The sequence below is a fragment of the Mercenaria mercenaria genome, chromosome 15 (genome assembly GCF_021730395.1).
Source record: "Mercenaria mercenaria strain notata chromosome 15, MADL_Memer_1, whole genome shotgun sequence".
In the NCBI taxonomy this organism is placed as follows: Eukaryota; Metazoa; Mollusca; class Bivalvia; order Venerida; family Veneridae; genus Mercenaria; species Mercenaria mercenaria.
This window is the reverse complement of record NC_069375.1, coordinates 65926905-65998993: the sequence shown is the minus strand read 5'-3', so window position 1 is coordinate 65998993 and position 72089 is coordinate 65926905. Positions and strand designations below refer to the sequence as shown.

Sequence of the window (72089 nt, the reverse complement as noted above, 5' to 3'; positions counted from 1 at the left end):
CAATAAACTGTAACCATTATACAGAAAAGAGCTTTGTTTCCTCGGTCATTTCTATTTCAGTTTAGAAAGTTAACTTTATCCGAATCCTATAAACTAGTTATAAAGCAAAATCGAACATCAGCTGTTTAGACATGTAGTTAAAACCTAGACCAATACTTATTTCATTTGATAACTAAACATGCAAAGTAATAGTCGGACATCAGCAGTTTAGATAGTTTGTAATACTAAAACTTGTTTCATTGGATTACAATTATATATGTTTATAAAAATATATGTCTGCCATTAAAGTCATGACGCAATTCAGGACTGACTTTAAATCACATCCCTACCAGACGTTTACTTTACTTTGCATCTAAAATGACCAAATGCTGCATCTTGGTTTATACCCATGTACTGTATAATTTTGTCTATCCATCAATAATTAAGAATCGTTCTATTTTGAGTCAGTTTGTAACCGAAACAGTATACATTCTCATAAGAATGTACTCTTAAGGTATCATTTTTGTTGGGTTTAACATCACACCGACACAATTATAGGTCATATTGAGACTTTCCAGATTTGATGGTGGAGGAAGACCCCAGGTGCCCTCTGTGCATTATTTCATCAAGAGCGGGTACCTGAGTAAAACCACCGACCTTCCGTAAGCCTGCTGGATAGCTACCTAACATGAAGAATTCAACGCTCCGAGTGAAGCTCGAATCCACGTCGTTAAGAAGCAAGTGATTTGAAGTCAGCGAGTCGGCCACGGAGGCCCGTATTAAATTATATGCTCCCCTACGGTGAATCGAACCCCGGTCTCCCGCGTGACAGGCGGGGATACTTACCACTATACAATCAAGGAGCTCATCAATCATCATGGATCGCTGACAAACTGAAAGGCGGCACTGCTGCGAGATCAAGACATTTCTCAATAAATATTTTCTTGTCGATTGCATGGCAGTCATGCAGAAATGACAAATGTCCCAAGATATTGAAAATAAAGAGTCATCCATTTCTAAATGCATCCTTTCTGATAATCTTCCGTTACGATTTTCAAATCAATTTGCTAACCTTACCTATGTATGGAAGACCGGTGCGCCATGCTAATTGCCAATTGCTAAATGTCAAATAGTTAATGAAAATGCTATTTGCCAAATGCTGAATGTCAAAATATGGCTGCCAAACGGTAATTGTCAGACGACAAATGCTTATTATTGAGAATATTCAGTACATAAACATAAAGTAATATATAAAATCACTATAAGCATTGCGCATATTAAACAAAACCAAATGAAATATATCGCAAACCCAAACATAGACATATTGAAAGAAATAATAGACTGAGTGCTCAAAGCCCGCAACAGTTTCATTTCAAAGTACATTCAAAACAGTGTAAAGACACAGTAATTCTTACTAATAAATACGTTTACGATGCACTCTGGGCTTTTAAGTTTTAACGTATTTCTTTGGCATTTTATTGTTTAAACTGATTTGTAGAGTTTGTGTTCGTGACATTTCGAAACAGGATATTTGTGTAAATATTAACTCGGATGCTGTTTTCAGTTGCTTAAATGCAATGGCACGGATGTTCTTGTAACTTAATATTATTTCGTGCATTAACCCTTTAATTCTGAATGGCTGACATTTGCTTCGTGAAGATAATGTTCAGTTTAAGAATTCGGTCAGATACCTTGCGAATGCATTTATGGATGTAAGACGGCAGAAAGAAGCAAATTGAACAGAATTATTTATTCATTAAGTTTTCTCACTTTCTACTGAGACAAATTCTAATAGACAATCGGGTAATGATTTACAGTTGTAACTCAACATTTCGAACGCTTATCTCAATATTTCGGCAATATCGAAGACATTTTCTAATCCCGTCCAGAAAACACGTGTGCAAAATATCATTTTTAAGTCGAAATTCGGTTATTTCAAAGTAAAATACCTGATCTCTGGGAACTCAATATATCAACAGTTCCTGTACGTAACGAAAGCGACAAAGTTCCTAGAATAAATTGTTGTTGACGGTTTCAAGGACATTGCACAGGAGAAGGGGTGCTTCCTATAAAAAGGAAAGAAAACGATGATTCTATCTTGTTCCAGTCTGGAAAGTATTTCTCCGTAAGGTAATGAAAGAATTTTCAAAATCGGCTAAGAAATAAGGAAACTATGAATAGTTTATTATTTGTAGTATTTCTCTGCGTACAGGTAGTTCCATGATGAAATTGTCGCTTTTATATTCGTATGCTGGTTTTCGTTGGTCTATTAAGTCGTTTGCACGATTAAACAAGCTGTTGCATTTTAAAGCTTTTAAAATTACAACAAAGCAAGATATTCTAGGGATTTTATGACAGGTACATCTTTTGCTTTTGCGCGCATTACCGAGGAATATACAGTGAAACACCGCTCGCTCGAGCATCGATGTCTCGAGCACCCGGGCTCGCTCGAGCAATTCATGTGCTCCCGGCCGATTTCCTACTATTTTCTATGTGAAATTACCATGGCTGGGTCGAGCATCGATAACTCGATCGCTCGAGCATGACACCTGGTCCCTGTGTATTAATTTACTCTTTGTTGCTTATGGCAAACTCGAGCAGAGGTGTCAAAATTTTTCACACCTTCGGCGGCCAGAATGTATCAGTTAATTTAAAATTTTCGCACGCTGTGAGAGTTGCATGGTCTATTCCCCGACTATCTTAAATGTATGTTTGTCGGTATATTTGACCTGATAATGAGATCAATTATTGACGAAAGGTGGAAGAAAATTTTTACTGATCAAAATTGTTATTAATTATTACTTTTTTCTGCGGGATCGAGGAGATAATTATGAGGTCTTAATATTTTAATCAACAGTTGTTTGCACGCAAATAAAGGAAACTAGAAATGCTTTGTAAACAAGCGCATGTCTCCCCCAAGGCAAAGTCCTATAGGCAAGAAGTCAATAGGGGTCAGGAGCGAAAGTCAAAGAGACACTGATGGTTGGCTGCAATAGGGATCATCTACTTGGCATGTCCAGTCATCCCGCTAAATTTCAACACTCGTGGCCTAGTGGTTCTCTAGTCACTGTTCAGGCTTCTGTGACCCTGACCTTTGATCAAGTGACCTCAAAATAAATAGGGGTCATGTACTCTGCATGTCCAATCATCCTATTAAGTTTCAACATTATAGGTCAAGTGGTTCTCAAGTTATTTCCAAAAAATGATTTTACATGAACAGGCCACTGTGACCTTGACCTTTAATAGACTGACCCCAAAATCAATAGGGATCATCTACTTTGCATGTTCAATCATCCTATGAAGTTTCAACATTCTGGGTCAAGTGGTTCTCAAGTTATTGATCGGAACTGGTTATCAATGTTCAGGCCCCTGTGACCTTGACCTTTAACGAAGTGACCCCAAAAACAATAAGGGTCATTTACTCTGCATGAACAATCATCCTATGAAGTTTCATCATTCTGGGTCAAGTGGTTCTCAAGTTACTGACCGGAAATGGTTTTCAATGTGTGGGCCCCTGTGACCTTGACCTTTCACAGAGTGACCCCAAAATCGTTAGGGGTCATCTACTCTTTATGACCAATCATCCTATTATATTTCAACATTCTGGGTCAAGTGGTTCTCAAGTTACTGACCGGAAATGGTTTTCAATGTTCAGGCCCCTGTGACCTTGACCTTAAATGGAGTGACACCAAAATCGATAGAGGTCATCTACTTTGCATGTACAATCATCCTATGAAGTTTCAACATTCTGGGTCAAGTGGTTCTCTAGTTATTGATCAAAAATGGTTTTCAATGTTCAGGCCCCTGTGACCTTGACCTTTGACGGAGTGATCCCATAATCAATAAGGGTCATCTACTCTTTATGACCAATCATCCTATCAAGTTTCAACATTCTGGGTCAAGTGGTTCTCTAGTTATTGATTGGAAATGGTTTTCAATGTTCAGGCCCCTGTGACCTTGACCTTTGACGGAGTGACCCCAAAATCAATAGGGGTCATCTACTCTTCATGATCAATCATCCTATGAAGTTTCAACATTCTGGGTCAAGTGGTTCTCTAGTTACTGATCGGAAATTGTTTTCAATGTTCAGGCCCCTGTGACCTTGACCTTTGACGGAGTGACCCCAAAATCAATAGGGGTCATCTACTTTTCATGACCAATCATCCTATTTAGTTTCAACATTCTGGGTCAAGTGGTTCTCTAGTTATTGATCGGAAATGGTTTTCAATGTTCAGGCCCCTGTGACCTTGACCTTTGACGGAGTGACCCCAAAATCAATAGGGGTCATCTACTCTTCATGATCAATCATCCTATGAAGTTTCAACATTCTGGGTCAAGTGGTTCTCTAGTTACTGATCGGAAATTGTTTTCAATGTTCAGGCCCCTGTGACCTTGACCTTTGACGGAGTGACCCCAAAATCAATAGGGGTCATCTACTTTTCATGACCAATCATCCTATATAGTTTCAACATTCTGGGTCAAGTGGTTCTCTAGTTATTGATCGGAAATGGTTTTCAATGTTCAGGCCCCTGTGACCTTGACCTTTGACGGAGTTACCCCAAAATCAATAGGGGTCATTTACTCTTCATGATCAATCATCCTATGAAGTTTCAACATTCTGGGTCAAGTGGTTCTCTAGTTACTGATCGGAAATGGTTTTCAATGTTCAGGCCCCTGTGACCCTGACCTTTGACGGAGTGACCCAAAAAACAATAGGGGTCGTCTACTCCAGCAGCCCTACAACCCTATGAAGTTTGAAGGTTCTAGGTCAAATGGTTCTCCAGTTATTGCTCGGAAATGAAGTGCGACGTACGGACGGACGGACGGACGGACAGGGCAAAAACAATATGTCTCCTGGGGGAGACATAATAAGATAGCCTTTTTCATAAAATTGAGACAATAATTATGAGATCTTAATTTGGAGAAGAAAATTGCGAATTCGATTTCAGTATTTAAAATAAATAAATAAAAAAAACATGAAAATAAACTGTCTTAGCTGTTTCTTCACATGTGCCATTTACGATCTATCATAAATAACGTTTGCAATATGTTTTTGTGATAACGTCACGAGTGTGTTATGATTACGCATCACCGTTTCCTCTGCAAATGGTCTCGATGACAATTGGTAAAACAAACTTCAATTTTCTTCGTATGTTGGTCAATGTTTGGGTCGCTCGAAACCATGGATAACTCGAGCATTTTGCTCATCCCCTTGCAACCTCGAGCGAGCGGTGTTTCACTGTAGTAAATCGAATGTAAGCTATGAATGTCCAAACATATCGACTGAAATACATGAAATATGTATATAACTTAGTGTGATACTTAATTCATCACTTTAAAGAAGGCAACCATTTCACTTTTCTCACATAAAAGAAGTTCATTCTAAATAAATATTCACTTCGCGACAGCGCCTGGTATGTCATCATATCCTGAGAAAAAGCCTGGAAAAATGGTTTATTATATTTTCCATATCACATTAGATACAAATTGCATTGTGTTCAATAAATATTTCTTTTAACGTTTTATGCGCCCGTCCATTTTACAGCCATTGTTATCAGTTAGCAAATATACGCTATTCGCGTATTTCACCGGTGACCACATGCAGCAGGACTGCGCAAAAATCCGGTTGAAAATGTGTTACACTTGTTGTTTGTTTCGAAAAAGAAATCCCCCGATTTTAAAACTCTACAGAGGACCAGGCTTATTAAAAGTGCGCTCTTAATAATGCGAACAGAAAATATAACACCATGGAGACTGATTATTTAATGCACGTTTATGTTGAAATGAAATGAGCCGCGCCATGAGAAAACCAACATAGTGGGCTTGCGACCAGAATGGATCCAGACCAGCCTGCGCATCCGCGCAGTCTGGTCAGGATCCATGCTGTCCGCTTTTAAAGGCTATTGCAATTAGAGAAACCGTTAGCGAACAGCATGGATCCTGACCAGACTGCGCGGATGCGCAGGCTGGTCTGGATCCATGCTGGTCGCAAACCCACTATGTTGAATTTCTCATGGCGCGGCTCAAATGCTTTTACGATGCACATTGGGCTTTTAAAGCAGATGTATGGCATTTCATAACTAAAGCAGCGTATATCCAGTTATCGGGATTTTAAGATATTGGAGTCTGTAAATATCCGCATAGCGGTTTCAGTTGGCTGAATTAATGGAATTGCACGAACATGTCTCATAATTAATTTAATACGCGGATGTGACATTTAACGTATAAAATCTGACATTTGTCTTGGAGAAATTCTGAGAGGCAACAAATGAATCACCAGTTGCATTGTTTTTTTTTTTTTTTTTTTGTTTTTTTTTTTTTTTTTTTTTTTTTTTTTTTTTTTTTTGTTTTTTTTTTTTTTTTTTTTTTAATTACGATACCAGTAGATATAAGAGCATTTTGTATGCCAGTGTGTCCGACGATTATCAAGGCCTTTTCATACTTTTAAAACTTTAATAAAAAAAAAACCCCTTTAGTCATCGATAACAATAACAAGGTCACTGGGGTGTTACATTTCTGACAAGGGTCTGCCATTTCGACTTGGCCTATGAGGCACTTTTGCCTTGTTCGTACGTACACATCTGGAGTCACATTCTTTGCCAGACACCTAGCAGGAAAGCAATTAGTACCAACTGTTTTACCTAGCTTGAGTTTCTCTAACCGGCCACATCGGAACGTTCCCAAGTGGGCTCGAACGTTCAAATTCTCGTTCGTAAGCATTAGGACGTGATGAATGGTTATATAATACCACTAATCAAACTTCGTAATTAAACTTTTATTTCGTATGTTGATTTTCAAAATTCTGTTCTAAATTTGATAGCTAGAGGGACACAGTAAGCGTATATATAGTATTGCTGATAATGATATCTCCTCGTCTTACGCAAATGCAAAATCCCTTCGCAAAAATAGGAAGAGCAGTGTTCGCTCATTTTATTCTTAATTTCTTTTGGGATGGACTTGCATGTCATGCAGGGATAATTTTATAGAACTGAAGTGAGTGTTTTATCACGTATTGCCTTTATCATGTTTATACGACTTGCTTCGGCATATGGCAGACAAAAAAGAATGTACTTTTAGGTAGTAGTTTGATTGATGCTTTTTATATTTGTTTCTAAAATGTCACAATAAGGACATTCAATGGATAAAAGTACATTTGGTTATCATCATTTTATGTCTTTTAACACCAATGACTTCGTCAGTTTACAATAGCTTGTTTTGGACTGGTTTCCAAACATAGCCATCTTGTCCTGACATGCAAAAAAAAAGTTACTGACTGGTGGTTTAATCACATTTTACAATTGCAAACACACACTTAGAAATAAAAGTTGTATTTGAAGAAATATCTTCTCTCTTTTTTTTTTTTTTGCTTGTTGACTTGTTTGGGTTTTTGTTGTTGTTGTTGTTGTTTTATTTTTTTTTTTGCGTTTTTTGTTTGTTTGCGCTGCTGTGCTTTATAATATCCATTTGAGAAATGACTTTTATTTTTTTTCGATGTTCATGCAATTTGAAAATGCACAACAGAAAATGCACGGATTGTGCCATATTTCCTTTCAATTTGTTTGTCAGTTCTTTTTTCTTATAAACTTCGTTTAAGGAATGTTCTACCTGACTACACGCAAATGTCGTCAAAACAGCGGCACGCTAAATGCCAACTAAGACGCATTTTCTATTCGATGGAATAAATAAACAGAATGCAGACAAATAACATTTGACATGTATATATCTGGTTAATGAATAGCTGTTATAAGTGATCACTTTGTATTATTTTCAAGAATACGGAAGAAATATTATTAGGGAAACAGTATGTTTAGTTCGTCATTAGCTGATATCTCAACAGATGACCCGAGCTTTAATTACACATCAAAGCAACTGAAATTTGCTGCTGTAGGGTAAAATACAGCTCTGACAAATTCAAAATAATAAAATTTTATTACACGTAGACAAATTTGAGTCCAAATTATCATTCTTAAATAAAATGTAGAAACCTCTTAAATTATAAATGAAATAAAATTATCCAAAAAGTTGATACGAGCCCTTATATTTTCAGAAATTCATTATTTATTCCATTCCTTTATCAATGAACATCTGAATCTTCTTTCTTCCTTTATAAAGTATTGTGACTGCAAAATATAGTAAACAAGGTTCAACATTTTAATAGCATTGACTTGAAATACCCAAAATAATTGATGGAGGATTCAACTGAGGCCGATGGCATCTCCGTTATCCCGTAAATAACAGTAAACTGTTATGCCCCCGCCCCCCACCCCTTCGTTTTTTGTTTTTTTTTTTGTTTTTTTAGCTTTTATTAATTTCATAAAATCGCAAGTCAAGTCATAAATGCAGAAAAAAACTTTCAATAGCATTTGGATAGTTGCAAATGGCTTTTCATCATTTTTTCCGTCTGGAAAGGGACTCCACTAGGGCTGTTGTAACTCAATTGGCATTTGTCTCGCAACCATTGTGGCGTAGACGTATTTCCATCATCACTTCAGAAGCGACTTCCTAGCTAGCATCACATGCCGAGTGTGATCTGCTTTGCAGAAACTAGACAACAAAACATCCAATACGGGCGATGTATGCTGGTGTTTTTAACCATTTCATTGTAAATTAAACATTTATACAGTCTATCCAATAGCCGCTTATTGAGTTTAACGCTTGGATTTTGGCATGAACACACTAAATATCTGGCCTTCTTTATTCTATGTAAAAAGTACAAATTTCCAATAGCTGCAGCACACAATCGGACACATTTTAGATGTCTGTAACTTACATTTTCTTGAAGTATATTGTCATTGTTGTACAAAAATCAAAAGAAATTTTGGGGTCATGTTTGGTGTAAGAAAAATATTTTCAGTCAAACACACAAACTGCAAAATCAGCTAAATAATGATACCCAGAATTGAAGTGGTGGTGTACAACTTCAGTTTCTAATACAAATTTTATCATGCTAATATTTCATTTATGAAAATGCTACCTAAATGTCAAGCATAGTCCAGCAACAAATTGAGAGCATAAAAAAAAACAGAAGTATTTGTATCCGCCATTATGAAATCGTGCCATTTTCCTGTTTAGTGTCTCTATACCATTCCCCATTAGTATGAAAAGACTGCTTATGACTACAAAAAGATATAGTTAACTAAATGGAATAAAATGGCTTTAAGTTACTCAGACTGACAGACATATACCTCTGCACCAAAGTTTAAAAGCATTTTATTCACAATTTCTGCATAACTAAAAAGGTATATAGATATAACTGTTATAATGTCCAACAAAGCAGTCTGAAAGATAGCTATATCTCCCGCCAATGTTACGGATATTAAAACGGTTGATTGTATTGGATGGAAGCATTGACGTGTTCAAGTATATCAAGAAAATCCTTCAAGTGGTTTAGCAGAAAAAGGAGGGCCAGGAAGTTGAAGGCTCAAACATTTAGGTTGTGACGTTGAACTAGAGCTGGCATGGGTGAATTTTGAGTTCCGCATATTGTCTTGATAAGGGGAATATTACAGCCAAGTCATATCAAAATCCTTCAAGGGGTTTAGGTGATTGAGCGGACACAAAATAGAGGCTCAAAGTTTTGACCTTGAGCAAACATGGCTGACTCATGAGTTCTGCACATCGTCTAGATGAGGTGATCATTTGACCAGTTTCATGAAAATCCTTCAAAGGGTTTAGGAGATACAGCGCGGACACAATATGGAAGGCCCAAACCTATGACAATGAGCCAACATGGCTAACTCATGAGTTCTGCACATCGTCTTGATGAGGTTATCATTTGACCAAAGATTCATGAAAATCCTTCAAGGGGTTTAAGTTATATGGAGCGGACACAACTGTTACAGACAGAATGATGGACAGAGACCATTCCTATGACCCCTACCACTCGTGTCGGGGGATTAAAACAAGAGCTGTCAGTGGACAGCGTGCTCCACTATTCTCAGTGCTTGATAGTATAATATAAGCTATGAGTAAAACTTTAACATTACAATAAGCATATTCTAAGTCGAAAAGGGGCCGTAATTCAGTCAAAATGCTTGATAGAATTGCCTCCTCTTTTTTCAGACTGGGGTCATGATGGTAAACAGGTATGCAAAATATGAAAGCAATATCACAATGCACTTTGAAAATATTTGGGGTGGTACACAAACTTTAACATTTATTCTAAGTCAAAAAGGGGCCATAATTCAGTCAAAATGCTTGACAGAGTTGCCTCCTCCTTTATACAGACTAGGATCATGATGGTAAACAGGTATGCAAAATATGAAAGCAATATCTCAGTGGATTTTGAAAATATTTGGGGTGGTACACAAACTTTAACATTTATTCTAAGTTGAAAGGGGCCATAATTCAGTCAAAATGCTTGATAGAGTTGCCTCCTCCTTTTTACAGACTGCAGTCATGATGGTAAACAAGTATGCAAAATATGAAAGCAATATCTCAATGGACTTTGAAAATATTTGGGGTGGTACACAAATTTAACATTTATTCTAAGTCGAAAAAGGGCCATAATTCAGTCAAAATGCTTGACAGAGTTGCCTCCTCCTTTATACAGACTAGGATCATGATGGTAAACAGGTATGCAAAATATGAAAGCAATATCTCAGTGGACTTTGAAAACATTTGGGGTGGTACACAAACTTTAACATTTATTCTAAGTTGAAAAGGGGCCATAATTCAGTCAAAATGCTTGGTAGAGTTGCCTCCTCCTTTTTACAGACTGCAGTCATGATGGTAAACAAGTATGCAAAATATGAAAGCAATATCTCAATGGACTTTGAAAATATTTGGGGTGGTGCACAAATTTAACATTTATTCTAAGTCGAAAAAGGGCCATAATTCAGTCAAAATGCTTGATAGAGTTGTCTGCTTCTGTTTACAGAATGGAGTCATGATGGTAAACAAGTATGCAAAATATAAAGCAATATCTCAAAGGACTTTGAAAATATTTGGGGTGGTATGCAAACTAACATTTGTGTGACGCTAACGCCGGGGCGAGTAGGATAGCTCCCCTATTCTTTGAATAGTCGAGCTAAAAATGTGACCTAGATTTGATACAGATTCTGACAAAGTTTTAAGATCAAACAGAAATTGTGACCTCTTGGAAGTGTTATAATAACAAGGTTTTTCTTTGATTTGACCTACTGACCTCTGGTAACAAAGTTTTATTCTTGACCTGGATTTCATAGAGAAAAATATTCTGACAATGTTTCATAAAGATGAGGGGGGAAATATCGCTCAACAAGGTTTCCCTTATTGATTTATAGTAACCTACTCTTTTTTTACCCCAAGATGACCCAGTAATAGACTCGTCCGAGATTTTATTGAGGGTAATATTCTGACAAAGTTTTATTAAGATTTGACTAAAACTGTTACCTCTGAAGTGTTAACAATCAGATTTAGAACAGACGAAGGATAATGATGAACACGGAGTGATCACAATAGTTCACCTTGATACCAGCTTACATATAAAAACTTAACCAGCAAGAGCTCCGCCTTGTAGGTGCAGACGCTCATCTGATTTTTTTGTATAATAATAATATTGTCATACCCATGATTTTCTAAGTCCAAAAGGAGCCATAATTCTTGCAAAAAGGCAATGTAGAGTTACGGTACTTTCTGTGCAGAGTCAGCTTTTAATGTTGAATAACTCCTCCAAGTTTTAAAGCAACAGCTTTGACCGTTAAGGAGAAAAGATGACATAAACGCAAAACATTACCAAGAAATCTAGTATTTTATAAGTCCAAAAGGGGCAACAATTCTTGCAAAAAGCAGGATGGAGTTATGTTTCTTGCTGTATAGTCAGCTTTTGACGGTGAACAAGTGTTGCAAGTTTGAAAGCAAAAGCTTCGATAGTTTAGGAGAAAAGCTGACCTAAACACAAAATTTAACAAAGAAACCTGATTTTCGTAGTCCAAGAGGCCATAACTCTTGCAAAAAGCAGGATGGAGTTGTTTCTTGTTGTAGAGGGTCAGCTTTTGTTGGTGAACAAGTGTTGCAAGTTTTAAAGCAATAGCTCTGATAGTTTAGGAGAAAAGTTGACCTAAATGCAAAACTTAAAAAAGAAATCTGATATTTTCTAAGTCCAAAAGGGTACATAATTCTTGCAAAAAGCAAGATGGAGTTATGTTTCTTGCTGTACGGAGTCAGCTATTGATGGTGAACAAATGTTGCAAGTTTTAAAACAATAGCTTTGATAGTTTAGGAGAAAAGCTGACCTAAACTGTGTAAAAAGGGACAAACTTTTTTTAATGGCGGCTTCCAGCTTTGATGGTGGAGGAAGACCCCAGGTGCCCCTCCGTGCATTATTTCATCACGAGTGGGCATCTAGGTAGAACCATCGACCTTCCATAAGCCAGCTGGCTTCCTCACATGAAGAATTCAATGCCCCGAGTAAGACTCGAACGCACATTGATGAGGGGCAAGTAATTTGAAGTCAGTGACCTTAACCACTCAGCCACGGAGGCCCCAGCAATATTTCAGCTACTTTAAAACAAAAGGTAAGTTTTAAAAACAGTGTGTAGCTTTTGAATGAATTTATTTCCCATCTATCTTGGATGTGCAACCAAGACAGACAAAGGGAGGTAATAATAATTTTATTAACTTCTAATGAATTTTGGCAAAAAATATGTCCTCGTCCATGCAAATCTGTAATATATTATTGCTTAATTCTCCCAGTAAAAGGGGATACATGGAGAATCAGGTTATGTTTGTAGTTATATTTGTGTGCACATGTGCGTGTTTGCGTGTTTTCTGAAAACTTTTAAGAGGAAGTTACTGTGTAATATAACATTCATATCATTCATTAGGCAAAATTTGTTTATTAAATTTATACTTATGCTGAAACAAGAGGACCATAATGGTCCTGAATCGCTCACCTATCCCCACATGACCCAGTGTTGAACTGAGTATGACGTCATTATTTCTATTATTTGACATAGTGACCTAGTTTTCGAGCACATGTGACCTAGATATCATCAAGATAAAAAATTCTGACCAATTTTCATGAAGATCCATTGAAAAATATGGCCTCTAGAGAGGTCCCAAGGTTTTTCTATTATTTGACCTAATGGCCTAGTTTTTGAAGGCACGTGACCCACTTTTAAACTTGACCTAATATCATCAAGGTGAACATTCTCATCAATTTTCATGAAGATCTCGTGAAAAATATGGCCTCTAGAGAGGTCACAAGGTTTTTTCTATTTTTCGACCTACTGACCTAGTTTTTGACCGCACATGACCCAGTTACAAACCTGACCTAGATATCATCAAGCTGAACATTCTCACCAATTTTCATGAAGATCCGTTGAGAAATATGGCCTCTAGAGAGATCACAAGGTTTTTTCTATTTTTAGACCTACTGACCTAGTTTTTAACCCCACGTGACCCAGTTTCGAACTTGACTTAGATATCATCAAGATGAACATTCTGACCAATAATCATGAAGATCTCATGAAAAATATGGCCTCTAGAGAGGTCACAAGGTTTTTCTATTTTAAGATCTACTGACCTAGTTTTTAATCCCACGTGACCCAGTTTCGAACTTGACCTAGATATCTTCAAGGTAAACACTCTAACCAATTTTCATGAAGATCCATTGAAAAATATCACCTCTAGAGAGGTCACAAGGTTTTCCTATTTTTAGACCTACTGACCTAGTTTTTGACCGCACGTGACCCAGTTTCGAACTTGACCTAGATATCATCAAGGTGAACACTCTGACCAATTTTCATGAAGATCCATTGAAAAATATGGCCTCTAGAGAGGTCACAAGGTTTTTCTATTTTTAGATCTACTGACCTAGTTTTTGACCCCACATGACCCAGTTTCGAACTTGACCTAGATATCATCAAGGTGAACATTCTGACCAATATTCATGAAGATCTCATGAAAAATATGGCCTCTAGAGAGGTCACAAGGTTTTTCTATTTTTAGATCTACTGACCTAGTTTTTAAACCCACATGACCCAGTTTCGAACTTGACCTAGATATCATCAAGGTAAACATTCTGATAAATTTTCATGAAGATCCATTGAGAAATATGGCCTCTAGAGAGGTCACAAGCTTTTTCTATTTTTAGACCTAATGACCTAGTTTTTGACCCTACGTGACCCAGTTTCGAACTTGACCTAGATATCATCAAGGTAAACATTCTGACCAATATTCATGAAGATCTCATGAAAAATATGGCCTCTAGAGAGGTCACAAGGTTTTTCTATTTTTAGACCTACTGACCTAGTTTTTGAACCCACGTGACCCAGTTTCGAACTTGACCTAGACATCATCAAGGTGAACATTCTGACCAATTTTCATGAAGATCTTGTGAAATATATGGCCTCTAGAGAGGTCACAAGGTTTTTCTATTTTTAGACCTACTGACCTAGTTTTTGATGGCACGTGACCCAGTTTCGAACTTGACCTAGATATCATCAAGATGAACATTCTGACCAACTTTCATAAAGATCCCATGAAAAATGTGACCTCTAGTGTGGTCACAAGCAAAAGTTTACGGACGCACGGACGGACGACGGACACCGCGCGATCACAAAAGCTCACCTTGTCACTTTGTGACAGGTGAGCTAAAAACGCTATCTTGGTTGGGCAACCAAAGTTTAAAATACTTCCAGTGAAAATCTGACATGTATTAAGAACTCGGTGAACACAAATAAGTGTAAATGATCAGCTGGTTAAGGTTTGAGCAAACCCATTAGTTGACCAAAATCTGATTAACCACCTTTAAATCACAAAAGGACTTTGAACTATAATAACAATATCTGACTTTGTTGATTTTTTTTAATCAATTATCATTCTTTCAAATTTACAAAATAATTCAATATATCAGTTCAACAACCAAAATACATACACTATTTTGCCAGCTGGAAATGTTTGCAATTTCACTTAGAGGGCATAATTTTAAGCAAAATTAAAATCATGCATAATAATATTATGTTCTTTCAAAAAGACTATATTCAAATTAGAATTTACTTAGTCATATAACAGATAAACTATAACCTTAAGACAAAAGACGTTAACTGGCTGAAAGAGAAAATGCAATGTTTTACTATCAATTAAAAATAACTATTCTTTATCATTTATAACATAGTTCACAAAACAAGAGCTGTCGTTGGACAGCATGCTCGACTATTCTCAGTGCTTGATAGTATAATATAAGCTACGAGTAAAACTTTAACATTACAATAAGCATATTCTAAGTCGAAATGGGGCCATAAATCAGTCAAAATGCTTGATAGAGTTGCCTCCTCCTTTTTACAGACTGGGGTCATGATGGTAAACAAGTATGCAAAATATCAAAGCAATCTCAATGGACTTTGAAAATATTTGGGGTGGTAAGCAAACTTTAACATTTGTGTGACGCTCACGCTCACGCCGGGGTGAGTAGGATAGCTCCACTATTCTTCGAATTGTCGAGCTAAAAATGCCACATGCTAAACATAATACTTTTTGGGTATCTTAAAAAGCTTTGTGATGCAAACAGTTCAGTTATACCAATAACCATGCCTTATTTCTGCTTTTTTCACGCCAAGTTTTACCATTCAAATTCAATAAGAAAAGAAAGAAGTGCAGTACCAGTATATAGATAATAAAGAATGTAACACTGCGGTTACAATTTTATTTGATAGGCATACAAAACTGATTAAACCAGATATTCCCTTTTGGGGGGTATACAAATTCAAAACCTTTTAAAATATATGTTAATTTCTTTGGATTTAATCACACTATCTCTAGCTTTAGAAGCTCAGATGTCCACCAGATATTATTTCAGGTTTGAGTAGAGCCAATGACCAATCAGACATTGGGAATACATTAAATGTTACAGTTCAGGGAATACTGTGACATGATACCATCTTTACAACTTTAGAAGATAAGAATTCTTCCAGGTATTATCAAGCCAATGACCTGCAATCCAGCCGGACTGCTTTCTTACATGAAGACTCAAGCCAGGCTAAGATTTGCAGAGAAGAAGAGACTAGGAACTGGTCAGCAATTTTAATCACAAGGCCACAGAGGCCATTGAATTCAATTTATACACCCAGACTGCTTCTCTACATAATGAAAAATTCCATAACTTTTCAAGTGACTGATTACGTAAGTCACATTTTTTTGTTCTTGTTTGTTGGGACTGACATAACAATGACATAATTATAGGTCAAACAGCAACTTTTCCAGCTTCTAATGGGGGAGGAAATCTCATTTTATTTTAGACTGCAGAGGCATGTTGGTAGAACCAACCACTTTCTCTAAGCCAGTTTGATGACTTCCTTGCATGATGAATGTTATAAACTAAAAAAGTGTGTTGTAATATTCTTTATCACATGTTTGACATTGCGGGAGTGAAATTAAGCCATTACATAAATTTGATAATATACTAGTGTAATAAAGCTTTGACTACGGCGTCGTTTCAAGTATAGGAGACGTTGGTCAAATTAACTTGTTTATAATAGTTTAAGAAAGTAGAATTTCTGATGTCTCTGCTCGAAAAGCTTACATGTGATAAAAAGAATATTACATTTGTGACTTTCCACACTGAATTTATTAAACTCGTTGAATAAAATTGATAAAATGCTCGGCAGAGCTCTGCATTTTATTATTTTATTCAACTTGTTTAATAAATTCAATATGAAAAGACACTCATGTAATATCCTCTATATAAAAAAAGAACATGATTTGTGTCACTCAGTGTCCAAAATGGTCCTAGTATGTTCTCCATCTTATAAAAATCAACTCTATCAATGATTTATTACATAGCACATTATATACAAAAAACACATGCTAAAAATAGACTGCAAAATATCCAATCTCATCGCATCATAGAAAGTATGGCGTTGTAGTCCGCGAGGGTATCACACGTTCGTTGTCTGGCACAGCTTTAAACAGCTTCGCTTCACGATTATCTGCATCTTTAAAGTCTATGACGGCGGCAATATTTCCACATCTGTAACAATAATTTGGCGCCGACCAGATAGTGACCAGTTTCTCATCAAACATATACTTAAAACCTGAAAAATTATAGAATACATATTAAAAAGAGGACAAATTTGTTATTTCTAGGATCTGTCAAAATGATTTTTTCAGCATCACTGACCCAATAGAATTCCACCCCTCCATTCCAATAAATTCAGGTTAAAGCTGGTGGAGTGTAAAATATATATGTATGCACATTACTCACATGTAAATATGGTAATAAAAGAAATCTATTGAAGCTATTGAAAAAACTAGAAATGTGTCCATGGGACTCAGATGGCCCCACTACATGACATTAGTCAGGGGCCAGAACTCCTACAATACTGAATGAATCCGGATGCGAAACCCCAGGTGCACAACTACACATGCTGACCAACATTCCTGTAAACTTTGGTGATTCTAGGTCAAATACTTTTGGGGCTATGCGCAACACAGCATTAAAATGACCAATTTTTTACTAAGTCAGGGGCCATAACTCCTACATGACTGGATGAATCCGGATGCGAAACCCCAGGTGCACAACTACACATGCTGACCAACATGCCTGTAAAGTTTTGTGACTCTCGGTCATATACTTTTGGAGCTAGGCACGACACAACATTAAAATGACCAATTTTTACAAAGTCAGGGGCCATAACTTCTACATGACTGAATGAATCCGGATGCGAAACCCCAGGTGCACAACTACACATGCTGACCAACATTCCTGTAAACTTTGGTGATTCTAGGTCAAATACTTTTGGGGCTATGCGCGACACAACATTAAAATGACCAATTTTTTACAAAGTCAGGGGCCATAACTCCAACATGTCTGGATGAATCCGGACGCGAAACCCCAGGTGCACAACTACACATGCTGACCAACATGCCTGTAAAGTTTTGTGACTCTAGGTCATATACTTTTGGAGCTAGGCACGACAACATTAAAACAAGAGCACCGCCTTGCGGGTGCTGACGCTCATCTGATTTTTTTTGTGTAATAGAAATATTGTCCTACCCATGATTTTCTAAGTCTAAAAAGGGCCATCATTCTTGCAAAAAGCAGGATAGAGTTATGTTTCTTGATGTACAGTGTCCACTTATGATGGTGAAAAACTGTTGCAAGTTTTAAAGCAATAGCTTTGATAGTTTATGGAAAAGTTGACTTAAACATAATACTCAACCAAGAAAATGATTTTCTAAGTCCAAAAGGGGCAATAATTATTGCAAAAAGCAGGATGGAGTTATGTTGCTTGCTGTACAGGGTCAGCTTATGATGGTGAACAAGTGTTGCAAGTTTCAAAGCAATAGCTTTGATAGTTTAAGAGAAAAAGTTGACCTAAACATAAAACTTAACCAAGAAATCTGATATTTTCTAAGTCCAAAAGGAGCCATAAATCTTGCAAAAAGCAGGACGGAGTTATGTTTCTTGCTATACAGGGTCAACTTATGATGGTGAACAAGTGTTGCAAGTTTTAAAGCAATAGCTTTGATAGTTTAGGATAAAAGCTGACCTAAACATAAAACTTAACCAAGAAAGCTGAGTTTCTAAGTCCAAAAGGGGCAATAAATCTTGCAAAAAGCAAGATGGAGTTATGTTTCTTGATGTACAGGGTCTGCTTATGATGGTGAACAAGTATTCCAAGTTTCAAAGCAATAGCTTTGATAGTTTAGGAGAAAAGTTGACCTAAACATAAAACTTAACCAAGAAATCTGATATTTTCTAAGTACAAAAGGGGCCATAAATCTTGCAAAAAGCAAGATGGAGTTATGTTTCTTGCTATACAGGGTCAGCTTATGATGGTGAACAAGTATTCCAAGTTTCAAAGCAATAGCTTTGATAGTTTAGGAGAAAAGCTGACCTAAACATAAAACTTAACCAGGCAACGCCGACGCCGACGCCGACAACCGCTCAAGTGATGACAATAACTCATCATTTTTTTTCAAAAAATCAGATGAGCTAATGACCAATTTTTACAAAGTCAGGGGCCATAACTTCTACATGACTGAATGAATCCGGACGCGAAACCCTAGGTGCACAACTACACATGCTGACCAACATTCCTGTAAAGTTTTGTGACTCTACGTCAAATACTTTCAGAGCTACGCGCGACACAACATTTTCGGAAGGACGGACGGACAGACAGACGGAAGGACGGACGGTCAAGAGCAAATCTATATGCCCCACCCCCCAAAGTGGGGGCATAAAAAACTCCTGAGATTTTCAAATTTCCTCTTTCTCTATCCTACAATTAACTTTAATCTTTTTTTACCAGTCTACAACAGATTTTTTTTATCTATTTTCCACAAGACTGTATACTGTTTTCCTTCCAAATACTGCAATTAGGAAAGAGCGCCCAAATTTTGCCATTTCTTACTTTTTCTGTAAATGTAATTTAAATTAACCTTTCATTGTAAAGAAAGTAGAGTAAAAATACATAACATATAATTGTCTTAAAACAAGAGGGCCATGAAGGCCCTGTATCGCTCACCTGACCTATTGACCTAAAGATCATCAAGATTAACATTCTGACCAAGTTTCATCAAGATATGTTCATAAATGTGGCCTCTACAGTGTTAACTAGCTTTTCTTTTGATTTGACCCCGTGACCTAGTTTTTGACCCAACATGACCCAGATTTGAACTTGACCTAAAGATCATCAAGTTTAACATTCTAAGTTTCATGAAGTTACAGTCATAAATGTGGCCTCTAGAGTGTTAACAAGCTTTTCCTTTGATTTGCCCCCATGACCTAATTCTTGACCCAACATGACCCAGATTCAAACCTGACCTAAAGATCATCAAGTTTAATATTCTGACTAAGTTTCATGAAGATATAGTCATAAATGTGGCCTCTACAGTGTTAACAAGCTTTTCCTTTGATTTAACCTAGTGACCTAGTTTTTGACCGAAGCTGACCCAGGTTTAAATTTGACCTAAAGAGCATCAAGATAAACATTCTGACCAAGTTTCTTTAAGATATGGTCATAAATGTGGCCTCTACAGTGTTAACTAGCTTTTCCTTTGATTTGACCAGGTGACCTAGTTTTTAATCCTACATGACCCAGATTCAAACTGGACCTTAAGATCATCAATATTAACATTCTGACCAAGTTTCATGAAGATATAGTCATAAATGCAGCCTCTACAGTGTTAACAAGCTTTTCCTTTGATTTGACCTGGTGACCTAGTTTTTGACCCCAGATGACCCAATATCGAACTCATCCAAGATTTTATGGAGGTAACATTCTGACCAAGTTTCATTAAGAATGGGCCAAAAATGTGACCTCTAGAGTGTTAACAAGCTTTTCCTTTGATTTGACCTGGTGACCTAGTTTTTGACCCCAGATGACCGAATATCGAACTCGTCCAAGACTTTATGGAGGGTAACATTCTGACCAAGTTTCATTAAGATTGGGCCAAAAATGTGACCTCTAGAGTGTTAACAGTCAAATTGTTGACGACGGACGGACGGACGGACGGACGACGGACGACGACGGACACAGGGTGATCACTAAAGCTCACCTTTGAGCACTTCGTGCTCAGGTGAGCTAAAAATCAATAAGAACTAGATAAAGTTTTTCAATTAAAATTTACGTCTCCCACCCCTTAACACACAGAAATCGTAAAATACAAATTAAGCGCCATAACTCTAGAGAAAATCAATGAACCCCAACAATCTAATAATATAAACAACTAGGTTTGGCAGTGGTAACTCTTGTAACTTTTGGTGGAATTCAAATCTGTAGTACTGGAGAAGTAGCATAGATATCAATCAATTTGACAAATCAAGGGTCATAACTTTCCTGAAAATCATTAAATCAGGACATGACTATGATATGTACAACTACATTTCCCACTAATCACTTGTGAGGTTTGGTGAAGTGTAAACAAGTGGAAAAAATATGATACTATTATTAAATCAATGGCAATAATTCCACAGAAAATCACAGAACCGGAATATACCTATGACATGGTTAATTAGGCTTGGAACTGATATCCCCTGTATGGTTTGTTGGAAAACTGTCCAATGGTGTATGAGATTGCAAAATATGAAATTTGAAAATAAAGGGTCGTAACTCCCCTTGGAATGAAAATCACTGAACCTCGACACCCTGATAATCAGCATGCCCACAGGATTTTTAAAAAGTGGGTACCTGTACCCACTACTTTTGGAAAAAGTGGGTACAGGCTTAAAAAATCTGGGTACACTGAATTTTCCCAAAACATGAACATATGTACTGGTATGAAAACTAAAAGCAACAGATATTAGATAATGTTTACAGTATTTATTCAGTAAACTCAGTCATACTGTATTTATATAGGCCTAGCCTGTTTACTATATGCTGCTAAGGCATAAAGAACAGTATTTAACTATTACGAATGTCTAAGGCCTAAATGCTTCAGCAGCTTTTTCTCTGGCTTAGGCATTTTCTTACAGTAGTACTCGATGACCATTCTGTTTTGCACATTATCAACAGTAAGCCTGCAGGAACTAATGCTGTATGATGCCTATTTTGTAGTGAAAACCCAGCCTTTCATATGGCACTGAGGTCAATTTAATATTTCCACCCAGAATGAAGTTTTTCATGCTCGTCTGCCATTTTTGTTAGTGATGTATTTGGAGTAATCTAGATCGCGCAGATGTTTGCCGCTGGAAGCTTATTGGTTTTCTGTTCAAAAGCAAGCGTTTCCCGGGTTTTAGGTTAGCGACCACCAATTTTTGAGCCGAATTCGTTTATTTGCTGGCCACAACAAATATGCGTTCCTGCACACACGGCCATCGAAAAATTTGCGTGCACATTGTGTTTTCTGCGTGAAAAACGCAGGATTCTGCGTGACTGGGCATGCTGATAATATACTTAAAAACACTTGGCACTGATCATTCCTTTAAAGTTTGGAAATCCGCCTATTATATAAGAGAAGTGGACAAAACATAAATGAATAAAGGGCCACAACTCAACTGAAATCATCAAACCAGGAAATGCTAACATTAACAATATGCATAACAAGGCTTGGCAATGATGACCCTTGAGTAGTTTGGTGTAAACCTGCCCAGTGGTGTCTAAGGAGTTGCGTTAACAAACTTTGTGACATACAGACAGATGGACAAACAGACAGACATCACAAAATCAATATATTTCCCAAACTACATGTGAGACACATAATAAGTGGATCATCCCAGTGGCATACATACAGTAAGGCATGTCAATTCCTCAGTACTTTCTTCTGAGAAACAATTTCTATGGGTGGGAAAAAAATCATGGAAGTACTTCTCAGACCACTAAAGGATTTTACTTCATGTATTATTGGATTAATGAAGTTCAGTAGAATTGTTACCATATTTCAAAGAACATGTTTGAACAAAAATATACAAGGTGTTGTTGTGTTTTATAGTTTGATATATCATGTTTCATTGCTCAGATGTTTGGATATTCAACCAGTAGGGCTAATGCGAGTGTGGTTCAGTTCTTTTGCATCTGATCACTGAATTGTGATAAAGCAGTTGATAAACCATGTGAATACCTTGATGATTTACAAAGTAAACCTACCTTCATGCACTAACTGGTGAGCTCGACATATTAACTTGAGACCATTGATGTGTACAAACTGAAAAACAACAATGAAAATATTCTATTACTTTTCTGTTGGATTTAATGCCATTTTTCAACATGGATTCCTTAATACAGAAGTGCGTAAGTTTTCAACAAATAAATCTTTGTTCTTTTTTGTTTTTGTTGGATTTAGACTCACACTGACACACTACAGGACAATTGGCGACTTTTCCAGCTTTTGATGGTGGAGAAAGACCTCAGGTGCCTCCCAAAAGCACTGTTTCAGGGCACATGTACAGAATCATTAGCCTTCCATGAGACAGCTGGATGGCTTCCTCATTTGAAGAATTCTACACAAGTAACGTTTTGAACCAAAATCAGTGCAGGGCAAGTATTTGAAGTCAGCAACTTTAACTGTTCATCAATGAAAGCTCAAACTTCCCCACATGAATTAGAGGTGGATGACAAATTACCTCAAATAAATTGTATTCATTTCAAGAATTCCGATGCTCTTAGTCTACCTACTGAGCAAACTAGAGTGATCAAATAATAATGGAAAGTAAGCTAAATGTGTTAAAAGAAGCAAGTTTCAATCAATAGGTGGTCATTTTCATGAATTATATATCACTGTGTATTGTCCTATACTGGAAGCTTGACTAGGTAAAATCCTGTTTCAGTGACCTTCTGAAAATCTGCTGCCATTTCCATGTGCGATATTGTAGGCAACTTACTATAGTAGGGTTGTTAACAGTAATATCTCAGCTTTCAATATGCTCAAAGAAAATGTTGTGCTGATAATGACAGTTTGGTGGCATTGTTATTTCCATGGTAACCCCAATTATGAGACATTTTTCTTATTAATTACTTTTTTAGGCTCTCAAATTCTGATCTAGCTCTTTGTTTATAAGGAACATTCTGATTTATATTCTGTTTTGATGCAAATGTCATCTTGTTTTCTGTCCGATTTTTATGACAATAGAACACTCCAACAACTACTTTTAGGAAATATATAGCTTTGTAATCCATGGTTGGCTTATATCTTTTAACCAGAAATTATAGCCAATCTAAAAAAAATGACAACTAACTTTCGCTTCTGATACTGTTGACATGAGGTGGCCAGTGTTTCCATATTTTATCAAAAGAGATAAACAGTACCTTGGTGAATAATACAAAACAGAAGGTTTGAATATTACATACAAATGAGCATATAATACCCAGTCTTCGAACCCACACCCTTATAATTTATAGACTTTTTATACTGCACAACCAGTATAACAGTTTTGCTCTACACTTCATTATGAACAAGGCCTAACATTGTTTTTACTTGGTTGATTGTTCAGTTTGTGAAAGTTAACATTAACAAAAGGCCAATTACTGGCTACCTTGACTAGTTTAGAAATAAGGTAGGGGTCACTGAAACAGGTACCACAGAAAATCTGTAAGGCAGATCCGGGTTGGTTGTGATAAACAGTACCAAATATTTTTGCTGAAAGATTTTCCACTCTTTATTCCATCATCTGAATTGGGGAAAGGCTACACTATAGTAATCCATAAATGAGACTAGTTCTTCTCCAAGAATTTATCTACTGTAAAATCATTAAATTTCGTGGGCAAGAAATATCGTGGTTTTGGTCAAAATGGCAAATTCGTGGGGATATGAATTCGTGGATTTCAACTTTTGAACATAAAATGAATGGGAATTTTACTTGTTCGTTGGGATTAAATTTCGTGGATTGACTAAACCACGAAATCCACGAAAATTAGTCCCCCACGAATATTAATGATTTCACAGTAATTCTACCAATGGTATTTTAGGGTCACTGAAACTGGTACTTTGAGGACACATTTTGCATAATTTTTTGAACATGTGTACCATGCTCATTTTTTTACTTCACAAGTACTGTAAAATCATTTTTATTCGCGTAGGACGAATTTCCTCGTATTTCGCGCTAGGACTGATGCGCGAATTTGAGACTGTGCTATTATAATTTTTTGATTATATTTTTCATTGCTAAAATTGAAAATGCGCGAATTAAAGCCCGCGCTAAACAGTCCTTCACAAGTAAAAATTTTTAGAATTAGACGAAACGGCAAAATCTGATTCGAACAGATGGACAGTTCAATCTAATTCAAACTGACATCCAGTTCAATCTCTATATGCCCAGGGTCACAAAAAAAATATCCACTGTTTATTGAGACATAACTTTTGCATACTTCGTTTACTTACACGTTTTTGTGGGTAGTGTTTTTAATCTAAAATATAACACTGCTTCTAAGCACAACATGTTTATTTTAGGTTTACAGAGATAATGCCAACTTAATTTTTTTTTAAATAAACATCTTTAATTGTTCTATTGAAATATTTTGAAAAGATACTGACCTCATTAGTGACCTTGGCCCCAAACAACCATCCTGCTCCCCTAGGACTCATTGCCCATGTGTCAACTTCTTCTGGGTCTGACCATACTAAATGTTTGCTAGGTCAAGGACAATAACATCAGTATGCTTTAGCTAAGAAAACTTTCTGTAGAATCAGTAACCAAGCTCTAGGACTAATTAGAAGTTATTTAACTTACATTTTTCAATAAAAATAATCAAATTTGTATGTTCCTAAAACTTATTTACTGGCATAGCAACTTTCTGTTTACTAGTAGTATGTCTTCCTTTGATGAAGACTTCAATGCTCCGAGTGAGGCTTGGACCCACATCAATGAGGGGCAAGTGATTTGAAGTCAGCGACTTTAACCACCTGGCCACGGAAGCCCATTCTTTCTCTGCATCATTTATATTGCGCCGTTTTTATAATAAACACATTCAAAGGCACTTTATATAGCACAAACGCAGCCACTCAGGGTGCTTAATTCATCTGCTACTAGTACAGACACAGAGAAATACGACCAGAGAGACAGAATGGGACAAAGCCCCGAAACAGAGGGAAAAAAATCCTTTTAGACACAGACCTGTCAAGCTTACTTAGCCTAGCTCTTTGCAAATATACATTCTGCTTCTTTAATAATGTGCCTTGTGTATAGCACAGATACACTCGAAGTAGTCTTTCCTTGGAAGAACCAGTACTGGCCTCTTAGAAAACTGAGAAAGACATAGAGACCATACTAGTTGTTTCAGCAACTGTTTACGGTTATTTAAGTCTCAGACTTTATATCAATACATGGCAACAAAAAAACATCTTTTTCACTAACTAACCCATTTCAATAACCATCCCCATTACAAGCTAGCATCTGACATTATAGTTGTTAATTTGCTTAACAAGATCTAATGGTAATATGTAAATGCACAGATTTTTTTTCCGTCCAAGGTAAAGGTCCAATCAAAACTATGCAAATATTCTTATATAAAGGATATCACAGAAAGCTCCTTTGTGTGGAATTTCTTGTGCTCTCTCTATTGTTCTGATCTGGTCTATTGTCTTCAGGTCTGGTGACAGCCCTCCATGTACACACAATATACACTCATCTATTATCTGTAATATACAAATAAAACAGTAAGTGAATATGTTTAACATTTAAGTAGTAAACAAAATAATTATTAAGTTACGAGCATCAATTTCTCTATAAACCTTGTAAGTTTTATTTCCTAACACCAAAAATAGTTACCACAGGAACTGTTATAGAAAAAAGTAATGCAGAGATAAAGGAACAGTGACATTCTCTAAAGCATCCTGTAAAAGAATACAGGAATTAGCTGTTGACGGCTTGTGATACAACCTGATACCAGTGGTTTAGAAAGACCATTACATTTTCCGACACTGGCTGGTGTCAATGAAGCCTGATAGATGGTCGCTTCTAACAAAAGAATAGAGCTGCTTTTGAGAAAAGTGCACATCTCCCGAAACTGCCTAATCATCTAAATAGTAAGTCTGTAGGGATAATACACGTTTTTTTGTGTATTAACGTCTGCAGAAGCCCGCGGGATTGTTTGTGACCGAGACCGAAGGTCGAGTTCACAAACATATCCCAAGGGCTTCTGCAGACGTTAATACACAAAACAAACGTGTATTGTCGCTATTCTTGCATAAAAATGTATTTCACGACGATTTAATATGTATTGTTTTCATATGTGATGACTTGACGATTCCGGTACATTTTTTATTTACCATTCCAGTTGTTCTTGGAAACGGTAAACATGTTTTAAATATCCGTATCCAGGGCCCGGAAATAAACAACACTATCAAAAGCACATCCTGAAGGTTTTTAAGCGACTTTTTTAACTCTCATTATTACAAACATAAAATTACCAATACTTGTTCATATCATTTCACAATTTGATGGACTGAATCACAATTTCCAGAATAGGAACTTTACATTCGAGTTATATTGAGTACGGACACGCAGTTGGAGTACGGATGAGTACGAACATACTGTCAAGTTTCCAAGCTGCTTATATAAATTCTTCGAGAAATTAGATATAAACACACTGACTGATTTTTACCAAAATCATAAATATCATACCTAAAAACAAAGAATCGCACAGGTGAACACGCGATTCTTTAACATTCACGGTTGTCTACAAAATCTGAACTGACGCAGAGTTCTAAAAGGGGAGTAAACAAGGGAAGAAACGAGTACGAACAATGTTGGGGGCAGCGCATTTGGCGTAAGTTACTGATACAGTTAAACATTCTATAGTTTAAATTGCATCTTTAATGCTTCAAGAAGAGGTTTTAATGAAAAAAAAAAGACGCAGATACCAGATGTCAATCTGCGCAGAATTACATATACGTCCCTGGGAAAGCATTTCAAAAATAAAAATCGGGTATTAACAGCACGTGAATTGCCTTGTTTGCACACGATTTTTCTCCCGTTAATACATGGGCGGATCCAGTAAAAAAAGTAGTTTTTATGCAAGAATGTCTTTATATATTGTTTACTCAGAGAAAATGTACCTTTGATATGTTCGGAATAAGTTTTGGAGAACAATGTTATTGGCCTTTAATGGAGTAATGGCCTTTCAGTAATTCAAGGGCCATTATTCTTAAGTTCCCGGGCCAATTTGGCTAGTTGTAAAACTTGGCCGAGGACTTATTGGCAAACACATTTTGTTCAAGTTAGATGAGGATCGGATGAGAAATGTTTGCCTTAGAGTGCGTACAAGATTTGTGACAGACAGACACACACACAGACAGGAGAAAATCAATATGTCTCCTATACCATTGTGCGGTGGAAGACATAATTCATCCCATGGGCAAGATAATCTAAACATCAGTGGTGTTAGATAAAGATTTCTTCACAAGAAGGTAACTTTTGTTGAAACCATAACATTTCATACTAACAATATGTTACTGTATCAAAATTACAGGTAGTCCTTTAAAAAGTTCTGAATGTACTATTGACAAATTTTTGTGTAAATTATATTTCGCAGTTTCATGGTTATAATCATCACTTGAAGATATATGAAACATAAAAGTTCCTGTTTTAGGACAAGTAGATTAATATTCTCAAATATTCTAAATTCACAAAAGGCATTTTTAGTGAATATTATCGAAAATAAAACAATCAAAATATTACCAAGTCTATAGTAACATAGACTACACTTACAGCTGCAACTGTGAGTAAATCAAACACTTTACAACAGTATCTCCAGGCATTTGCGTTTCCATATTTGGTCTGACATTCATCTGTAAAATATAATTCAATATTTCTGTCATTAAAGGCTCACTACACAATTAAAATGAGTTGCACTACTGAACAAGAGCTGTCATAGGACACAAAACACTGGACTATATCAATATTTTCAAGTGAAACGGGACATATTTGAGGAAACAGCTATCACTAGACTGAAAAGTATACCTGATGTGAATGATGATGCTGCACAACAGTCAGTTAAATCCATAGAGTGAAAAATGTACATAATTAATGGCATATTTCTGCCAAGAAATGCATCTTGTGTCATATGTGGCTGGGCGAAGATGTCAAACAACTAATACAAATATGAATAAAATCTATCAAGTAATAACAGAGACACATCAAAACTTTGACTGAGCTGTGGACGGAGATGCAAGGTCTAATAGGCTAGCTTTCCATATATCATTTATAGTGTACAATTACAAAGCACATTTTATTCTATCCTTCTTCTTAGTAATTGTTAAGACCTCTAATTCATTTAAACACCTGACCACAAAATTCTTGAACAACAAAATTTAATACTGATGTTCCGAATATCTCCTTTTACATTCCCAATTTGTAAACTGTCATATAATTTCTAAAATGCTATAGTGACAATAATGTATTTTTCTATGAAATTTCTTCATTTGCAATTTTATCTCTTTCTGAGGTATCATTAAATATACTCAAACAGTTAATGATGGTTATTGAAATACCATTCTAGATATAAAATACACTGAGCTGTTTAAACTGTGTGGAATAGGCAATTTTCTACTGCTGCATCACAAAATACATTTTCTAGGGGCAACTTTGGGGAAAAAGGCAAGTTCAATTCATGATAACAGGACCCAAGTATTTAAACAATTGAAGCCAATGACGCTTTGTAACCTCTGGAATGCTCTGACCTTAGCACTAAGAATTGTAAGATTCACTGGGGATTTGCCAAATTGGTAAGCACCAATTGTATATAAAGCTTCATCTAAGGAAACACATTTGGTCTGTAAATATTGTGGGATTTAATGTTTCGTTTGTTAACAATCTCATATCAATAAGTGCTTTACTACAATCTTTATCTCTATTACAGTCAACAGACAAACTAATGTCTAGCAATTTTATAGGGAAATATTTCCAAAGTGTTCAGACATATCTGTCACACTTTCCCTGACAGGAATGAAATTTTTTATCATACAATCCCAAAAACAAAAGAATCCAAGCAGACAAGATACAACAAGATTCATGAGAATTGTTTTCATTACTGTGAATCATTTAATTTTGCGGAAATAAAATTCCATGGTTTTGCCAATGACGTTTTTTTTTCGCTGGGATATAAATTAACCATGAACATTAGTCTCCTGCAATTTTTTATAATTTCGCAGTAAATGAACTAAGATGTTTTTTTTCTAATATAAACAATATTCTCTAAGAAAAGCATTAAGTGACAGACTTGACTGACCCACATAAGAATACAGATAACTTAAATATCACAGCTTGTTTTGTCATACTTTCATTAATTAATGACAGTTTGCAAGTTAGGAATTCTTGTATGCAATTTCAACATTTTCAAGTTTTTACTGTAAGCAATACAAGTGATTTTTGTACTACATTTACGTCAGGAGAATACTCTATTGCCTAACACGAGTCTGTAATCATGGTCTGCACTGTTCGCCATTCAGTCAGTATCGTTTTGATAAGCACCCCTTTTAACAGTTAATGGTACTGTCCAAACTGAAAGATGGACAAGTTCATTATAGAAATTTAGCAGGGTAAGGGTTAATGAAGTGGACCCGCAATGACACATAGCAGTTTCCATAGGATTTCAGACTCATGTTAGGTAACTGAGCATTCTCCTGATATGAATGTAGTACAAACAGCACATGACTTTCAGTAAAAACTTGAAAAATGCCAAAATTACATACAAGAATACCTAACTTGCCAACTAACATTAACTGCCAATTTTTTTTCCAACACTGATTGGCAGACTATTGTTGAACTTATAAATCACTTTATTGTTAAAAGCCTCTCTCCGTGCATTCTTTTGTATATAACTTTTAATAAAAGACAAACGTATACATATAGTTACCATAGAAACCATATATCTGTGTAATCTGTCGGCTTTCATGATTGCCTCGTAGAAGAACAATCTTGTCTGGCCACCTACAATTAGAAAAATTTAAATAAACAAAGTAACTTAACCTTGTCTGTGCATCCAAAGGATACTCGTATGGATTTGATTTGGTAAACTTGTCACAAAGGAGACTTAAAACCAAAGGACTGTTAATTTAATGGTTCATCTCTAGATTTTTGTTGGTTAGAAGTGGGGAGGGGCAAGTATAAGATAGGGTCTTGTACCTGATTTTTTGCTAGACTGATTTGAAAAATTTCAACCTCATGCAAGTTTTCATAATGGGAGTCTATGGGAAAGTCGCAACTTTCGTAACATTTTCGCAAATAGAAATTTTTCTACAATGTAGATTTTAATGAAACTTTAACAGTTGTAAATAAATATATGGCCTATAATATGGTGAATAAAGTGTATAGGTCTGTGTGCTTATTTTTGAGATATTTGGCTATGATTATAATGAACTGCCTATTTCAAGCTAACTTTAAGACATTATTTTGAATTACTTAAAGTTTCAGATGTTTTAATATCATATTTAAACTTTAGAAAGATAGTAACAGTGCCATTTTAATAAATTTACTCACTGGTTGCCATTAATTCATAAACTGATTTTCGTTTCCGTATGCCGAATCCAGGCATTATTCTATGTTTTTCCGGATAAATGACGTTACACCATGACAAACATGCAGAATTACCTTAAAGCTTAACAGAATACTTACTTTGCCTTTAGTGTGAGAAGTAATGTGAAAGTTTCCAAGCTGTAGTAACCTCTGTCTACAAAATCTCCCTAAAAATATAATTATACAAATTCTCCCTGAAAATATAATTATACAAAATATCCCAGAAAATACATATACATTCTCACTGAGAGTACATACTTTAAAAGAAAAATATATTATTTAAATTAATCAAAAGCAAACCTTTTGGACATGGTTATGTGAAAATAAAACAATTCCCCAGAGTTTGATACAATGTTAATAGTACATGTACTCTTGAGTAAAGCAAATGAGCTACACCATGAGAAAACCAACAAAGTACGTTTGCGATCAGCATGGATCCAGACCAGCTTGCGCATATGTGCAGTCTGGTCAGGATCCGTGCTGTTCGCTAAGCGAACAGCATGGATCCTGACCAGACTACGCTAATGCACAGACTGGCCTGGATCCATGCTGGTCACAAACGCACTATGTTGGTTTTCTCATGGTGCGACTCAATTATATTCAAAAGTTGAAATCCACAATAAATGATACGCCCACAAAATAGTCATTTAATCCAAAACCATGAAAATATAAACCCAAGAAATTAAATGATTCCACAGTATACAGCAAAACTTTAATCAGTGAGGAATTAATCAGATTTTTATTCCCTGCTTCCCTGCATTTTGTACTTACCATGAAGATATAGTTTGTGTCGGGCATCTGTCCACCTGTCCTGAACAACTCCATCAAATCGTAAAACTGAAACACATAAATTTTATTTTATTATTCAAAAGATGTACACTTTTTGTAACTGAAACAAACTTTAACTGTAAATAATAATTATACAACAATTACTTATAAAATGATACAAAATGAAAATACGTTTGTACATGTATATATTTTATATTCTAACATGGCTCGATTGGATTTACAGTCAAACAAAGAAAGAAATCAAGCTCTGTACATTGTATATTCTGCGATAAACAATGGTTGACGCATGGACCGTTAAGAGAGCATTAGTACGACAATTATGACGTCAACTTGCCGCATGACATCCGATACATTACTCCTCCGGTAAATGAAGTCCAGCATAATATTCGTTAAATTATGTCAATGAGCATGTCAGAATGAAAACAATCAAGGCCTTCTTTTGATTTACAGTCTTATTTATCAATTATGATGTGAAACTATGACGTCAAACTGCCGCATGACATCCGATACATTACTCCTCAGGTAAATGAAATCCAGAATAACATTTATTAAAATATGTCAATGAGGCTTTATTATTGTCAGAATGAAAACATTCAAGGCCTTCTTGTGATTTATCATCTAATATACCATGGTTCATCGTTCAGATGTTTCAGTATTTAACCACGCCCTCGTGGTTCAATTCCTACACATCTGTACTCTAAACCATGGTAAATCAGACGATAAACCACTCAAGGGCCTTGATTATTTGTTATACAAGTAAGTACAAAATGTCATTAAGACAAACTTTGATTTTAAATATCAAAACAAAATCATTCTTCAATGACTTGCAAAACAACCTTTACACAAAAATTATGATATTAAATGTAATAAACTGAATGTCCTGCACCAAACAGCAAAATGTTAAAATTCATGTGGGACCAGAGGTGAAAGAAATTTATTAGTATGAACATTATCATTCTAGCTAGCGGCTTTTGGCATTTACTGTAAATGCGACATATGACAAAGGCATAATTTAATCTTTATCATGCTGGTTATGGTTGGTTCTGCCTTTACGACCAGTGTAGATCATGATCAGCCTGAACATCCGTGCAGTCTGATCATGATATGCACTGTTCGTCATTCAGTCAGTATCCTTCTTGGTAAGAACCCCTTTTAACAGGGAATGGTACTGTCCACACTGAAAGATAGACCAGTCCATTTTAGAAATTTAGCAGGGTAAAAAGGTTATTTACAATGCATTACCACCTACCTGTCCATGTATGTCTCCACATACTGTGACTGGTGTAGACACTGGCTGTACATTAGACTCCTCCAGTAGCAGCTCACACACCATGTCACATAATCTCTGTAATCACAATGTTTTCAAATCAAGAATGGTAAATAATACCCTTAAACACCCCATATTACGTTTAAACAGATCCCTAGACCTGGCCAAGACCAAAATTACCATAAAAAGTGAACCTGAGGGAAAAATACCAAGGGAGAGTGCACTCTAAAAATATGGCTAAAGGGTGAATCCAACAGTAAGGATGTTGGAAGTGACCTATAAAATAATAAACATGCAAGTACAATACTCCTCCTTAACTTTTTCAAAGCTCTCCAGACTGCACAAGAGAGTCAAACACTTATGATACCAATTTATAATAAATCAATAGATTAGTTAGATATTAAAACAGCACTGCAACAAATAGCAAGAGCTGTCATAGAAGACAGCCTGCTCAACTATTTCAATGCTTGAGGTGGAACAAATATCTTAAGTTTGAATAAAATCCATCTGGTAATGACAGAGTTAGAGTGACAGTGCATCAATACTTTAACCTGAAATTTTAAGTATTGAATCTGTCTGTAGGACACAGGATGTGCCCCCACTGGTACATTTGTCACAAATTAAGAGGCAATAATTCAAATGTTTGCAGTCTTAATGGGGTATAGCTTCAACAAATATTTTATGAAACGGATTGATTATTTAGGCCATATATGCTTTTTGAGCTATGAGCATCACAAACAAAAAATCCACTATTTTGGCTATTGCAGGGGCCATAACTCTGTAATAAGCCCTAAGATTCTCAAGAAGAATGCCAAGTGTGCAAGGTCACACCATGATAAAGACTCAAGCAAGGTTTCAGGAATTTACATCAAATACTTATTGAGCTCGGCACAATTAGGTGAAAATGTGCATTTTTTTTTACTATTTCTGGGGCCATAACTTATCAAGAGGGTCATGATGACCCTGGATCGCTCACCTGAGTAATATGAGCTACATAATTCAAATGTCAAACTGATGATAAAATATTAAGAAAGTGACAGACAGTAGGTCACATTCATGGTCAATGAAATTCAGTTTTACGATTTGTGTGCAAAACTGTGTACATGTCATCAAAATTTCAAGGCTGTATCTTAAAAAACAAGGAAGTAGGTCAGTAGGTCAAGGTCACAGTCAAGTGACATCATATTACTTGGGGTCATCAGGTAATTATAATTAAACAGTCTTGGAAATAGGATCAGATGATTTTTAAAGTATTTTCCTATATAACTCACACATTAACTAAGTGACCCCAGGGTGGGGCCTCTTTTAATCCCAGGGGCATAATTTGAACAATTTTGGTAGAGGACTACCAGACAATGCATCATACCAAATATCAAAAGCCTAAGTCGTATGGTTTCAGACAAGAAGATTTTTAAAGCTTTTTCCTATATAAGTCTATATAAAACTTGGGACCCCCAGGGCAGGGCCTCTTTTCAACCAAGGGGTACAATTTGAACAATTTTGGTTGAGGACCATAAGACAATGCTACAAACCAAATATCAAAGGTCTAAGTGTTGTGGTTTCAGACAAGAAGATTTTTAAACTTTTTTCCTATATAAGTCTATGTAAAACTTGGGACCACCGGGGCGGGGCCAAATTTGACCCTAGGGGGATAATTTGAATAATCTTGGTAGAGGACCACTAGATGATGCTACATACCAAATATCAAAACCCTAGGCCATGTGGTTTTGTACAAGAAGATTTTCAAAGTTTTCCCTATATAAGTCTTTATAACCATGTGACCCCCGGGGCGGGGCCATATTTGACCCTAGGGGGATAATTTGAACAATTTTGGTAAAGGACCACTGACTAGATGATGCTACACACCAGATATCAAAGCCCTAGGCCCTGTGGTTTTGGACAAGAAGTTTTTCCTTTCGGTTGCCATGGCAACCAGAGTTCTGCATTGAATTCAATTATTTGAAAATTTTTGAAAGGGGGCCACCAAAGGATCATTCCTGTGAAATTTGGTGTAATTCTGCCGAGTGGTTTTCAAGAAGATTTTTTTAGAACTTGTTGACGGACGACGCACCATGCACGACGGACATCAAGTGGTCACAATAGCACACCTTGTCACTTCGTGATAGGTGAGCTAAAAATAGGGGGTGGAGCCAGCCAAAAAATTAAGAGGTGTGCAAGTTAATATCATGATAAAGACGTATGCAAGTTTTCAACCATTTATATTAAATATTTTTTAGTTTTGTGCGTCACAAGGTGAAAATGTGCATTTTTGACTATATGACAGGAGCCATAACTCTGAAAATAGGGGGCGGACCCAAATGAAAAATAGGAGGTGCACAAGTTCATATCATGATTAAGACTCATGCAAGGTTTCATGAATCTATATCAAATACTTTTTGAGCTAGGGGCGTCACTAGGTGAAAATATGCATTTTTGACTATTTCAGGGGCCATAACTCTAAAAATAGGGGGCAGAGCCAGACAAAAAATAAGAGGTGTGCAAGTTCATATCATGATAAAGACTCATGCAAGGTTTAATCAATTCATATGAAACACTTTTTGAGCTAGGCGTGCCACAAGAAGAAAATGTGCATTTTTGACTATTTCAGGGGCCATAACTCTAAAAATAGGGGGCGGACCCAAATGAAAAGTAGGAGGTGCGCAAGTTCATATCATGATTAAGACTCATGCAAGGTTTCATGAATCTGTATCAAATACTTTTTGAGCTAGACATGTCACAACTTGAAAATGTGCATTTTTGACTATTTCAGGGGCCATAACTCTGAAAATAGATGGCGGAGCCAGGCGAAAAATAGGAGGTGCGCAAGTTCATCTCATAATCAAGACTCATGCAAGGTTTCATCAATTTTTATGTCAAATACTTTTTGAGCTAGGCGCGTCATAAACTTCAGACAGACGGACGGACGCACGGACAAGACCAAATCTATCAGGCCTCTACACTAACAGTGTCCAGGGGTCCCCAAATTCTACCCAGGGACACCCATTATTCAAAGCTAGGTATTCCTCCAGGATACCTTTTTCTGATAACTACAATGTAATAGCCACTTTAAATACAGAGTTACATTCAAAGGTTTCTTGATACTCGCAGAATATTCCACCAAAAAGAATGAAACTAATGTTGCTTTCATCTTACGAAATTAGACTACTAAATCTTAAATCGTACTTATAGTTTTTTCTTGCTTCAGTTTAAATTCAGGAACGACCATTATTAGTTGCAACAAATTAAAGCATACAGACTGTTGCTGAATTTAATTCAAAACAAGAAAAGAAATAAATATGATTTAAGATTTAGCAGTTTTGGTTGAGTATATTTTCATCCTTTCAAACTGGAGGGATCCCTTGTATTGGTGAGGGACACCAAATTTTACAGGTATGGGGCCCTCTGGGACACCCCTGAAAAAAGTTAGTGTCCAGGCCTGTCTATATGCCCCCACCACTCATGGGGGGGGGGGGGGGCACAAAAAGATGGACAATTCATAAAACAGTGGTGCCAGAGTTGTGGCTCTTGTGATAAATGAATTGTGTGATGAAGTGGAACAACTATTTCAAGTTTGAATCAAATCCATTTAGAAATAACTGGGACAGAGTGAACAGCGTATCAAAACTTAAACCTGAAATTCATAGTAGAAAAGGGGAATAATTCATGAAATATTGGCGCCAGAATTATGGTCTTGTGTCATAAGATGTAAGTGATGATGTGGAAGTTTGAATCAAATCCTTTCTGTAATTATAGAGATATAGTGAAAATACATCAAAACTAACCTTAAATCATTAGTAAAAAGGGGACATAATTCATGAAAAATTGCTGCCAGAGTTATGGACCTTGTGTCATATGATGTGACTGATGATGTAGAACAAATATTTTATGTTTGAATCAAATCCATATAGAAATAACTGAGACTGAGTGAAAGTTCATCAAAACTTTAACCTGAAATTCAAGTAAAAACTGGGGATAATTTTATTAAATCCTAAGATATTGGTGCTATAGTTATGGCCCCTGTGCCAAATGATGTGGGTGATGATGAGGAATAACTATTTTAAGTTTAAAACAAATCCATCAAATAATTACAGAGATAAAGAGAAAGTGCATAAAAACTTTAAGGTGTGGACGAGGAAGGACGCAGATGCCTGGTCCAGTAGGACAACACAATAAATTAAAACAATATATAGGCTGGTGGACCCATTCCAGTCAAATAAGTTTGTTGTCTAGAGAACAGGTTCCGGTTCTCTAGCCACTGCCATACTACAGAGATCTAATAAGCAGGGGAAAACTTCAGAAAATGCTTAATCTAATTTTTTGGTAGTGGCTAATCGTACGACTCTTCCGTACAAATAGTGGAATAGCCCACAGGTGGCTATTCGTACAGAAGTTTTGTATTACATTGTACTGATGTCATTTAAGTTAACCAATATATAATATTATTATATTTTCAACCAATTTCTTTACTTTTCAGTCACAAGTATTTCAGAAGTATTTAAAACTCTTTAAATCCGGGAAAAATACTATCGCAATTTCGATAAATAATCATTGCAATTTTGAACCAAATTTGGAAGCTTTTATCAAGTTTCATCGACCTAATAATGAAAATAATCAACACGAGGGTCACATGGATAACTTAAGAAAATAAGAACCTTCATGCACTGGTCAAAATTTTCGACGTGTCTGCAAAGTATTCAGTGTGTGTGTGAGTTAGGGTTTAACGTCCTTTTCAGTCATATAAATGACAGTCTACTTGTAGCAGTGAGCACAATGCCCAACTTTATAGCGCTGCCTCACTGGAATATCACGCCGTAGACACGTGGCATGATACCCCACCCAGTCACATTATACTGACACCGGGCTGACCAGTCCTAGCACTATCCCCTTAATGCTGAGCGCCAAGCGAAGAAGCTGCTAGTACCATTTTTTAAGTCTTTGGTATGACGCGGCCGGGGATCAAACCCACGACCTCCTGCACTCGAAGCGGACGATCTACCACTAAGCTACCGAGGCGGTAGTGCAAAGTATTCAGTTCCTTTAAGGAGACGTCACGACTGAGATAGTTTAGCATTATTACAATACACAGTCGGTATTGAAATTGTGTTTCTAATACATGTGCTAATTAGATAAATCCTCAATATCTATGTGAAAATAAGGGATGTGTTTTGTATGATTGCAACACTGTGAGTTGCTCTAATTACTGACAAATGACTGAAACAATAGGAATTCGTACGAGAGATGGATAGACAAAACAACAGTGAGGTAACAATATATTCTTTTATTGTTTAAATGTATGAGTTGTAAGCTACAATAAAGAATACCCATTTTATGAAAATCAAACTGGAAGTTAGAAATAACAGAAAAAAATTAATTAGGTCATGAGTCATCATATACCTGTCAAAATTTGTCATTAGTTTTGGCAGTGGCTAGGGTTACGGTACCGTAATCCTAGCCTCTGATTCTAGGATTACGGGAGTTCCGTATTTCTAGACAACCCTATGAGAATAGGCTAGGATCACGGAAGTATTTAAGAGGAATCAAATATATATGTTAGGACATGCATAAATGATGTTGTTAACTTAATTGTTTCACTTAAAATAGCGATTTTTCATGTCTGCCATATTATTTCGTGTTATCGATCCGCCATTTTGGGTTAGTAAAATAAAGGTGGACAGTTATTTATGCGCTGTTGATGAATGATTATGAATGATAAAAGGCAAAATATTCTTAATGAAAATAGTAATGTTTTCAATGTTTACATAATTGTCCAACTATATCCGGGCAACATCACGAGGAGTGCTCAGTTCAATTGGCCCATTTCTTTTACTTTTCAATTTCCATAAAAAATAATTGTTCTTTTTTTTTTTTTAAAATATTGTTGTAATTTTGTTTTTGTTTAGAGTACGTTATTATTTCATAGTCATGATTATGCAATTTTTTCCTTTCATTTTTAATTGTTTTTCTCTATTTTGTTTTCTTTTCTCTTTCTTCTTTTACTAACCCATAATACGACAGACATGAAAAATCGCTATTTTAAATGAAACAATTAAGTTAACAACATCATTTATGCATGTCCTAACATATATATGATTCCGCAATCCTAGCCTATTCTCATAGGGTTGTCTAGAAATACGGAACTTCCGTAATCCTAGAATCGGAGGCTAGGATTACGGTACCGTAACCCTAGCCACTGCCATTAGTTTTTGCAAGCTGTCAAACTTATTTTTATCTCTCTATTCTGCAAATGCATTGTTTTTGAAAGTATCTTGGACGGATATTGTAATGTGCAACTTACTTTATATTCCACATTAATATTTGTGCTTGAAATTGCTTTGTTGAGCTCACCGACGTCACATATGAATGTCTATTGTTTTAGTTCATATCTGTTATAAAGGTATCAACAGGGGTGTAAAATTTTTTTTCACACCACTCGCCCTGCAGGACTAGTAGCCAGTAATATCTACTCGCCCTTAGTGAACAGCCACTCGCCCTAATAATTGGCACTTTTAATACTGTCACTTTTATGATAGGAGTATTATGTACAACAGTATTATTTCCCGAAAAATATTTATTTTGAAAAGTGTCTAAAAATTTTGGACACAATAATCATCGTCCATCCACCCGTGTTGAAAGAGAGGGAAAAAAACGTTAAAGATTATCGGTAATTATTCAGTTGATAAACTAAGTAATTGACCTTGTTTTCATGATCAATTTACACCCCCTCAAAGAGCTAAAAGAAGTGTGTCAGTATCTTGACATCTGAAGTGGAGATCAAAGCGGTATTTTTGCTCGAGATTGTCATGGTATTACGTCATGTTTTCGCGCCATGTGGCACATCACTGTCTGATCGTACGGCATCAGTTCTTAAAATTGCTGAGAAATAGAAATCAATAAAAAGTTTCTTCTTTAATTTGTTATCAAAAGCGAATGTGCTATATCCCGTATAAAAGGTAAATGTCTCAAACGACAGTTACTATAGTGGATATCCTACCTCTGTGACCTATTTGCCCTCAAGGAATTAACATTATTGTTTGACAAAAAAACCTTTTAAATTGTTGGTCAAAAATACATGTACAAAGATTCATTTAAAACTTATTAAAAACCGCAATGACATCACATTGCTTTATTTTAAAATCGCATTTCTATTTACGTTCACGAGGTCACGTGACCTATTCTGCCGCACTAAAAGAAATCGGTTTGCCAAAAATCGTTTTACTCCATGTATTGTAATTGCTGCCGCTTTTTCATTATTTAAGATTTTTTTATTCTGTTTTTTGTTCTTTCTGGTCAAAAGTTTGCATTTTATGCCCAGAGTATTCATCATTTATTTACTTTTAGAAAGAAATAAGTAACTAAGATCGCGCTGTTTGAATTTTTACAAATGATTATATGAAAATTCGACCGTTTTTATAGAATTTTGCCTACATTTCGGTCGATATCTTATTAAGATCATTATAGAATTCAAATAGTATTATTTCTCAAGAGGTGTTGAAAACTTAAAGCGAAAATGTTAAAAAATGAATGCACTACGCACGGTTTTTGTGTACGTGTCGATGTAAATTAGATATTTAATACGATAGGTCGCACGTGCTTGTGGAATGGAACATTACCGGCATGACATTTTGGTATCTTTACGATTCGCGGGTGAATTTCAGTCAATCCAGGTAGCGACTGAACCATCTCAAAGTTTGTTGACGTTTTGGAGTTGTAATTTCTGAATTTTGGTGAAGTAAGGACGTAAAAAACCACTCGCCCGATCGGTCGAGTATACAGCGAGGTCCGCTCGTCCTACTCAGACTTTAACTCGCCAATGCGAGCGGGCGAGTGGAATTTTACACCCCTGATCAAATCTCAATATTAAGAATTGTTCCTTTCTGGTAGACAAAGTAAACTATTTGGTTGAATCATGATATAACGGTTTTTGGAAAGAACTGAATATTCTTTGGTTTTTTGTTATTCACGGGAAATTCAAAAAGTGACATCACCTTAAAACAACGAGAAAAATACAATCTTGAACAAACCTATGAAATGATCTTCATTTTTTGAAATGTAGCCTGCTTTTAGTAAATACAAATATCGATATTCATTTTGATTACCGGACCTCTAGCCTGCCCTGTATGGGTTGTCTAGGTTTGGTAACCGGACCTCTAGACCAGGTCCATTTACAGGGCCCCTACTCGACCTAGCCACTGCCAAAAAATTATCTCAATATTTCCCAGGATAGTTGGACTAATTCATGCCCATAATGAATTTCCGGCAATTTCCTTGCAATGCTGTTTTGTATCAAGTTATGTAGAGACCAAGAGGTGGGATAGTCTTCAAGAAATTTTGTTGCAAAAACTTGTGTCATAAAATCTACCCCCACCCGTTTTTTTGCTCAGCATGATCTTCACAGACGTTTCTATTGTAAAATTAAAACAAGTCCCGGCCAGTTGTATCTTTTTACTGTACAAAATATCAAACCTTCAAGTCATTTTCCGGAAGATATTTGCATTCTTTCGCTATTTCTATCCATTTATCTACATTATACATTTTTTCGGATAATGTTCGCTTCCTGTTTTGATTGCTACGGACTGAATATTCAGAGCAAACTGATTGGTTAATATTTGTGCCTATTACCCGTGCCTTTCCGTTCCTTTCCGGATTCGGAGTTTGGTAGCAGATGCCAGTTTTGGGAATTTTGGTTATAACACACTAAATAGTTGTTCTTTATTCTATATAAAACTGACCTATTTCCAATGACCGCAGCACACATCAGGACCCATTTTAAATGTCTGTAACTTACATTTTCTTGAAGAATATTGTCAGTGCTAACTAAAAATCAAAAGAAAAGTGGGAGTCATGTTTGATGCAAGAAAAATAATTTCAGTCAAACGCACAAACTGCAAAATCAGCTAAAAAATGAGACCCCAAATTATACTGATGGTGTATGATCTACGTTTCCATGAAAATTTTTGTCATGTTGTTATTTCATTATGAAAATGCTACATACATGTCAAGCATAGATCTGTCGTGTGATTTTAGCAAAAAAATTGCAAAGAAAAATAAGGAAAATAGTTCTGCAGAGCAAAAAAACTGAGGACTATTTGTATCCGCCATTATGCGACTACCATTTTTTTTCGCGCCATTTTGCTATTTAGTGTCTGTATGCCTATAAGAAAAACTTTTTTCTCTGACACTGTGCCAGTTTCATTTGAAATGTACAAGAAACCCAAATGAATGAAAAAATACAAGGTTTTAGCTTGATATCAACAGTTTCCAAGGTTTTACGGCATTTTCAGTATCATAAGACCAAACATCAGATTTTGTCAAAAATAGCTGTCGCGACATAATTTTGAAGCAGTTACCCTAAATGCAGCCTTGTTTTGCCCTGTTTTGACACTTTCTACTCTGATCTGCATACAAATTACACATTTAAACTGTTAACTATGTTCACTTTTACCTCTGATGGCCAGAAAATAGCAATCAGTACCCTATGAATATTCAGTTTTTGAAAAAAAATACACTCAAAACTGTGAAAATGTGATATTTTTGGGTTTTATCCTCATTTTCAACAAAATTGCAATTAATTTGTCATTTTCTATCAAATTCTAATCAAGGTAGCCCATTTCCACCATCATCTGGCCAGATTTCATTTTTTACCAATGTCATCTTATAGGTTATAACACACTAAATAGTTGTTGTTCTTTATTCTATATAAAACTGACCTATTTCCAATGACCGCAGCACACATCAGGACCCATTTTAAATGTCTGTAACTTACATTTTCTTGAAAAATATTGTCAGTGCTAACTAAAAATCAAAAGAAAAGTGGGGGTCATGTTTGATGCAAGAAAAATAATTTCAGTCAAACGCACAAACTGCAAAATCAGCTAAAAAATGAGACCCCAAATTATACTGGTGGTGTATGATCTACGTTTCCATGAAAATTTTTGTCATGTTGTTATTTCATTATGAAAATGCTACATACATGTCAAGCATAGATCTGTCATGTGATTTTAGCAAAAAAATTGCAAAGAAAATAAGGAAAATAGTTCTGCAGAGCAAAAAAACTGAGGACTATTTGTATCCGCCATTATGCGACTACCATTTTTTTTCGCGCCATTTTTCTATTTAGTGTCTGTATTCCTTTTTTCCACGCTGACCGGAGACCGTATTCCTTCGATTCAGCAGAAATCAACGAAACAATGTTATTTAGAAAGAAATAAAGCATATAGTTATCATGTATTTCTATGCTTTCTTAAAATCCAATAGAAATATTTGCCAGTTATAAAGTCTGTAGTCCATAGGTAGCTAATAGTCAAACATAGGTTCGCGAAAATATGGACACATTTTCCAAAATATTGCCATATTTGAATATGCAGATGTGGCAAAAATTTAGGGGAAAAGCAGGAGTTCAGCAATGCGCAGTGCCTCTCCTGTACCTATTCTGCGTAACAAGAATTACCGATTACTTTTTTCCGTACACCTTGAATTAGGCCTCTGTTGTTTTGACATTTGCACATAGAGCCAGCAATCAACATCATCAGACCAACTTCAGGACACCTATGCCGTTCAGATCGGCTGAATACTTGTCAGAAGTTTTTTTAATGTCCATTACACAGTACCGAAGCACAAAATCCGCATTGAATATTATTTTTGAATGAAAACAGGGCCTTCAGTTCTGACACTTACCTTTATTTTAAGATTTTGGCCAATTCGCATCTAAGGATGGAAACTACGAACTGCTACCTTAGGCATGGACACACTAAATAGCTGTTTTTCTTTATTCCTTGTAAAGTTTCTAATGGCTGCAGCATAGATCAGGATCCATATGGTCAGTGCTGAATAAAAATTAAAAAAAAAAAATATGGAGGTTACATTTGATGGGAGAAAATGTTTTCTGTGAAACGCAAAATTTGCAAAATCAGCTAAAAAATGAGAACACAAATTGTAGTGGTGGTGTATCACCTAAGTATACATGACATATTCTGACACGCTGTATCATTTCATGCTACCTAACTGTCAATCATCCACTATGAGAAGTTCTTTCTTTCACGCCATTTTCCTATATATTTAATGTTTGTATATCTACTCACAGAATCATGGGCATTAAGATATAATAACGTCTCATTTAAATTTTTATGAGGAAATTTGTGTTAAACCACCAAAAGATAACAAAGAGATATGTAGCTAATTTCAGACCTGGAAAATCCTTACTATAATTAGTATATAGTTACTAAAAGGTAAAAAAGACCATTCCGTTGCTAACTGAATTGATTTCTTTATATTCCGTAAAAAGTCTTAATAGTCATGTTTAACCATAATTCTGAAATTTAGCATAATTAACCAGAGTAGTATGCTTGTCATGAATGTAGAATGCCTGAGCTAAAATTTAAGATGTCACGCGGGCCAAATGGCGTTATGATGACCAAGGAAAGAATCATTTGATGGAGAAACATTTCCACTATCGTCCATGAACAGGCTCAATTGGACAGAGACTGCAACAATTTTTGTTTTGTCGTGTTGAGCAATCTATAAACTTTCAACTTTTTCTATTTTGCTAGGGTAACTTCTACTTTCTTTGCAAATGGTGCCAATGGGGATATTTGGACGAGAAAAAAGAGGCCAGTTAGAGTGACCTTACCTTTATTTTTTAAAGGGTGTCAACGGGGAGGGGGAGATAGGGGAAGTAACTGCGGACGGCAGAAGAAAGGTCGGTAAAAGTGACCTCCCCCTTTACTTTGAAAACGGCATAATGGGTGGAGAGGTAGGGGAAGTAATTGCCGACGGCAGATAGAAGGTCGGTTAGGGTGACCTCCCCTTTATTTTGCAAATGGCGTCAAGGGAGGTAGGGGAAGTAACTGAGTAAGGAAAAAGAAGAGTCGGTTAGAGTGACCTCCCCTTGATTTTGCAAATGGCGTCATAGTATGTAGGGGAAGTAACTGTGGGGTAGAGAACACCAATTGTTTTCCCATAGACTTCCATTATAACATTATGGCGTGTACGGCCTTCCATATATCGAAACATGTATATCCAATCACATTTTTTTCAAGAACTATCTTGGTTCCACCAAAATATCGGACGAAAAACATATGAATAGTGATACTTTATTTAAGTAATTTTCGTGTGAATGAGATGACCCCCTGTTTACATGGTTGTCATGGCGAGAGAAATTCATTTGATGAAACTTTTTTTCAATACACATAAAATGTAGCAAATTTTGTCTAAATGTATAATGAAATACTGTAAATGCAGTAAAAATATTCCATTTTGAGAAAAATAATCACTTCTTGGGTTCCTTTACATGACTGACCAATCAGAACGCACAGATGCTACCTTATTCCCAGATATACACTTACCTCATTCCCAGTAAGTTCCCTGTACTTTTTTGAATTGGTGGTCTCTGACCTGTGACCGGAAAAAGAGTCCGTTAGAGTGACCTCCCTTGATTTTGCAAATGGCGTCCAGGGAGGTAGGGGAAGTAACTGTGGCCGGAAAAAGAAGTCGGTTAGAGTGACCTCCCTTTGATTTTGCAAATGGCGTCCAGGGAGGTAGGGGAAGTAATTGTGGCCGGAAAAAGAAGAGTCGGTAAGAGTGACCTCCCTTGGATTTTGCAAATGGCGTCCAGGGAGGTAGGGGAAGTAACTGTGGCCGGAAAATAAAGAGTAGGTTAGAGTGACCTCCCTTGATTTTGCAAATGGCGTCCAGGCAGGTAGGGGAAGTAACTGTGGCCGGAAAAAGAAGTCTATAAGAGTGACCTCCCTTGATTTTGCAAATGGCGTCCAGGGAGGTAGGGGGATTAACTGTAGCCGGAAAATAAAGAGTAGGTTAGAGTGACCTCCCTTGATTTTGCAAATGGCGTCATGGTAGGTAGGGGAAGTAACTGCGGCCGGAAAAAGAAGAGTCGGTGAGAGTGACCTCCCTTGGATTTTGCAAATGGCGTCATTGTATGTAGGGGAAGTAACTGTGGCCGGAAAAAGTCGGTAAGAGTGACCTCCCTTTGATTTTGCAAATGGCGTCCAGGGAGGTAGGGGAAGTAACTGTGGCCGGAAAATAAAGAGTAGGTTAGAGTGACCTCCCTTGATTTTGCAAATGGCGTCATGGTAGGTAGGGGAAGTAACTGCGGCCGGAAAAAGAAGAGTCGGTGAGAGTGACCTCCCTTGGATTTTGCAAATGGCGTCATTGTATGTAGGGGAAGTAACTGTGGCCGGAAAAAGTCGGTAAGAGTGACCTCCCTTTGATTTTGCAAATGGCGTCCAGGGAGGTAGGGGAAGTAACTCTGGCCGGAAAATAAAGAGTAGGTTAGAGTGACCTCCCTTGATTTTGCAAATGGCGTCCAGGCAGGTAGGGGAAGTAACTGAGTAAAGAAAAAGAAGAGTAGGTTAGAGTGACCTCCCCTTGATTTTGCAAATGGCGTCCAGGTAGGTAGGGGAAGTAACTGTGGCCGGAAAATAAAGAGTAGGTTAGAGTGACCTCCCCTTGATTTTGCAAATGTCGTCATGGTAGGTAGGGGAAGTAACTGTGGCCGGAAAAAGAAGTCGGTAAGAGTGACCTCCCCTTGATTTTGCAAATGGCGTCATGGTAGGTAGGGGAAGTAACTGTGGCCGGAAAAAGAAGAGTTGGTTAGTGACCTCCCTTGATTTTGCAAATGGCGTCATGGTAGGTAGGGGAAGTTACTGTGGCCGGAAAAAGAAGTCGGTTAGAGTGACCTCCCTTGATTTTGCAAATGGCGTCATGGTAGGTAGGGGAAGTAACTGTGGCCGGAAAAAGAAGAGTCGGTTAGAGAGACCTCCCCTTGATTTTGCAAATGGCGTCATAGTATGTAAGGGAAGTAACTGTGGCCCGAAAAAGAAGAGTCGGTAAGTGTGACCTCCCCTTGATTTTGCAAATGGCGTCATAGTATGTAAGGGAAGTAACTATGGCCGGAAAAAGAAGTCGGTAAGAGTGACTTCCCTTGGATTTTGCAAATGGCGTCATGGTATGTAGAGGAAGTAACTTTCGCCGGAAAAAGAAGTCGGTAAGTGACCTCCCTTTGATTTTGCAAATGGCGTCCAGGGAGGTAGGGGAAGTAACTGAGTAAGGAAAAAGAAGTTGGTTAGAGTGACCTCCCCTTGATTTTGCAAATGGCGTCATGGTAGGTAGGGGAAGTAACTGTGGCCGGAAAAAGAAGTCGGTAAGAGTGACCTCCCTTGGATTTTGCAAATGCCGTCCAGGGAGGTAGGGGGAGTAACTGTGGCCGGAAAAAGAAGTGTCGGTTAGACTGACCTCCCCTTGATTTTGCAAATGGCGTCATAGTATGTAAGGGAAGTAACTATGGCCGGAAAAAGAAGTCGGTAAGAGTGACTTCCCTTGGATTTTGCAAATGGCGTCATGGTATGTAGGGGAAGTAACTTTGGCCGGAAAAAGAAGTCGATAAGTGATCTCCCTTTGATTTTGCAAATGGCGTCCAGAGGTAGGGGAAGTAACTGAGTAAGGAAAAAGAAGTCGGCTAGAGTGACCTCCCCTTGATTTTGCAAATGGCGTCATGGTAGGTAGGGGAAGTAACTGTAGCCGGAAAAAGAAGTCGGTAAGAGTGACCTCCCTTGGATTTTGCAAATGGCGGCCAGGGAGGTAGGGGAAGTAACTGTGGCCGGAAAAAGTATAGGTCTGTTAGTGACCTCCCCTTTAATTTACAAATGGCATCAAGGGAGGAAGGGGAAGTAACTGTGGCCTGGAAAAAAGCGGTTAGATTGACCTCCCCTTGATTTTGCAAATGGCGTCAAGGCAGGTAGGGGAAGTAACTTCGGCCGGAAATAGTAGAGACTGTTAGTGACCTCCCCTTTAACTTGCAAATGGCGTCCATGTAGGTAGGTGAAGTAACCGTGGCCGGAGAAAGAAGAGGTCTGTTGGAGTGACCTGTCCTTTAATTTACAAATGGCGTCAAGGGAGGTAGGAAAAGTAACTGCGGCCCGAAAAAGAAGAGATCTGTTAGTGACCTCCCCTTTAATTTACAAATGGCATCAAGGGAGGTAGGGGAAGTAATGGTGGCCGGAAAAAGAAGAGATCTGTTACAGTGACCTCCCCTTTAATTTGCAAATGGCGTCAGGGGAGGTAGGGGAAGTAATGGTGGACGGAAAAAGAGGTCTGTTACAGTGACCTCCCCTTTAATTTGCAAATGGCGTCAAGGGAGGTAGGGGAAGTAACTGTGGCCGGAAAAAGGAGGTCTGTTAGACTGACCCCCCTCCCCCATTTATTTTGCAAATCGTGTCAAGGGAGGTAGGGGAAGTAAATGTTGACGTACTAATTAGAGGTTGGTTAGTGACCTTTCCTTTATGTTGCAAATAGTGTCAAGGGAGGTCGGGTAAGTTAATTTAGACGGAAAAAGAAGTCGGTTAGTAACCTCTCTTTTATGTTGAAAATGGCGTCAAGGATGGTAGGGAAAGTAACTGTGAACGGAAAAGGAATAGGTCGGGTAGTGTCCTCCCCTTTTATGCAAAAGGCGTCAAGGGTGTAGAGGAAGTAACTTTGGATGTGAAAAATAGGTCTGTTAGAGTGACCTCTTTTTTATTTTGCAATGGCGTCAAGGCGGGGACTTTAACTGGAACAGAGAGGACGAGTCGGAGTAACCTCAATACATTTTGCAAATGGCGTCAAGGTAAAGTAACATTGGATCGCATAATTTGATGCGGGCAGGGCTAAACTCCCAGATATTTTGCAAATGACGTCAATAAAAGAATAATAACTATTGATGACAATATGCAAGTCGGGACGTGTTTTACAAATTGCAACTAAACTCACATGCATTTTGCAAATAGAATAGTATGAAAGAAGTAATCGTACTAAAGGAAAGTCATATTTAATGTCGGTTAGAAACATCAATTAATAATGCAATTGTATGACCTTTTATTTTAGAAATGAATAATCAACACAAGTGCATGGCGCTTTATTCAGTTATCAAGCATCAGTACAACGAACAAATAGTCACAAATGACATTGTAAAAAATAAATAACGTGTAAAAGTTCTGAAAATTATTTCTAAGATATAATACATGTGCAAAAATTCATTGAACTGAACTATACTCTCACCTCAAACAGTAAAACTCATTGAGAAGAAATGGTACGCTTACGATTATATTTAAATTTCTGAATGTCCTTAAAAATAACCAGTGAACAGGAAAAAATACAGATTACGGTATACAAAATATAAAATGTATATCATTAATAGATCTGTAAGATATGATCGGAAACATTTCAAATATGAAAATGCACTGATTTTCTTAGAATAATAAACCCAAAACTATCTAACAACAGTCATTCAAATAATTGAATTTTGACTATCATTTCAAAATCGTATTTTTTAATGTGAAAAGTTCTTGTGATTAGAAAACAAAAAGATCTAACAGTAGTTATTTAGACTTCTGTCCTGAGTTATGTCAACTGATGTATTAGCCGTTTTTTCCCCTCAAAACATTGATGCTTGTTATCTACTACAGTCGTTAAAAGATATAGAAATGGGGGGATGTGCTTGTTTCAGCATAAGATCTAAATATCTTTAACCGAGTAAACTTGAATCCGGTGTTCCAGAGTGGAAGATAATTCAGTATTACACGTTCGTATTACTTATTATTTTAGTCGTCGTATTGATTTATCTCCAGTCAAATTAATATAGATTTATCTCATCTTATCTTACTCAACCGCACGGGGCCATGTGCTATGCGTAATGTCACGCTATAGTTCGCGACATCACAATGATCGTGTTTGAAAAAAGTTAGACAGGTCTACGAAATGTATCTTTTACATTTTAATAGTTCGGTACGTATTTAAGTGTTTTCGTAAGCATTACTATACATCATTGTCTTTTTGAAGCGCCTTTATAGTCCTTGCAGTTCATATCCTTTCGCGTTCAAGTGTAGTTCCGTACTAGTGAAAATCATATTTGGATTTCTCTCCGTTTGAATCAATGAGTTTATCATGTTATAATCTATTGTTATACTCCAGTGAAAGAGCAGACTAAAAACTTAAAAGTTTGCCCACACTTCTATATTTGATTATCCCGTTTTTTTACCAATCATTCCTAAAGATGTAACGGCCTAAAGTTTATAACAAGTTTAACTTTTTTTCCTATGAAAGAAAAAGTTGCTTGAAAAGTCATTTCAGCTGCAATGGTTAATGTTAGTGCTGAGAATTAGGTGTCGGTTAAGAGTTATGCCAAACAGTGTAAACTTCAGTGTACAAATAATGAGGCCAAAATGACTTTAAAAGCTATATATAGACGACCAAGATCTCTGATTTTATCCGTACATTATGTAATTACTAGAGTATGGAATTTCGTGTCAAGCTTTCCGAGTATTACTGAAATATAACGATCCATTATACCTTGATAGACCCACTGTTTAAGAGGTGGGAAATCCAAGTACAATTTTCACTTGCACGCAACTTCAGTTGAACGCGAAAGAATATGAGTAACATATAAACTCGTAGACTTTTAACGAAAAACAAAATAGAAAATAACTATATTAAAATGTAAAAGATATCAATCTCGTAGAACTATATTACTTTTTTTCCCCAATATATATATTGCCATAACAGTAAGCGTAACGTAGCACATTGCGTGTGACGTTACACTCGTAAAATTTGTACAATTTAGTAGCATAAAATAAATTTTCTTTGATTTGTATATAAAATCGAATTATTTTTCACGCGTGAACACGAGTTTACAATTTAAATTATTCAATATTTCTATCTTACGCTGAAACAAACAAATGTCAAGAGCTAATCTCTGTCCGAAATCTATTATTAAAATTTTGTGAAAGTGGCTTTTTGTTTATAAATTGATTCATGCATATTCATTTTTGAAAGAAATTAATAATATAAAGTAGTAAATTTTTGAGACGCTTAGAAATAATTAACCAAATCAGTTTTCTATATATTTGTTGTCTCTGGCATTATTTATTAAAGACAAAATTTAATGCGCATTTTGTGTTCATGAAAATACTTGTTTTAAAAAGAAATATTCCTATAAAAATAAAGGTGCATAATTTCATGACCAATATTAAACCATACTAGAAATATTCCTAGCATCTAAAAATAGTCCGACTGTATCAATGTTAAAAAAATCCTCATTTTAACTCCAAATATTTATCTTAAAATTCAGCAAAAGCTTCTCAAATAATTGATACAATTATTAAATAAGCAAATGTTACATATTTAGGCCTCTTAAACAAGATCAACTAGAGCTATCACTAAAGGCAATTAATACCCCCAGACGCCGCTTTGGTACAGGGGTAGTAAAATGTTGTCATCATGACTTTCGACCTTCAAGTGTGAACTTGACCTTGGATCTATTGATCTAAGTTGTGCCCGCTCGACTATTCGAAAATGTTTACCAAGATATTATTATCATTGTTATCATTATTATAAATCATAAATGCAAGCGTGTGAAAGATTTTTATGTTGGTGGTGGCTGGGGAGGAGGTGGGGCGTGGGGGTGGGGGGAGGGGAGGGGGTAGTTGCGTGGAAGTAAAGGAATCTAAGACACAATGTGTGAGAGATGTAGAAAAATGTCTTAAAATTTTGAAAGTGGGTGGGAATGAGGGTAAAAGTGATAAGCGACACTTAAACACTTTAACATCATTTTAACATATGAGGCACGAGATGTACAGTGTAATCAAGTGTAAAGAAAATGTAAAATAAATCATTTTTGTCAGGGAGAGAGGTGGTGAAATAGGGTAGGGGAGGTAGGCGAAGCCGGAGAGGGTGGGGGTAGGGGAGATGACGGAAATATGAGATACAACTTTCTTTAAGAAATATATTTTGGGGATGTGTGGATAGGGCTTAAAAGTGCTGGGTATGATACCCAGTATTAAGAAACAATAGTTATAAGTCAATTGAGAAGTGTGCAATAAAAATTGTACCAATACTTTAACAAAATCTAAACCCAGTGACCTTGACCTATGAGCTACCTGACATTAAACCAAAGGGTTTCGCCCATTTCTAAATCCAATCCTTATGTTGGGTTTGATGATTATAGGACAGTAGTTAAGATATTGTGACATAAACTTGTTATAGAACTTTAACAGCCCTGTAGCAATATTTGACCCTAGTGACCTTGACCTTTAGGATGCCTGACCCTACACTAATAGATGTCTGACCATTACAATGACGAACACTTATGTGAGTTCTGATGTTAATAGGGACAGTATTTAAGAAGATACAGAGTGACACAGAGAAGCTTGCCATAAAAGTTTAACTTAAATGCAACTGTGACTGACGTCGACGCCAAGGCAAGTACTTGTAATCGCTAAATGTAAGCTGTATGACTTTTGACCTCCAAGAGTGACCTTGACTATGGACCTTGTCACCTGGATTGTGCGCTCTGCACATAGTCTTGAGGAAGTTATTAATTGATGCCAGTTTTATGAAAATCTTCCCAGCGGACACAACTGACGAACGGACCGGTAGACATGTGTGACTCCTATATAGCCCCATATACTTTGTACGTGGGAGTATTATTATATACAATGTCAGTTTTTGTCTATTCAATGCTTGTATCAGGGCGGCTGTGGTGGTGTCATGCTCTTATGCTTGTACCAGGTCTGTCGTGGATTCATCATACTGGATTTGTCCATTTGCAGATATTTCTCACTTGTGTGTTTGAAATCAAGCTGAAAATGATGATAGATAATTAAGACTCGAAATCCTTCAATGTAAAATTATTTCAAATCGGATTAAGATATATCTTCTAGTCATTTTTTTTTTCAGAATAATCTGTAACTCCGTAAGACTGCGCACTCGACATTCTCAGTGCTTGACTCTGAATTAGAGCTTTGCCAGTAAAAAAACAATCCAAGTTAAAAAGGGGCATAACTCTGTCAAAATTCAAATCAGGGTTATGGGAATTGTGTCTCCTGGTGTAGACTGATAGCAAATAACTATTTTGGATTTCAAGTCAAAAGCTTTAATAGTAACAGAGATATTTGACTTTATCAAAAGATTTAACAAAAAAGTCTAAGTTAAAAAGGGACATAATTCTGTCAAAATTCAAATCAGAGTTATGGGGATTGTTTCTCCTGGTGTAGACTTTGACGATTAACAAGTATTTTATGTTTCAAGTCAAAAGCTTTGATAGTAACAGAGATATTTGACTTTATTAAAAACTCTAACCAAAAATTCTAAGTTAAAAAGGAGCATAATTCTGTCAAAATTCAAATCAGAGTTATTGGAATTGTGTTTCCTAGTGTAGATTTTGATAGTAAATACATGTAACTATTTTGGATTTCAAGTCAAAAGCTGTAATAGTAACAGAGATATTTGACTTTATCAAAATTTTTAACAAAAGCTTCTAAGTTAAAAAGGGGCATAATTATGTCAAAATTCAAACATAGTTATGGGGATTGTTTCTCCTGGTGTAGACTTTGATGGTAAATAAGTATTTTAAGTTTCAAGTCAATAGCTTTGATAGTAACAGAGATATTTGACTTTATCAAAAACTTTAACCCAACGACGACGCCGACGCCGACGCCAGGGCGAGTACAATAAAAGTCGAGCTTAAAATGTATATATGGCGAAAAAATAACAAGAGCTGTCTGTCGGCAGCGCTCTCGACTATTCAAAGCATTGATTGAAGTAAAGGGTCAAAGTATTACCAGAGATTTTCAGACAAAAGAAAACAAGAGTGGCAGACTGCCATAAAATACGCCTGTCATCGAACTCGGCCCAATTCAAGGGCCATAATCCAAGAGTACCTGGGGCTATTTGGCTGGTTATCGAACTTGGTCGAGATACTAAGTATTATGCCAAAAAATATTGACAGCAAGTTTGGTGAAGATCGGATGAAAACTGTTAGAGTGCAGACAAGGCTAAATTCGCAGATTTCGAGTAATTCAAGGGCCATAATACAAGAGTGCCTGGGGCGATTTTGCTAGTTATTAAGTCTGGCTGAGATATTATGCCCAAAAACTTTGTCAGCAAGTGTGGTGAAGATCGGATGAAAACTGTTTGACTTAAAGAGCGAACCTGCTTTTGGACGCCGACCCCCCGCCAACCCAACACGGGTATTCACATAATACGACCCGCTCTTTCAGAGACGGGCATATAAAAATAGATAATACAAACAATGTACCTGCATTTTGTGGATTTGGGTAAGTCTTGCACTATACGGCAATATGTGACCATGCTGGTAGGCAAGTGTTCAAAGTTTCAAAGCCATATATAAAACAGTTCAGACAAAATACGGGATGGTATGCGAAACTTAACTAATTTCTATGTCAAAAAGGGCTATAACTGAGCTTACACCCTTGTCCTAGTTATGTAGTTTTGCCTACATATGTAGACAATAATGGCGAACAAGTGGTCAAATCTTCAAAGCAATATATAAAACAGTTCAGACAAAATACGGGATGGTATGCGAAACTTAACTAATTTCTATGTCAAAAAGGGCCATAACTGAGCTTACGCCCTTGTCCTAGTTATGTAGTCTTGCCTACATATGTAGACTTTAACGGCAAACAAATGGTCAAAGTTTCAAATCCATATGACAAACAAGTTTAGGCAAAATATGGACTGATATGAAAAACTTCACTGATTTCCAAGTCCAAAAAGGGCCATAATTCTGCAAAAATAGTTTACAGAGTTATGTACCCTTGCCTACAGATGGGAATCATGACGATAAACAACTGTTCAAAGTTTCAAAAACATCGACTTGTTTCCAAGTCCAAATGGGTCATAATTCAGCCAAATCCTTGACAGAGTTATGTACTCTTGCCTATACATAGAAATGTCATAATGATAAACAATTGTTCAAACTTTCAAAGCCGCATGTCAAAAAGGTTTGACAAAACATGGACTTGTACAAAAAATATACCAATTTCCAAGTCCAAAAAGGGCCATAATTCAGCCAAAATATTTGACAGAGTTATATACTCTTGCCTACAGACTGTTATAATAAACAAGTGATAATGTTTCAAAGCCATATGTCAAATACTTTGCACAAACTGTGAACTTGTACGAAAAACTTAACCAAAATTTTTAAGTTAAAATGGGCCATAATGCAGCCAAAGTCATTGATGGAGTTATGGAGTTATGTCCTCTAGCCTTAAACTGGACATGGTGATGGTACACAATTGTTGAAAGTTTCAAAGCTTTATCCCAAAAGACTTGGTCAAAATAGGGACTTGTACGAAAATTTTAACCAAGGTGTGACGCCGACGCCGACGCCAAGGTGAGTAGGATAGCTCTACTTTTTCTTCGAATAGTCGAGCTAAAGGTTGGGAATGGAAATATTTGACGAAATGTAGCATATTATAAACAAGAATTACTTGGGCAAAAAGTACACAAAACAGCTAGACAAAAGATGTTTCATTAGCCTTGTACGTACGTTTCAATTACTGCAGGCATCTGTTCCGTCCTTCTTACAAAATGTAGACTAAATTATGTTAAAAATACAACACAATGGTTGGTCACAATAAATCAAGATATGTAAAAGATCGAAATTTAGGGTGCATGAAGAAAATGGTGCTCTATAAATCTGATAGAATGTAATCATTATAATAATAACAAAACAATTGTATCATCATGGTATTATCAGTGTATAGTTTTCCAATTCAATAGCCCAGCATCCTCCCTCGAATTTCCCGACAATGAGCGCGTGTCTACTTCATGTTGATGATGAATACCGGGCTTCATTTGTATTGGTACACAAGGTACAGACATAGTTGTCATATTGTTAAGTCCAATAAGTTTCATTTTTATTTGAAGAGAACTGAAGGAGGAGTTGAAAGCACAAGAAAGTGACAGATGGGTAGAATGACAGACGGACAGTTTAACTCTATATGCCTCCCAGGTCTTCAACATCTGGGACATCAATACAATTCAGTGAATTTACATCCCCCACCGAATAAGTTGTTTTGTCAATGAGGGGGCTGTATTTTGAAAGATTTCCTGATAAACGTATGTACAAAAGGACCGTGCAATGGTTTGTTTCTTTCTATTTTTACAAAATCAAGGGGAAAAACTCTGCCCTATAGTGATCTATATTTGTGTTGAATTTCATGAAGATCCGTCCATGGATTTCTTTGTTATGTAGGAATTTATGAATATTAAAACAATTAAAGGGCAATAACTCTGGAGTTAACAAAGTGATCCTGGCGAAACTGCATGTGCACCACAGCCTCTATATTTATACAAAGTTTCATGACGGTTCATCAGTAAGTTGCATAGATACAGTCAGAAATCCGCTTTTAACCAAATCAAGAGAACAAAACTGCTTTTACGGGGCAAGGGGGATAATACAACATGTGAAAGAAAAGGTCAAGTGCTTATTAATCATCATGTAAGGTTTGGTGATTCTAGTTAAAAAAACAAAACATTTTTAATAATTAGCATTTTCAATTTTTTACCAAATTTTAGGGAAAACCTCTCCTTTTAATGAGTCAAGGGAACAAAACAACACGTGAGCAAAGGTCATGTGCTAATTAATAATCATGTGAATGTTGGGGATTCTAGTTTACATACTTTTTGAATTATAAGCATTTTCAACTTCGGACGGACGGACGCAAATGCGCACGTACGTCGCAAATGCGCACGTACGTATGGACGGATAACGCCAAAAACAATATCCCTACATTTGGCGAGGGAATGATAAATTAAAGGGGGGCAGTATTTATGTCAGATTGGTGTCAGGAACTCATTTCATATAATGTGGTGATGATGAGGAACAAGAATATTTTATGTTTGATTTACAAAATAGATCATTCAACAAGAGCTGTCGCAGGACAGCAACGCTGGACTATTCAACAGCCTTGTCAATTAAAAGAATAGAAAAGTTGAAAAAGGGGCATATTTTTTAACTTGCAAAACAGGGTTATGGAACTTGTACAATGCATATCAGCTCATAACGATGGACAATTTTGTGAAGTTTCAATCCATTCCCATTAGTGGGTACTGAGATACCAGCTTGCATACAAAAACTTAACCAAGAACTGCTAAGTCAACAAAGGGACATAATTTTGTAAAAAAAAAAAGGAAAATTTATGGAACCTGTGCACTGCATATCAGATCATGACTGTGAGCAAGTGTGTAAAGTTTCAATCCATTCCCATTAGTTGGTACTGAGATACCAGCTTACATAAAAAATCTTAACCAAGAACTGCTAAGTCAACAAAGGGACATAATTTTGTAAAAAAAAAAGAAAATTTATGGAACCTGTGCACTGCATATCAGATCATGACTGTGAGCAAGTGTGTAAAGTTTCAATCCATTCCCATTAGTTGGTACTGAGATACCAGCTTACATACAAAAACTTAACCAAGAACTGCTAAGTCAACAAAGGGACATAATTTTGTAAAAAAAAAAGAAAATTTATGGAACCTGTGCACTGCATATCAGATCATGACAGTGAGCAAGTGTGTAAAGTTTCAATCCATTCCCATTAGTTGGTACTGAGATACCAGCTTACATAGATAAATCTTAACCAAGAACTGCTAAGTCAACAAAGGGACATAATTTTGTAAAAAAAAAGAAAATTTATGGAACCTGTGCACTGCATATCAGCTCATGACAGTGAGCAAGTGTGTAAAGTTTCAATCCATTCCCATTAGTTGGTACTGAGATACCAGCTTACATACAAAAACTTAACCAAGAACTGCTAAGTCAACAAAGGGACATAATTTTGTAAAAAAAAAGAAAATTTATGGAACCTGTGCACTACATATCAGATCATGACAGTGAGCAAGTGTGTAAAGTTTCAATCCATTCCCATTAGTTGGTACTGAGATACCAGCTTACATAAAAAATCTTAACCAAGAACTGCTAAGTCGGACAAGAGCTGTCACAGGAGACAGCGCGCTCGACTATTTCGATGCTGGATAGTGAAACGGCACATTTGACGAAGCTTGAGCTGTCACTGGAGTGTTCAATGACTCCAACGTGGATGAAATATTGGATAATAGATTGAGTCTGTGTCGAAAGTATTAAGTAATAAGAGATAAGGATCAAGTGTATCAAAACATTAAATATTAAGTATAATTCTCAGCACAAAGGGGGCATAATTCATGAAATATTGGTGCAAGAGTAATGCACCTTATGTCATGCTGAATCAAATCCATTTAGAAATAACCTGAGATATAGTGAAAATGCATCAAATTTAACCATTAATTCTAAGTAAAAGGGGCATAATTCATGAAAAATTGGTGAAGGAGTTATAGACATTGTGTCATATGATGTGGGACATAAGGTGAAACAACTATTTTAAGTTTGAATTAAATCCATTCAGTAATAATTGAGTTAGAGTGAAAGTGCATCAAAACTTTAACCTGAAATTATAAGTTGAAAGGGATAGAATTCATGAAAAATTGGTGCAAGAGTTATGGCCCTTGTGTCATATGATGTGAGTGATGATGTTGAACAACTATTTTAAGTTTGAATCAAATCCATTTAATAATAACTGAGATAGAGTGAAAGTGCACCAAAATTTTAACATGAAATTCTAAGTAAAAAAGGGGAGATAATTCATGAAATATTGGTGCCAGAGTTATAACCCTTGTGCCATATGATGCGGGTGATGATGTTAAACAACTTTTTTAAGTCTGAATCAAATCCATTTAGTAATACCCGAGATAAAGTGAAAGTGCACCAAAACTTTAACCTGAAATTCTAAGTAAAAAGTGGGATAATTCATGAAATATTGGTGCCAGAGTTATAACCCTTGTGCCATATGATGTGGGTGATGATGTTAAACAACTTTTTAAAGTTTGAATCAATTCCATTTAGTAATAATTGAGATAAAGTGAAAGTGTACCAAAACTGTAACCTGAAATTCTTAGTAAAAAGGGGGATAATTCATGAAATATTGGTGCTAGAGTTATGACCCTTGTGCCATATGATGTGGGTGATGATGAGGAACAACTCTTTTAAGCTTGAAGTAAATCCATCAAGTAATAACAAAGATAAAGAGAAATTGTATCAAAACTTTAACCAAAGTGCGGACGAATAATTTTGTAAAAAATGCACAGTAGAGTTATTGAACCTGTGCATTTCATGTCAGTTCATCACAGTGAACAAGTTTTGTGAAGTTTCAACCAATTCCTGTTAGTGTGTACTGAGATACCAGCTTACATACAAGAGCACCGCCAAGCGGGGCAATATACGCCCGAAGGGTTACATCAGAGGATGGGAGTAAAATTTAAAGAACTTGACTGTTGAAGCCAAAAGGACAGGAACAACAAAAAGAAGAAATTCCTAAAAAAAATTCAAAGTCCACAAAAAATTCTTATCAGGTAAAGTTATGCCAAAATACATCTAAAAATTGGATGTACCATCCATGTTGTACCACAGAAAAGTGGCCTTGGTTTTTTTCCCTATGACCAACAATAAAAAAGTTTCAAAATAAGCTTTTTATAGTAACAAGAAAGGAAAGTAATACAAAAAAACATTATTGTAAGAGAACAAAAGAGGGATCTGCCAAATAAAAACAAGAGCACTGCAATGCAGAAAAATATACACAATGCAAAGTCATATATGACCTTTGACCCCTAAGTGTGACCTTGACCTTGAAGCAAGTCATCCAAAGCATGCGCTCTGCACGTCGCCTCAGTGTGGTGAACATTTGTGCCAAGTTTCTTTGAAATCCTTCAAGCAGTTCAAGAGTTACAGAGCGGACACAGCAAAGTGATATATGACCTTTCACTCCTAAGTGTGACCTTGACCTTGAAGCTAGTCATCCAAAACAAGCGCTCTGCACATCGTCTCAGTGTGGTGAACATTTGTGCCAAGTTTCTTTGAAATCCTTCAAGCAGTTCAAGAGTTACAGAGCGGACACGAAACACACTCATATGACCTTTGAACCCTAAGTGTGACCTTGACCTTGAAGCTAGTCATCCGAAACATGCGCTCTGCACGTCGCCTCAGTGTGGTGAACATTTGTGCCGAGTTTCTTTGAAATCCTTCAAGCAGTTCAAGAGTTACAGAGCGGACACAGCAAAGTGATATATTTATTATATTATACCAGATTTATATAGCGCCCTTTTCATGACCAATTTCACGTTCAAAGACGCTTTACATAGTTCAATGCAGCCACACAGGGCGCATAATTCATCCTCTACTAGTACAGACACAGAGCGATCTGACCAGAGGGACAGAGTGAGACAAAGCCCCCACGACAGAGAGATCAGAAATCAGATACAGGCTTGTCCGGCTAACTTAGCCTAGCTCGTTGCGAATAGACAGCCTGGTTCTTTAACGTGCCCAGTGTATAGCACTGATACACGCAAGTATTGCCTGGGTTCCTGACCAGTACACCTCTAGTTGGGTGGGAAACACTGAAAAGCGTTTCTGAAAATTCCCGAGTAGCTGCCGGGGATCGAACCCCAGACCTCAGGATTGGAAGGCCAGTGTGCAAACCACTGAGCTATCCAACCTTTCACTCCTAAGTGTGACCTTGACCTTGAAGCTAGTCATCCAAAACAAGCGCTCTGCACATCGTCTTAGTGTGGTGAACAATTGTGCCAAGTTTCTTTGAAATCCTTCAAGCAGTTCAAGAGTTACATAGCGGACACGAAACACACTCATATGACCTTTGAACCCTAAGTGTGACCTTGGCCTTGAAGCTAGTCATCCGAGACATGCGCTTTGCACGTCATCTCCGTGAGGTGAACATTTGTGTCAAGTTTCTTTGAAATCCTTCAAGGGGTTCAAGTGATATAGAGCGGACACGAAATTGCTAACGGACGGACAGACACCGGCGTCATAACATAATACGTCCCTTCGGGCGTATGATAAAACCTTAACTAAAAATTTCTAAGTAGAAAAGGGGGCATAATTTTGTAAAAAAAGCAAAACAGAGTTATGGATCCTGTGCAGTGTAAGTCAGTTTATTACAGTGAATAAGTGTGTGAAGTTTCAATCCATTCCTACAAGTGATTACCGAGATACCAGCTTACATACAAAACTTTACTAAATCGGGACATAATTCGTATAGTGCTTCGAATAAACTATGACAAGATTAGTCATAAATTGCTTACAGATATAGAGCCGTCAATATAAAACAAAATTTTGAAAGGTATTACCTGATATGCGTCGGACTGTCAGCTGTCGGAAACAACAAGCACACGGCGGCAAAATGATATTTCTTTTCTGCAATCTGTTCTTTTTCTATGTCTTTCAATAATATCAAACACTGTCTTCTTGCCTTTTTCGACCTGAAATAAATCATATTTTATAGACCTGGTGCTGCAATAACCGGAGAAATCCATAAAATGTAATGAAAAGATGCTAACTATCGCTCGATTGTCAGACATGTCTTTTTACAGTCACGCTCCAGACAACTCTTGACTATAACATAATTGAGCCGTGCCATGAGAAAACCAACCTGAAATTCTAAGTACAAAGGGGATAATGCATGAAATTCTGGTGCCTGAGTTATGACCCTTGTGCCATATTTTGTGGGTGATGATGAGGAATAACTATTTTAAGTTTGAAGCAAATCCATCAAGTAACAACAAAGATAAAGAGAAATTGCATCAAAACTTTAACCAATTTGCGGACGCGGAAGGACGCCGACGCCGACGCTGGCGGCGGGTCAAGTAGGACAGCTCTCCATACTTCGTATAGTCGAGGTAAAAATAATGAAGTTCCAACAATATTTACATGTCCACTTCATGTTTCACTGTAATTGGGTGGACACTATATGAGAAGTTGAGTACACGATGTTCTGATGTAGTTATAATATTTCAAAGTCCGAAGAAATGTCATTACTTCGAAAGAATATGATATCAAAATCCCGACAATATGTGCATTTTAATTAACCCTTAGCCTGCTGGCGGCAAAGTGATTCTGCCTTTGCGACCAGTGCAGACCAAGATCAGCCTGCATATCCGTGCAGTCTGATCATGGTCTGCACTGTTCGCTATTCAGTCAATAAATTTTCATTGAACACCCCTTTTAATATCAAATGGTATTGCCCAAATTGAATGATGGACCAGTCCATTTCAGAAATTTAGCAGTTTAAGGGTTAAAAATGATAGTGAGAAATCTTTCATGTGTACGTTTGTATTGCATTATTAGAAATGACAGCATATGATACTAAATTAATTTCAAAGTCTATTTTGTGAAGCAGTCGACCCGGATCCACGAGTTACTAATTGATGTACTTTGATACAGAGCACATGTTTCATTTTAGATTTGATAACTGGTAATTAACTGCCATGTTATAAATCCTCTTATATCATATGGATATTTATCTTATTAGGTTTAGTTAATGGAAAATTTAAAAAAACTACCAGTCAATGTTACACAACTTGTCAAATTTCTCTATAACGTTAAGGTAAAATAAATGTTTGTCACAAACAAGATGTGAGCCTATATCAACAGTAGCGTTCCGTGTGCCTGTAGTGACATTTTAACCTGTTTCGGATAAGTTCAAGATAAGTCGCGTAAATGGCAGTCCTTAAGTAATTTAGTAGCCTACCTTATTACTATATCTCTGATGTACACCCTCAAAAGGGTGTCAGGGCACCTCTGGTTATCGGTATCTTCATGGTACCAGCAAAGCAGTCCTATAGTAACTGTAGTTCCATCAACTAAAATTTTCTTCCTGTCAATCAATAAATTAAATAGCCACATTGTTTTTTCCTGGGTTTCTCACTAGTATTTACTTTATGGAAACCTAAGTTTTTCAACTTTTTTTATAAAATGAAAAGACACTTTTACTCCGGTTTATTTTTTTACTGACTCATAAGAAAATACAATTTCGTATCAAAATCTTATAGGTTTGAGACTCACACATCGATACTCGCGGATTCGAACCACGTCTCATGCTGATATGGCAAAAAAAAAAACGCTTGCATTTTTCAGACGACAGCACTGCAATGAGCCAAATAGAATTTTCTTGACGTAAAATTACATCAGCCATGAAAACCTTTCAAACTTCATAGTGAAACTAAACTGAATTACCGACATATGTATTCAATGTGCATTATACTAGTATGAGCCGCGCCATGAAAAAAAACAACATGGTGCATTTGCGACCAGCATGGATCCAGACCAGCCTGCGCATCGCTTTCAAAGCCTATTGCAATCAGAGAAACCATTAGCGAACAGCATGGATCCTGACCAGACTGTGGGATGCGCAGGCTGGTCTGGATCCATGCTGGTCGCAAAGCCACCATGTTGGTTTTCTCATGGCGCGGCTCATATTTATAAGCAAGTCCTTACGTGTATGTATGGTCCAAGAAGTCGCTTCTCTTGGAATAGTTCTCACTTTCTCATCCAATACTTCGAGTTTTACTTCATCGAAGCCAGAAACTGTATGCGCATTCATAAGCTCTTGAATTTCTCCGGAGGAAAATCGCCCCGATCTTTCTGAAGGTTTAAAGTTATGCACTGCTGACAGAAAACTAATTATAATTATTCAACATTTACAAACAAAGAAAATTTAAACAATGTAGACCTAAATGATAACCAGAAAATACCAAATTTGGAGAAAATTTATAAAAAATGAAAATATATGTGCATAACTTGGTAGAAAACTACAAGCCTAATGAAAGCTAGCCAAAAATAAACTTATTGTACCGACAAATTGCATACCTCATTCTGCTCAGAGAAAAGGCAAAGCTGAACTGTCCACTAAACCATTGTGAAATCTCCAAAATGACGGCCTTACACGTGCTTGTATAGCCAGCATCATCAGCCAGAGCTGCACTGTTCGTTTAACCACCGTGAATTCTACCTCTTGACTTCCGTAAACGTGCTTGTAGTCAATATCAAGCTCCATAGCTGCACCATCCACTAAGCCATTGTGATATCTACAACATTATATCTTCGCACGTGCTTGTAGTCAACATCAGCTACCATTCTGGAAACATCTGTAGAGAAATGCTTATAAAACAGGATAATATAAGTAGTAATACGTACCTGTCTCGGTAAAAAGAAACGCACATTTTGTTTGATCAGCATTTCGACATCCGTCTGTGTCTTTATTCTCCAAATACCCCGACATTCTAGTAGAAGAAAACAGCAATACGAAACAAACAGAACAAAAAGCTGAAATAAAACAGAACAATTGCGCGCGTTTACTCAGATGCCATCTGCACGTTATGTCTGTCGTCTACGTATTTCATGGTATGTCTTTGAAGCAATCTGAAATTGATGGGACAAGTAAAAATTTTAAAACATGCCTCAATATTTAGATTATTCAGGAATAAATCAAGCAATAATATATTGCTAATGGTGGAAAGAAAAACACCTTGTAACGGAAAGAAAGACCAAAAACCCAACGCTACAAACAACTCGCAACAACAGACAAAAACTTTTTTGACAAAACAGAACACGAAGACCACAATGAAAACACCACCACGAACACTAAAACACCGCCACGAACACTAAAAAACACCGTCATAAACACCACCACAGACATATAAACACCGTTACAAACACCAAAACACCGCCATGAACACTAAAACACCACCACAAACACCACCACAAACTCTAAAACACCGGAACAAACACTAAAACACCACCACAAACATTAAAACACCAACACAAACACTAAAACGCCGCCACAAACACCACCACTGACACAAACGCACCACCACTGCATCACCACCAAGTAGCCATTGTAAACAAATCAATGACAGAACGGTGTTACGAAACAAAAACATACATATACTGGGTTATCAATAAGCGCACCGATTATCTAGACATTTGTTTTAAATTCAATTTTCACCTGAATTCGCTTACATGTCTTAGTTAGATTTAGACTAAGTTAACCGTTTACCACGTGATCGGTTGCAATATTTCTCTCACTGCTGTTTGTAGTCTTGAACGTCGGTCATCCAATTATACCATTGCCTGGATTTAGATGTAAGCTTCCATGGTAACCCTGTTATATCTATAGATACAGAGAGGCATGTGTAAAGAGAGAAAGAAACAAATCATAATGTATGCGCAAGAAAGGACAAAGTAAACATACACTACCTATATGCTCCAAATTCTGTTGTATAACTTTGCACCTGTGACCGTCAGACATCCATTTATTTCATTGCCTAGATGTAGAGGTACGTTTCCATGGTAACCCTGTTGAGTGTATAGAGAGGCATTGTAACACGAAAAACAAACATATCAAAGTGTTGCCACAAAAGAAGAAAAAGTATATATACACACCCAATATGCTCCAGTATCTGCTGTATAACTTTGCTCATCTGCACGTCGGTCATCCTTTATACCGTTCCCTAGCTGTAGCGGTACGTTTCCATGGTAACCCTGTTGTGTGTACAGATACAGAAAGTCATGTTTAAAGACAGAAAGAAACATATCAAAATGTTTACACAAAAAAAAGGAAAAATATACATACACTACCTAAATGGTCCAAAATCTGTTGTATAACTGTGTACATCTGAACGGCGATCATTCATTACACTATTGCCTAGATGTGAACGTACTTTTCCATGGAAACCCTGTTGAGTGTATAGATACAGAGAAAGAGGCATGTGTAAAACAAGAAACAAATATATAATAGTTTTGCTACAAAAAAGTAAACATACACACTATATGTGCTCCAAAATCTGTTGTATAACTTTGTACATCTGAACGTCGATCTTCCATTATACCGCTGCCTAGATGTTACTTATGTTTCTATGGAAACCCTGTTGAGTGTATAGATACAGAAAGGCATGTGTAAAGATATAAAGAAACAAATCATAATGTCTACACAGAAAAGAAAAGTAAACATACACCCCCAATATGCCCCAAAATCTGCTTTATCTAACTTTACACATATGAACGTCCGTCATCCAAACCATTGCCTAGATGTAGAGGTACGTTTCCATGGTAACCCTGTTGAGAGTATAGATACAGAAAGGCATGTGTAAAACGGGAAACAAATTCATCAAAGTGTTGCCATAAGAAAGGAAAAGTAAACATACGCACCACATATGTGCTCCAAGATCTGCTGTATAACTCTGTACATCTGAACGTCGGTCATCCATTTATTTCACTGCATAGAAGTAGATGTATGTTTCCATGGTAACCCTGTTGAGTGTTTAAGACACAGAAATGCATGTGCATGAATAGAAATAAATATTAATTCTAGTGGTACCCTCAGCCATTCCAGACAAAGAAAATGTGAAAATATACATACCATTTATGCTCCAGATCTGACAACACCTTCGTCCATGATCTGTATGTATGTTCTTGATATTTGCCACTTATAGACACAACCTATAATGCATTAAAAAGAAGACATGATTTTGTTAAACGTAAATAAAACTATTTTATAAAACATGTTTTCATGGCAACACCAATTGCATGAGACAAATGACTAAATATCAGTGAAGGCGATCCATGAACAATATTACAGCAAAGCTTCTGAACGTCGGTTGTCAGCCTAGCAGATGAAGATCTACGTTTCCATGGTAATCAAACTGAGTATATACAAGTGAAATAAGGGACACAGTTTCTTCAATTTCAACCAAAAATTCTTTAACATTAATACGGAAGTAAATTTGATGAGATGGATGTCTTGCATTCAGTTTCAATCGTTACTGAGTTACACCTTGATACGCGAAACTTTATAAGCCGAAATAAAACCATAATTTAAATTCAATTCAACCAAGAGTTATTCAGCTTTAGTATTTTGGTAGGTTTAGGGACTTGAAAGCATTATGTGAAATTTCAATCCAATACAAATGTCATGTAGTTGTTACTGAAATATGGCTTGATCGTTGCATGCAAAATGTAACCGAATTTTCTGAGTCGATAAAATATGATACTTGGAATTTAATTCTAGCAAGAGTAATTTAACTTGTCGACTACAGAAGATTCGGTGACTGAGAAAAAATTGTAAAGTTTCAAACCAATACATACAGATATTACTGAGATACAGCTTGGGTTACTTGCATGCAAACTTTAACCAAATTTTCTAAATCAAAACGGCCATAAGTTGTATTAATTTCAACCAAGAGTTATCCAACTTAGTTATTGAAGTAGTTTTGATGACTAAGAGGCATGGAGTGAAGAAGAGTCAATCCTTATTGGGATACAGCTAGATAGTTAATTGTATGCAAAACGTAAAGCAAAGGGCTACAATTTGTATGAAAATCAATTAAGAGTTATCTAACTTTGTTATTTTGTAGGTTTGGTGGCTGGAAAGCGTTATGTACATTTTTTTTTCTTTTCTTTTTCTTTTAGGTCCTGATTTCTGTAGGTTTGGTGACTGGAAAGCGCTATGTGCAGTTTCAATTCAATTCATACAATTTTTTTTAAAGATATGATCTTGCACATAGAATTCAAAAAAAAAATGTGACGCCGACGCCTGTGTGAGTAGAATAGCTCTTATTATTCTTCGGAATGTTGAGCTAAAATACATACAGGTACATGTAAGAGCACAAACAAATATTAGTACTAGTACTAGTGTTGCCTTCATGATTCATGGCAAAAAGGGAAAAGAAACCATACACACCCAGTATACTCCGAATCTAAAAGCACGTCCATCTAAGATCTGTTTGCGTCATCTTATGGTTTTGATCGTTTCCACAAAGCCACAACCTAAAATGCAAGAAATAAAAAAAAATCATGATGCTGACAAACGTAACGCTTGTCATTAAAACTGTCAAAACATTATAAACAGTTTCCAGGGCAACAACTCGAAATAAATGGAGGCGATCTATGAACAATATTACAGAGCAGCTACTGAACGTGGATCATACATTTCTCTCATTATGTACATTTACGCAGCCATCATATTAAGTGTATAAAATATAGAAAGACATGAATAATAAGAGCTGTACATTGACAGCGCGCTCGAGCTCGACTATTCGAAGAATTGATGGAAGTATGGAGTTAACATATTACCAAAGATTATCAGCCAAAAGAAGAAAAACAGATAAGACAAACAATGTACGGTACTACCTGTCTTTGTAGATTTGGATAAGTCTTGCACTATATGGCAGTGTGTGACCATGGTGATAAGCAAGTGTTTAAAGTTTCAAAGCTATATTATATATCAAACAGTTTAGACAAAATATGGAATGATATGCGAAACTTAAACTAATTTGTATGTCAAAAAATGGGCCATAACTGAGCTAAAGGCCTTGCCCTAGTTATGTAGTTTTGCCTACACAAGTGGTCAAAGTTTCAAAGCCATATGACAGACAGGTTATACAAAATATGGACTGGTATGAAAAATTTAACTGATTTCCAAGTTCAACAAGGGCCACAACTCAGCCAAAGTAGTTGACAAATTTATGTACTATTGCCTACAGATGAAGATCATGATGATAAGCACATGTTCAAAGTTTCAGAGCTACATATCAAATGGTTTTAACAAAACATGGACTTGTACAAAAACTGAACCAATTTCCCAGTCCAAAAAGAGCCAAACTACTTGACAGGGTTATGTACTCTTACCTATAGATGGGAATCATGATGATAAACAAAGCGTTCAAAGTTTCAAAGCCACACGTCATACAGTTTCGACAAAACATGGACTTGTACAAAAACTGAACCAATTTCCAAGTCCAACAAGAGCTGTCCATAGGACAGCGCACTACACTATTCAGCGATAAATGAATTTATGTTTAAATAAGAGACCTCTATTTTAAAAGGAAGATACACCAAGATATAAACAAAAACCCTACTACTCAGAGGGTTAAAGGTTAAGTATGGAAGGGGTACTGACATTCTTTATTTTGATGGAATTAGATTATATTAGTCCAGGAAACTACATGCACATAAAGTATTAAGACTTTGCTGAACTCAAATTATATTTCTATTTATTTTTTTATTTATTTTTATTTTATTTTATTTATTATTATAGCAGATGATGATGATAAAGCTACATTTTAAGTTTCAAGTCATTATCTTATATTGTACTAAAGTTATATCCAGAAAGCGAAGATTGCAAAACAACAAAACTTTAAGTATGAAAGGGGCATAATTCTGTCAAAAATACAATAAGAGTTGTGGGGATTGTAATCACATATGCAGATGATAATTATAAAGCTTTTTTTTTTAATTTCAAGTCATTTTTTAAAGTACCAAGGATGTGTCTGTAAACGAAGCATTCGAAAAAAAAAAATAACATGAAAGTATAACAACTTGGTGACCTTGAACTTGGCATACTTTGTTTGTATGCTGACAATGTTTATGTAAACTTACAGTAAGATATAAGCAATAGTAACAAAGATATGACAGAAAAACAAAGGATGCCGAAAGACTTTGACCAAGAAAGGACAAACCGATGCCGACGCCGGGGCGAGTAGAATAGCACCCCTATTCTATGAATAATGGAGCTAAAAAGAACCATAATTCAGCCAAAGTAGTTGTCAGAGATATATACTGTTGCCTACAGATAGAGACTGTTATAATAAAGAAGTGATAAAAGTTTCAAAGCCATTATGTCAAACAGTTTACACAAAATATTGTGTAACAAAATATTATGTAACAACTATGGCCAAACTAGCAGTGTCACCCAAATGCTTAAAATGATCTCAACTGGCAAGCCCTTGAACAACGCCGCATTAAAAATTCCTTTATTATATTTTTTAAAATAAGGTACAGTCTTATTTCAGCTGACCATAACCACCTCACACCTAAAACAAAACTGAACTACTTGTTCCCACAATCTCACACGCAATACCATTCAAACTGCTTTTTTCCAAGAACAAAAAGTTCCTGGAATGGTCTTCCCCTACATATACAATCCATCCCCAGTTTGATTCTATTCACTGAGAGGCTGGCAACTGTAACTTTCATATCTCTATCTATGTTTTTATCTTAGTAATTGTAGTTCTTTTTAACTTTGCACCTAATGAGCTTGCTCATCTTTTAATTAACAGTCCGTCCCAGACAAAGCGCCTCCCAGTTATAATCAGTATTGATTGTTGAGCAGTAAAATATAGATGTAGATGTAGAATATGAACTGGTACGAAAAACGTAACCAAGGTTTGTAAGTTAAAAAGGCCACAATTCAGCCAAAATCCGTGATGGAGTTATTTACTCCTGCCTAAAACTGGGCATGGTGATGGTACACAAATGTTAAAAGTTTCAAAGCTTTATCTCAAAAGGTTTTGTCAAAATGTGGACTGGTACGAAAAACTTAACCAAGGTGTGACGCCGGCGCCAACGCCGTGGTGAGTAGGATAGCTCTACTTATTCTTCGATTGGTCGAACAAAAATTGAAACAAACATTTATTGTTGTGTTGTCGTGAAACATTTCAGACAAAAAGGAAAAAAAACTTACATCCCTTATACGTCCAGATCTGAAAACACGCTAGTCACTGTTCTGTTTGTTAGTCTTCCATCTATGCCACCATTATGCACGGCAACCTGAAAAATTGCAAAAATGACACAAATGTACATGCTTTTGTCAAACGTATATGCTCACTTTCAATTAAAGTAAACAAGGCAATTTTAAAACATCTGTTCTTCGTGGTAACATCACTTTTATCGTACTTTAGTAACCAATAGAAAGACTCGGAAAATGTGTAAAACTTAACTTCCAACAAAGATTTTCCGGTCTTACCGTTTTCACTTCCAGGATAAGAGTAACCTTACTATTAATAGTTGACCCTAAAGAAACTAGAGCTATCACTAAAGATGGTGAATGTACCCCCCGCATGCACTGACACGGTACATTGCAATTTGACGCACACAAGACTTCATAATTATGTGGACTGTATGTATATAGACTGTATCATATGTATACAGTATAGTAACAAAAAACAAAGTCGCATGACTATGCAGAATATTTATCTAAAAGAATGTAACATGCACCATGCACAACTAGGGTAGGTACTGATCACTTGTGTGAAGTTTCATTAAATTGTGTGTAAGGGTTTGGTAGATTAGGCACGCACAAGATTGCATATGCAGACTGTATGTACATAGTATGTTAACAAGAAACAAAGTCCCATAACTCTGCAATTTTTGTCGCTGAAAGAACCTAACATGCCCCATGCACAACTACTGCTGTTACTGATCACTTGTATGAAGTTTCATTAAATTGTGTCAAGGGGATGAGGAGAGATGGTGCGCACAATATTGTGTCTATGTATATAGTATAGTAACAAAAAAAACAAAGTCCCATAACTCTGCAAATTTTTTTTCTAAAAGAACCTAACATGCCCCATGCACAACTACTGTTGGTACTGATCACTTGTGTGAAGTTTCATTAAATTCTGTCAAGCGGATAAGGAGAGATGGTGCGCACAAGATTGCGTCTACGGACAGACGGACAGACGGTCAGACAGACAGACAGACAAACAGACAGACAACCTGAAACCAGTATACCCCCCCCCCCCTTACAACTTTGTTGTCGGGGGGTACAATTAATTTAGGTCTATTTGCCTATTGTGGCTTGACAGCATGTGAGAGTAACAGAAAAGAATAAATTTTGATTTTAAGTGAACATTTTCAAATTAATTTTGTATTTTGATGGTAGACCGGAAGTCTGTAACGTAAAGACACAACAAGTGCAGACGACAATCCCATCATATCATCCAGTTTGGGCATTATCCTGTACCTATACGAAATGGAACTGTGTATAACAATTCTTCAGAACAGACTAGCTTTTCACTCCCAATAAAATAATTAAACTATTAATATTCTTTGGAATTATTCCTTATTATCAGTCAAAACAAAACAAAGGCAATAGCTTTTTCTCTAGGATTAGTTTATTGCGTTCGCAGCAACTTGATTGAAAATCGTAGGTATAAATTGGTGGAAAACACAAATCAGTCATTTATAAGTTTAACTGAAGAAATGAGAAAGGAAAGTAGGCAGAAATAGAAAGAAAATAGAAAAGAAAGCAGAGCAAGAAAAAATACACATACCATTTTTCGACGTGTCCCTCCAAAAACCCACGCTAGCGCTAACAATAACAATACGTAGTCATGAAAATCACGTGCTAAATAAACTGAGCGTAAACAGTGCCCCGGGAATAACGCGTTGATTAATTCACAAAAGGTGAGTGAATTTTGTAAGGTTTTGTACGAGTTCATTTGAGTTTACGGGTCATTTCACCTCACTGCTGTTCTCGTGTAGCAATTAGCGGCAAGTGATTTTGCCTTTGTGACCAGTGCAGACCAAGACCAGCCTTCACGTCCGTGCAAGGTGATCATGGTCTGTACTGTTCGCTTTTCTGTCAGTGTCGGTAAATTTTTAGTAGACACTCCTTAAGAAAAAAATGATGTTCAAACTGAATGATAGACCGGTCCATTTTAGAAAGGT

General features: G+C 36.5%; 1 protein-coding gene and 1 long non-coding RNA gene across 2 annotated transcripts; both read right to left on the bottom strand.

Annotated features, from left to right (window-relative positions):
• Positions 1 to 14751: 14751 nt before the first annotated feature.
• On the bottom strand, positions 14752 to 41496 carry LOC123557039 (serine/threonine-protein phosphatase 6 catalytic subunit). Its single transcript, XM_045348229.2, has 10 exons — positions 41373 to 41496; positions 32892 to 32987; positions 31625 to 31690; positions 30953 to 31020; positions 30195 to 30268; positions 28049 to 28128; positions 25857 to 25974; positions 24874 to 24965; positions 22491 to 22548; positions 14752 to 16994 (listed from the first exon to the last, which is right to left on the bottom strand). The coding sequence occupies exons 1-10, from the start codon at positions 41439 to 41441 to the stop codon at positions 16804 to 16806; spliced, it is 912 nt and encodes a 303-aa protein (XP_045204164.1). The 5' UTR covers positions 41442 to 41496; the 3' UTR covers positions 14752 to 16803.
• Positions 41497 to 48813: 7317 nt separating this feature from the next.
• On the bottom strand, positions 48814 to 67406 carry LOC123557034 (uncharacterized). The gene is made up of 7 exons (XR_008367482.1): positions 67321 to 67406; positions 66001 to 66080; positions 63450 to 65696; positions 63078 to 63224; positions 62332 to 62457; positions 60932 to 61063; positions 48814 to 52534 (listed from the first exon to the last, which is right to left on the bottom strand). It is a non-coding gene; the product is annotated as an uncharacterized LOC123557034 (long non-coding RNA).
• Between the last annotated feature and the right edge of the window lie 4683 nt (positions 67407 to 72089).

Coding starts and splice junctions, on each gene's coding strand:
- LOC123557039 (XM_045348229.2), bottom strand. CDS start 41,441: ATGTATAATGTAGATAAATGGATAGAAATAGCGAAAGAATGCAAATAT. Junction 32,988..41,372: donor TTCCGGAAAATGACTTGAAG/GTTTGATATTTT, acceptor TTGTGATTACAG/AGATTATGTGACATGGTGTG. Junction 31,691..32,891: donor GTGGAGACATACATGGACAG/GTAGGTGGTAAT, acceptor TATGTGTTTCAG/TTTTACGATTTGATGGAGTT.